Source organism: Gopherus evgoodei, chromosome 10 (assembly GCF_007399415.2).
Source record: "Gopherus evgoodei ecotype Sinaloan lineage chromosome 10, rGopEvg1_v1.p, whole genome shotgun sequence".
Taxonomy (NCBI): Eukaryota; Metazoa; Chordata; order Testudines; family Testudinidae; genus Gopherus; species Gopherus evgoodei.
The window spans coordinates 77,888,917-77,955,646 of record NC_044331.1 but is presented as its reverse complement, the minus strand read 5'-3'; the positions used below and the strand labels follow the sequence as shown (position 1 = coordinate 77,955,646).

Here is a 66,730-nt window from a genome sequence, read left to right as displayed (position 1 = left end):
TACTCTAAGTACCTAGGTAGAGACCTAATACAAGTTCCCAGTATACATTTGTCTGACAGTTTTCACACAATGCATTGTTAGACTGTGGAACTCATTGCCAAGGAAGTTGTGCAAGCCAAGAATTTAGCAAGATTCAAACAGGAACTTGACTATTATATGGATATCAAGAATACCCAGAGTTATCCTCAGACTTCAGATCTTAGTCCAAGCTTTAGCTGCTAGAAATCAAGATGAGACCTAATGTGGGGGGCAGATTATCCCACAGCTGCCTATTGTGGGGTTCTTGCATCCTCCTCTAAAGCATCTACTGCTGGCCACTATCAGACTGAATACTGGACCAGATGTCCACAGATCTGATCCTGTATATATGGGCATTCCCATATTCCTATTTTTTTCTCCCTACCAATGAGTGTGATACATTGAGTGAAACTGCTTTGGACAAACTTAATAAAATACAGTTTAAAAGATTATTGGAGAAAACTACATTATTGTTATTCTGTATCAAATGGTAGGGAACTGGAAATAATAATATTTAATAATTAGTAATACTTTGTCCATCTATCGTGCCTTTAAACCAAAGATCTCAAGGAGATTAACAAACCTGAATTAATTAACATTATCAAGTCTTTGTCCAAGGTCACACCCCATATAAGTGAGGCAGGATGGTCCAGTGGTTTGCATGTTAACTTCAGGCTCGGTAGACCTGGGGTCAGTTACTTTCTCTGACACAGACCTTTTGTGTCACCTTAGGTATGATACTTAGTCCCTGTGTATCTTTTCTCTCTCAGAGGTGTTGCGAGGATATATACAGTAAAGATTATGAGGAGTTTAGACACTAGTAATGGATGCTATATATTTACCTTAATACAGGGAGCTAAGCTTAATAGTCCTGACTAGTAGCCCACTGCTGTAACTAATAGACAATGCTGTCATCTGTGTAGCTCCACATAGTCCTGTGAAAGATTTACCAAGAATCATGTGAATTAAATGAAAGGGAGAATTTGATTTAATGTGGACAAAAGCAAGTTCCACACACCTGGATTCTTTCAGCAGCCCCCTGAAAATATGTTGCAATATTAGATGCTATGGATTTATCTTCATGTTGCATGAGGATTATACCCTTGCTAGGACTTCAAAACAGGTACTCAAATGCCAAAGCAGCATCTCTCCCAGCTGAACTAAGGAGAATTCCCAAGTGCTTTTGGTAATTGAAATCTTCTATCAGGTTTCCAGCCACTGAGAGGCAAGACTGTTGCATGTCATTGTCTGAGATCATGGAGTGTTTAGCTGGATAATCCACCACCTACTCACCCACTGATCTCTCCATTCCAGAGCTTACAAATCCACACACTGACCCACAGCATGTAATAAAACTTTAGAAATGTGTGGTGGCCTTTTAGGAATGTTAAAAATCCATCCCCATATGGAAAATGATAAGAACATTTGAGCTCTGTTGGGAATTTTATCTGTATCTCTGCCTGGTTGCCTCTGCCTCAGGCCAGCAAAGCAATAGCTGCAGCCTAGGACAATCAGCTCAGACAGACAGAAGGAGTTGCAGGCTGCAGAGACGGTAACGGTGCTCAGAATAGGACCTCATCTTGGGAAGACAATGGGAGCTCTGCCATTGACTTCAAAGATCACCAGCATCAATCCCAGAACTGCCTGTTATTCTGTGTCATCAGGATTCAGGCCATGAAATTCCTGCTGGATATTTTTCTTTATTACACTCAAGGATGTCTTGTATATTTTTACTCTACCTAGCAATGACGTCATGTTACCATATCGAATTTTGATGATAAAATATTGTATCAATACTTCTGCAGCACCTTTCTCATCTGAGGATCTCAAAGCACTTTAGAAACATTAGTTTAACTGAGCTACACAGCAATGTGGGCCTTAGATGAGAAATACAGAGAGATTGTTTAATTTAGCCCTTTCAGGGCAACCACCGTTGGTGAGGAAACCAGCACTTGTTTAACAATGCAGAGTAACGCTGCACAGTGGTTTGGGAGAGGAAATGAAGAACAACACTTAATTTGATTTAAACTAAAAGGGAAATTCAGAGAGGCTAAATATAATTACTGGTGATGGAATTTGCCAAGGTATGAAGGTTAACACCTCTGCACTTGCAAAAAGTCCCAGAGGCTCCTTAAAACCACAAATGGTCAAGACCTCACAGAATTGATTTTTACCTGGAAAAGCAGCATCTCCAGTAGCAGAATTACTGGTTCAATACTGACGCAGAGGGAAAAGTCCCACCTACTATGTCATCAGCACCACTTCCTGCAGTGGTACCTAGGAGGTTTTTTTCCCACTCAAATGCTGATCAAGCCCAGTTCAGATCTGGGATCACAGGAGAAGGTGGTGTGGCTGCCAGTATAGAGTTCAGACTCTTACTGATTCATAGACTCATATGTTTTAAAGCAGAAGGAATTATTATGATCAGCTAGTTGATCTCCTGCAAACACAGGCCAGAGAACTGCATCTAGCAGTTCATGTGTAAAGCCTGATGACTTGCAGTTGAACAAGAGCAGATAGCTAGTCCTGATTTAAAGATTTTAAAGATGCAGAATGCACCATCTTCCTTAGGAAGTTGTTCCGAGGATTAATCATCACCCTCACTATTAATAATATGTGTCTTATTTCCAATATGAGTATTTTTTGCTTCAGCTTCCAACCACTGGATCTTGTTCTGTCTTCTCTGCTAGATTAAAGAGCCCTCTAGTACCAGATATTGTCTCCCTCTATAGGTACTTGTAGACCACCATCAAATCATCTTTTAACCTTCTTTTTGAGAAGCTGAATAGATCCAGCTCCTTAAATGTCTCACTGTAAATCAAGTTTTCCAGTCCTTTCAACATCCTTGTAGTTGCACTCTGAACCATCTCCCATTTTTCAAAATCCTTTTACATGTGTGGACACCAGAACTGGACATAGTATTCCAGTGATGATCTCACTAATGCCAAATACAGAGGTCATATCATCTCCCTACTCCTATTCAGAGTCCCCCCGTTTATACATCCAAAGATTGTGTGAGTCCTTCTGGCCACAACGTCATGCTGAGAACTCAGAAATTTGGTAACAGAGGGCTTTTCAATCTAGCAGACAAAGGTGTAACAAAATCTAATGGCTGGAAATTGAAGTTGGATAAATTCAGACTAGAAATAAGGTGCAATTTTTTTACAGTGAGAATAATTCATCACTGGAACAATTTACCAAGGGCAGTGATGCATTCTCCATCACTGGAAATTTTAAAATCAAGATTGTCTGTTTTCCTAAAAAATGCGCTTTAGTTCAAACAGAAATTCAGGAAAAACCCATGATTTGTGTTACACAGGCAGTCAGACTGGATGTTTTCAACGGTCCCCCCTGTCTTTATAATCTATTCATCTACATTCAGATGGTTTCCAGCCTGCTTCCTTTTCCAGAGTCACTATTTTCCAGGATACAGACCCCCATCCCGTAACTATGACCACAATTCTTTGTTCCAACAGTTAGGCCCTTGAATTTAGCTGTATTAAAACTGTACCATTATGAGCTGGGTGTAGGGTGACCACTCATCCCAAATTGGGCAGGACAGTCCCGAAATGCAGAGTTCAAGTCTCAGTCCTGGGCTCAGGGCCGGCACTTCCATTAGGCGACCCTAGGCGGTCGCCTAGGGCGCCAGGATTTGGGGGACAGCATTTTGTGTGCTCCCCACGGGGCGCACGGGAGCTTCCGGTTCCGCTCCCGTTGCACCGCCAAAGAAGGACCTTCTGCCGACATGCCGCGGAAAACAGCGGCAGGCAATTGAGCAGCTCAATGACTGCCGCTGTCGCCTGTGGCATTTCAGTGGAGGGTCCTTCTTTGGTGGTGTGACGGGAGTGGAACTGGGAGCTCTCGCGCGCCCCATGGGAAGCGCACAAAATGCCACCCCCCCGAAATCCGCCTAGGGCGGCAGAAACCCTGGTGCCGCTCCTGCCTGGGCTGAATGACTCTGGGACAGCATTTGTCCTGAATTCCCTGGAGCACTGCTCTCTCTGCACCTGCCTGAGGCTCCAGGGTGGTGCCAGCTTCTTCCTGCTGGTGGTGGTGGAGCGGGGGGCGGCGCGGGAAGGGGGCCTGAGGTGGGCGTTAGCCCCCCTCACCATGAGGCCCCGCCCCTGCTTCTCCTCTCCCCTGAGGCCCTGCCCCTGGCCAGGCCAAAAACCAGAGCAGGGCAGTAGTAACAGCTGCCCTGTATGGTGCGTTTCTGGGAGTGGGCACACAGGCCTGGGGCTGCTCTTGGGCATCCCGGCCTCCTGTCCAGGGCAGATGGAGGGTCTGAGGCTCCCCACAGTGGCCCAGGCTCCCTGGGTGGCTCTTACCATAGCCTGGCTGTGGCTTCTGGCCTGCCTAGGGAGTGGGACCTTGAAGGGAAGAAGAGGAGCAGGGTTTGGGGCCTCAGGGGGAAGAAGAGGAGCTGGAGGCGGGGTGATGGGGGGTGTCCCTCCATCTGTCCCTCTTTTGCCTTTTGAAAAGGTGGTCACACTAGCTAGTGAAACCTTGTTACAGGTTCCTCACGGAGACTGATAAGCTTGAATACACTCTTCAGTTAACATAATTGTAAGGACAAGCCCCGTCTAGGATAAAGGGAATATGTGAACACACCCAGGAATGTTCCTTGATTATTGCTTTGTATACGGCTCTGTGTGTGTTGTGTGTGTGAAGGTGGAACATAGTGGACAGAAAGCAATGCAGCCAGCCAGAAGGAGCAGCTGAAAATGCAATGTCTGACCCTGAAAGAAACCTGGCGGGGGGTTGGGGGTGGGGGGAAGGTTTCTGGCTCAGGGTGCAGGCTGAAAAGAGTTTTCTTGCTGTTGTGAGCAAAAGAAGCTGTTTTCTGCTATTTGCTTCCTTGTGTGTACATTCATTGTCAATGAACAAAACTGCATCAAAGAAATACCTGACTACCACAATTTCTGCTCCCAACTGGAACATCCCCAGGGTCCCAAACTAGCCACTCAGGCCAAAAATGGACCACAGCATAAAAAGTAACTGATTTCATTTCAGACAGCAAATTACACTCCTGCCTACTTTAGGCCAGCCCTGTGCTCCACTAGACTTATTTAGCTATTGTGAAAACCATAGTGCATCCTGGGGTGTCAGAGCAGAGTGTGAGGACGGGATCAGGACAGGGTTGGCCCTAAAAACCAAACAGTCTATTTTAGAATGTCAGCTGACAATGGTAAGCTCATTGTAAATGTAAAGTGCTTGGTAAGTTGTTCCAATGGTTAATTACCCTCACTGTTAAAAAATTATGCGTTATTTCTAATCTTAACCTGGCTGCATTCATCTTCCAGCCATTACATCTCCTACAAGTGCTATGCATTATGATGCTGATTATTAATGTGCTGAATACCCTTCTCAGACCTGGCTATTGAGGACGTTCAACAATATACGGCTGCCAATTTCAGTTCAGATGCGGAAGTCTCCTCTGAACATAAGGTTTAGTGAAGCTGTTGTGACACCCTAGACCTCTCTTCCCATTGGCTTTCCCTTGGTAGGGATGCACTCAGCAGGATTGTCCCCTCCCACCCTTTGTGCATTCTTCATAGAGACCCAGACAATAAAAGAATTTGTGGAATGAAAGTGGGTGGAGAATATAAAATCCTTATGTGGGAGATCTGCCTGTGAGTGTGTTACTCAGGCAGCTTACTCAGCTTGTCCTTTAAGGCAGAGTTTCCTAGCCTATGTTGCCATTAAAATATGTGGAGGAAAGGTACAGTTGGTTAAAGCTCAGGGCAGAGGAGAAGGTTGGTTGACTGGTTGGCTAAATCACTAACTTTTCTCCCTGGATTTCTAATGAATTTGAGTTCTCTGTGGGTCACATTAAAAAATGTGTTCAGTGTCTGAAGCCTACAGATCCATTTTCAAAAGTGGCCACTAATCATGAGTACTTCCATCTTGGGTGCCCTAACTGCGGTACTTAGGGGCTGATTGCCAGAACTGCTGTGCATCCGAAACCCCCACTCTCTTGATTTGGAGCTATGGGTGCTCAGCAGCTCTGAAAAGCAGACACGAGCTGCCTTAAGTTGGGCTCCTTAAACATGAAAGTTTTGACCTTAGCACTTGCTTGATGTTTGTCCATAACACAAAATCCGCCACACAAGGAGCAAAGCACGGGGGAGATGGGAAAGGAGAGGCACTCATTTAATGCTGCAGACCAGGACAGAAATAGGAAACAGCAGCATGCCAGAGGGTGATGGGAAAGCAGAGGAGCTCCTGAGGGCTTGTGTGAGCCAAGGACAATGGCAGGGATGATGAGGGAGCAAGAAGGAGCACCGGGAAGTGTCTGATTTCTGTCTTTCATTTTCCCTTGGAAGAAATGCTGGCACTCAGCTCCTGCAAGCCCTTCCTCACTAAGGTTGATAAACCCTGGCCATTAAAATGCAAAGCCAACATTTGTGCTAAAGAAACCTGGAAGGGCCAGCTGTAGCGCTGAAAGAGAGGTTCTCCAGAGTCTCATTAATTTCTGGCCTCTCTGCTGATGCCCACAAGGGGGCCAACTGATGCAGTGATTTTTACCAAGTAGACACTTATCTACTGGCAACTAGCCACCAGTTCGTTATCAGACAGTGACAATGTTTGGTTACTCCCATGCTGGATTTGAACCAGTGACCTAGAGGTAGGAGACTTGATATCTCATTATCAATCTCTGAGCCATTCAGTGACCCTTAAGATATGTAATTTAGCATGTGATACCTGTCAAATCAGATCCATTTCTTGGCCTAACCACTGTGATTGCCTTAATATTCCTCCCACTAGGTGGCACAATCAGCACAACTGAAATGTCAGTATTCCCGAAACAAGTCTTACAAACAGCCTTCCTGTCAATTCGATTCTGCAGCGGTCCTGGGGGCAAGCCAAGGGGGTTCTTCCTGATACCTGGGGTGACAGTGTGGTGAGACTGAGGATGCGGAGTTATGGATGACCTGCTTCTCCTTTCAATGTGCATACCTTAAAACAGGGATGGGCAAACTTTTTGGCCCGAGGGTCCACATTGGGGTTCCAAAACTGTATGGGGGGCTGGGTAGGGAAGGCTGTGCCTCCCCAAACGGTCTAGCCCCTGCCCTCTATCCGCCCTCCCACTTCCTGTCCCCTGACTGCCCCCCTCAGATCTCCCGACCCATCCAACCCTCCCTGCTCCTTGTCCCCTGACTGCCCCCTCCTGGGACCCCTGCCCCAACCGCCCCCTGGAACCCAGTCCCCTAGCCAACCCCCCCTTCTCCCTATCCCCTGACTGTCCCAACCCCTATCCACACCCTTGCCCCCTGACATGCCCCCTGGGACTCCCATACCAATCCAACCACCTCCTGATCCCCTGTCCCCTGACTGCCCCCGGGACCCCCTGTCCCTTATCCAACCCCCCCACTTCCCGTCACCTTACCATGCTGCTCAGAGTACCAGGACTGGCAGCCATGCCACCCGGCCGGAGCCAGCCACGCCGCCACACAGTCTAGAGCACCGGGGCAGGCCGGCGGCTCTCGCAGCCGCGCTGCCCGGCAGGAGCTTGCAGCCCCACTGCCCAGAGTGCTGGCGGCACAGCAAGCTGAGGCTGCAGGGAAGGGGAGCTAGCCTCCCCGGCCGGGACCTCAAGGACCGGGCAGGTCGGTCCCACAGTCTGGATGTTGTCCGCGGGCTGCAGTTTGCCCACCTCTGCCTTAAAAGCATGGAGCATAAACACAACATAGCTATGTATGGAGGATGATCATTGAATCCATACATGATGCCAGAATCTTGAGAAGGAGACAGTAGGAGCAGGATGAGAGAAGGCAGCAGTGTGTGGGGGACTAAAAACCATTAGGGAATTGCAGGCTCTGGAGAAGGGTGGCAAAGTCGGATACAAGAGGAAGGAGAGGCACATGGTATCCTAGAGACTCTTTCAGGCTGGAGAAAGGAAGGAGATGGTGGGATTGACGGGGGAGGGAAGGCAGCAGCATAAGGAGTGACAGAGGGGCTTTAGAGCAGAGAGGGAGGCTGTGGGATTGGGATTAATCAGGGAGAGAAAGCAGCAACGGGAGTGAGAAAATACGACTTCCTGTGGCTGGTAACTTGTCTTCTTCAACACTCCTTGAGGTAAAAGTATCGGCCTGAAAGCCTAAACTGGCATCTGCCCTGAAAATTGGTGTCCTGCATATTTCAGAGGCTGTTTGTGGAGTGTCACTGTGTTGTGATGATTTGTGATGTAGCAATGACAGTTCCATGGAATTCGATGACATCTCACTGCCATGTGATTCAGCTTGATGCAACAGGGCAACATTTTGAAAGCAATACGATGACACTCTGATGACAAAACGCAGAGATGCTTTGTTGCCATGTGATGTTTTGCTGCACGGTGTCCGCGTTTTCACAAGATTCAGCCACATTTTGCCTTGTCGCTGCTACGTTTTGATGCTCGGTGGCAGTGTTTTGCCAAGATGTCGCTGTGCTTGGGATGTGATGTGCCCAGCACTTTTTGGACCTGGTCAGGAGTGGTGCCAGAGTTTTTGGTGCCCTAAGTGGGGGTCCTTCCGCGCTCCCGGTCTTTGGCGACAATTCTGCTGTGTGTGTGGGGTCCTTCTGTGCTCCCGGTCTTCAGGGCACTTCGGCGGCGGGTCCCGGAGCGAGTGAAGGACCTGCCGCAGAATTGCCGCCGCCGCCCCATATCGCGGAAGGACCCCCCCGCCACCGAATTGCCGCCGAGGGCGGCAAAATGCTGCCCTCCCAAATCCTGGTGCCCTAGGCGACCGCCTAGGTCGCCTAAATGGAAGCGCCGGCCCTGGACCTGGTGCAGCCATATTTTGCTGCAACATGACAGCACCGCCTGTAATAACTGGACAGGCCGGCGATGTTTTGACTCGGCCTTGGCCACATTGTCCACTCTTGCCACAGGGCAACTATGGTTTAATGTGACGCGGCCACGTTGTGTGGCCACAGCTGGTTTCGCCTCAGTGGACCAGCCTCCCAAAGGGGCAGGGTGACTATCCTGGGTCAGGAAGGGGTCATTGCCAGGGGGAGGGCTGGAATCTCCCCCCTCCACCAAAACTCAGCATCTAGGCTGGAGCTCAGAGCCCTGTGGGGCAGCGGGGCGTGGCTACGATGACCACGCCCCTTCCTCCGAGGGCCCAATGGCCATAGAGTTCCGGCGGTGGGGGCGGGGCTGGCTGCGCGGGGCTCAGCTGCCCGCCTCGCCTGGCCGGGCTCAGTGTCTCGCCTTCCAGCAGCCGGGCTCGTGCACCCGGGGACATGCTCCGGTCCCGCGCCGCGCCCCCGGCCTCCGCCAGCGCCTAGCTCCGCTCAGCCCAGCGCAGCGCCCGGCCTGCGCCGCCGCCCCAGCCATGTCCCTCCCCAGAGGTAGGAGAGATCGGGGGGGGGTCACCCCAGCTGCAGCCTCCCCGCTGGGCTACGGGCTGGCGGTCTCCGCTCCGGGCAACGGGGTCCCCCCTGCGCGGTGCTCCGCTTCTGGGATACGGAGCGGGGGGTCCCCCCCATGCGCTCCCCGGGGAGTGGCCCTGCCGCGCTGGGGGTGCCCCCTCCAAGTTACGGGGCCCCCTTGCTCTCCATCCGGGGTGTTCCCCGGGGAGTGGCCCTGCCGCGCTGGGGGTGCCCCCTCCAAGTTACGGGGCCCCCTTGCTCTCCATCCGGGGTGCTCCCCCTTCGGATTACGGGCTGGTGGTCCCCCCAGTGCGCTCGCTGGGAAGTGCCCCTGCCGTGCTGGGTTATAGGCTGAGGGTCCTCCTTGCTGGTTCTATACCTCTAGCCAGCATCCCGAGCTGGGTATATTCTGGGTATATTCTCTCTCTCTCTGCCCCATCTGCATCCATTGCATTGTTGCCCTGCCAGGATGCTCTCTGATTCTCCTCCTCGGTTACAGGGCTGCCCAGAATGCGCCTGGTTCACCTAAAATCTTCTGCCCACCGTGTCATTCTTCTCCCCTCTAACTACCTGGAGTTTAGAGTGACTCTGCTCCAGAGCTCCTTGACTGGCTACAGTTCTCCATCCAGCAGGGCAGATTTTGGTATGTGCTCTGTCAGCAGGGTGGCTGGCCAGGCAACCACTTGCATCTGGCGGCAGGTGCATGTTTTGATGTCTCTCCTCACTTGTTTTTCCCTCCCATCCTCCAGTATAGCTGGGGAAGAGTATTTGCTGCCTACAGGTCAAATGCTGCTGCAGGAGACCCTGAGATTGGCTGAGACTGGGAAGGGGCAACCTGTCTGTTGCTGGGTGTGTGGAGGATGACATTAACACAACAGGAGCAGCCATGAATCAAAGAAAGATGGTCCGTGGGACAGGGCTGGTTCATGGACAAGGGAACTGAGCAGCATGACAGATCAGATTTGCGTGTCTTGATTCTGCTAATATGATTTACAGGAACATACCATAAAAAGAGACCTTTAATACGAGGCGGATTCACAGTAGTGTTTGTGTTATTTGCTCATGGATGGGGATGCCAGTGGGGGAAACATTTGTGGTATTAGCAACCAGAGTTGCAGCCTGGTCACTGTGAGTGAAATCTCTGTAATTCCAGTTCTTCTTCAATGCTTAGCCAGTCGGCTGTAGCAATTGTTCACCATTTGGTCCGTTCCTGCGCAGCTGGAAAGGCTTGACGACCTGAGAGTCCAACATCAGAACAGACTCTGTGAACCTATGTAATTCTAGTTGGATCAGACTAAATGTTTTCCAGCTTGGACGCTGTTTGAAAGCCAGGGATCTGGAGGTGGTGGTTGGAGAAGGAGCTATGGCATTTCGGAAGCTTTGGGCTTCAAAAGTGTTGAATATGGTGTCAGAGCATTCAGATGGAGGGCTTTGCATTGGTCTGTTTCTGCGTGTACTGAGAGAGACAAAAAACCTTTGTAAGCATATTCCTCACTCCTGACTCAGCACTGAAATATGAACTGGATGACTGTATACTACTTCAGTAGAGTTACATAAGCTGGGAAGATACCTGATTGTTGCCTAATCTTTCATGTGTAAATCACTTGTTAGCTGCATGCTTGCTCTACAGCCAGAAATTAATAGGTAGCAATAGTTATGGCTCTTTTACTTTGCCTCGGTTATGTAGAATAGAATCTTTGAAGTTCGACTCTTGTAATCAAGTTGTTTGTAAAGAGCCTAGCAAGATTTTGGTTCTACGTATACAAATATGAAAGACTGGTTCCCTGTTCCAAGGAATTTACAATCTAAGGCCTTGATCTTGCTGTCACATACATAGATGCTTAACTTGAAGCAGGTGAGTAGTTCCATAGCAGTCAAAGGGACTGTGTGCGCACACACACAGGTGTTTGCAGGATTGTGGCCTATGATGTTAGAAAGCTGCGTACGATTAAAGTTGCTCATGAAGAGAAATACGCTGATTACAAGCCTCGGTGCTTTGGTTTTACTGCAATACGTTACTACTTTGGCTCAATTACTGCAGTAAGTTGTGGCTGAATAAACAGACGAGTGAGTTCCATAGGTGGATCAATGGGGCAGTGTACTGTGTCTGTCTGTCTGAGGTGTTGCGTATGTTACAGTCTAAAACTGAGCAAGACTGACTGGCTTTCATTGAAAACGTTAGACTAAAATACAGTAACTAAACCTACTGGTTAAACAGTCTGCTCAGCTGAATAAATTTCTATTAGAGACAATATGAGAAATAAAAACAACAAAATATTAGTTTTAAGTGCACGCTGGTATATCAAAAGTTAGGGTTTGTATTGCAGTGCACACACACCAGTTGTTATCACTCTCTTTCATTCTGATGTCAGTTTGTAGCCAAGCTGGGTCAGCATTTTCATATGCAACCGGAGTAATGACCTGTGTCATTGTCATGATGCAAAATCATTATTTTTGTATATTTTGTACTTTTTAGAAAAATAAAATGGGGAGTCAGGCCAGTTTCCCATTCAATCCCAAAGATTTAGTTGCAATTTCTGGAGGAAATGTCAGCTCGAAGAACAGCATAGGCAAAAGTGCAATAAGATTGTGTTATTGTGACTTCATGACTGCATTACTTAAATAGATCTATGGGAAAGATAATAGCAACAGTTTTTTTTCCCAAAATAAAATCACTTTTGCAGCTTAGTAAACTTTACAGTGTTCTGTGAATGTAAATTTCTGTGGATGAGAGTGATGCAGATACAGAGCAGTAGCCTGTGATGTAACTTCAATAGTTTTAGATAAAATTGCATGTAAAGGAAATACACAGGAACATCTGTCCCTCTAGTACTCCTGGCTTTTGAGCAGAGCTGTGTTTGATCTTTCGCTGTATCTGACATTGATTCTGAGTTCTGACACAGCCTGATTTGATGAGTGCATGTCTATCAGGCCTTGCCAGATTTTCCCATGTGTCCTTGTTATGTGCAGCTAACAAACATGAGCATGTGTCATGGACATTATTATTTGTATAGGTCCAGTGGTATGTCTTGTGCCTTACCAATGAGTAAGAAGACAAGCTCTCAGCCCTGAGGTACTTGCAATCCTAAATTAGGCAGCTGACATAATAAGAAATTACATTGGGGTGGGCTGAGGAGGAAAGGAAAGGGAGGAGGTGGAGGTGGAGAGGAATAATTATTCCTGATAATTCTGATGAAGAAGGTAAGAGAGGGCAGATCTGTGATGAGTGATGGCCAGCGGGATGAAGGCAGGAAGGGAATGCATGAGATTCAATTACTGCTTCTCGTTTGTTACTGGAATAAAGTGGATTTAGATTTTGGGGGACTTTTCTTCTCCGAGGATGATGCACAGGAAACTTGAAATCAGGCTCATGTGAGTGGATGAACAACACGTAAATATGACTTTGTTTTAAACGGTTGTGTCTGAAACAGGGGGAATGTGAACTTGAGTTTCCTGTTTGCTGTGTAACTGTGGTATGAATCAGCAGCGATATAATGGTTCTGAATGGAGCTGCTGACTCATATGCAAGGGAACATATGCTAGAACTAGCTTCCTGGATGGAAGGAGGTCAGCTATGCTGTTTAAAGAGGCAATCGTGAGTTGGCCTGATGGAAAGGAGAGGTGAGCCCCTCTCTTTCCTTAGCAGCCTTTCTGTCCGATGGTGGTGCTGAGAGTCTATCCTCTGCTGAGGAGCTGGATGAGACCAGGGCATGAGCCTAATACAGGGGAAGGATTTGCAAGGAATCATACACTTATTTGCAAGGTTCTTTGCCTGTAAGCAGATACTGAGTGCAGGGAATATGCTTCCTTCAGAACATGCCCATACTTGCTTTGGGGAAAGCGGGTATTTTAAAATTATCTGCACTTCAAAGCTGCTGGCTGTATGGATTGACCTTTCTAGTCTTCTGAGAAGAGCTGGGGCCTGCCTGAAATACAATTGCTGCTAATGTCCTTCTGGGTGCCCTTCTGCGTCATCTAACACATGCATGACATGTTGCTTTCTAGTATGTATAGTTACATTTTTGAATCCATTCAAGTATAATGATTACCTAGTTCTCATATTGGCCTGAGATTGACAGCTCCATCTCTGTCCATATCCTTTACCATCCTTTGTCTGACCTGAGCATGTTCCTTGTCTGCTTCCTTTGTCTCCTCTTATGCTGCGATCTATGTTCGGATCAGCCGCCCAGTTAATTGACCAAGCAACTACCTCCTCTGGAAACCTCTACTCTTGGAGTTCTCAAACTTCATTGTACCTCGACCCCCTTCTGACAACAAAAATTACTACATGGCCCCGGGAGTAGGGATCAAAGCCTGAGCCCTGCTGCCCCGGATGGGGGAGCCCAGGCCCCCGGGCTTCAGCCTCGGCTTGGGCGATGGGGCTCAGGCTTCAGCTTCAGGCCTGGGCCCCAGCAAGTTTTTAAGATGGCCCTTGTGACCCCCATTAAAACAGGGTTGTGACCCACAGTTTGAGAATCACTGCTCTCCTCTCATCCCATGAGTGCTCAGCTACCGTGACTGCACACCATTCTGTTCTCCTCTGACTTGCTTTGTACCTTTGAAGCATAAGCCCTTCAGGACGGGAACTTATTGGTGGGTGAGCACTGCTCGCCTTTTGTCTGGTGACATATGTTTGCCCTGCAAGAAAGGCTTAGTTTGATTAGACTGCACAGGCTGCCATTCATTGACCATCGTGGCATTAGATCACTGTGGCCGTCCTATTGGCTAGGTTGAATTTTCAGCGTTCGCTTCTGTTGGGGGGAAACTTGTTGCGTGGAGTCTGGCAGAGTCGCTTCCTCTTATCTATTGCTTCCGTTTCTTGGTCTTAATCTGATCAGGATATGAAACAGGGACCGTTTCTCTGTAACTCTCAAATGGAATAGCTACAAATATCCCATTGCAGCTTTCAAAATTAGACTGTCATTTCTGTTTACTCATAGCATTGTCTTCTAACTTTTGCAGTTTTTTAGATGCTGTGTAACTTCGAACTGTTGCATGTAAGACTTTTGACTGGAATGATGATAGGTGGGAAGCTCTGTCTGTCCAGCATAAACACCTTACATGGACCATATATAAAGTGCAACTGTGCCTTCAGCTTTGCAATTGTGTATAATTCACCCTTCCATAGATTTAAGTGGGATGCTGTCACAGATAAACGGCTCGGAATGTGGCTTGCTTTTTACTGTGCTTTGTTTTTGAAATCCATGCTGTTCTTTGTTCAGAAAAGCAGGTGCTTTAATTAAAAGAATTAAGGGGACATTTGGGTTCTAAAACAGAGGGTTGGGGGAGGTGGAGAGGGAAGCAGAAGAGGTGTTTTTATGTGTCCTGAGAAACAAAGGTCCTGGTAGATTTTCCCCCAATAAGGTAGGTAGAAAGTTACAGCATTGAAATGAGGAGAAATGCAACTAGGACACCTGGAAGAGAATCTGTATGAGAACTGCGCTTGGGGGAGTTTCTGTAGCCCCAGTAACAAGGTAGCAAAAGCACATTCTCTTGTGGTCTGAGATTCTCCTCTGAGACAGGAAGGAATGAGTGAATGAGAAATGTCAGGTGTCATGCATGTGAGCATCTGCTTTTCAAACCCATCTGCATTTACTTCCCTTTTCATGCACACTTATGTGAAGTGCTGGATCTGTCTTTTCTGGAGAAATGGCCCTCTGTCTGGATTGCGGTTATTGTGGCTGCAAAATTAGATTTTTAAAAGAGAAGGCTAGGAAAAAAAATGGCACATTTTTCTTTGCAGAGGGGCTCGAATTGAAACTAGACTTTTATTAAAGGGCAGCTGCATTTTAGGAGGTGCAGAAAAATCATCTGTGAATGAACTGCTGCTTTCCTAGCAATATGCTCTGCTCAGGTGTGGGTAAATAGATAGTGTGAATTAGCATTAACTAGCCCAGCCTATGTTTTTAGGCACTGCACCCTTTGGTTTGATATTCACTGTCTTCCATGTGGAATGCAGCTTGGTTAAATGGTTATGCAATTAAGTGGACTTGGATTCCAGAGCTGTCATGTGCAGTCCATACTGTTCCTACAGTTACTGCACCTGATAACACCCAGTTGCGTTAAAATAAAGGTCAGGCAAAAAATAAGTCTTTTCTATTCGAGGCTTGGTCCAGGTTTTGCAGTGGGTCGCCTTGTATAGAGTGAATGCTTTAGGATGGAGGCACAATGAGGAATTTTAGTTCTGAACCTAAAAGCAGGAGCATTCCCTATTTTCAGTGTGATTGTATTTTAATGTAGTGTATACGTGATTCATTTAACAATTATAAGGCCTAGAGAAGCTCTCTGCACTCTTCCTGATGAAACTCTGTTGCACTGTGTCTATTGCCATTTCACAGACAGGAAGAACTCCTTTGGAGCCAGTAAAATATTTTGCTTGGACATCCCTTTATTTCTAATCGCGTGTTGATGTTCTGTTTTGCTGGTTGGATTCTGCTTAATGTTCATAAGGGCCAAACTTAGCCCGGGATTTTGACTGTGATACAGGTGAAGGTAAGAAGACTGTCTTAAGCATCTGTTTAGATCTGAATCCTTCCAGTGCCTTCAGACATTGTTTAGGGCATGAACAGGACTGTGCTGTCCTTGTCCAGCATGCTGTTTACTGGGATGGGTGCCTTGTGTCTCTAGAGTGGAACCTTTTAGAGAAAAAAAAAAAAGGAGGCCAGGTTGTTGGCCTGTCATTCAACCCCACTCTGGAGGACCAGTGGGCTGCTTTTTTTCTGGCTTGGGTGGTCCTTCCAGGAATTAAAAGCTCCTGCCAGTAGAGCTGTCAGGTGATTGGAATGCATGCACCTTCCAATTCAAGGTGCCATCTCCATTGAAGGAATCTGTTATGCTGACCATTAGATACTCCTATTCTCTTCCCACCATGTCAGCTCAGAAAACAGCTCCCTTTCCTCCCCATCACAGTCTTCCTTTGCATCTGGAGCATGCTAGACATGAAGGCCTGGTCTTCGCTGCTAAAAACGTATTTTTTACCTCAGCGTAACTAACATGCATGAGGAAAGACCAGACATGTTACTTTTTCCTCAAAGTAAACTCACCCAGATTAACCCCAGGCAGGGGTATAATGCTGACCTTGTGCTGTGTCTTCATTCTGCTTTTTACCTCAGGATAGCACCCATGGTAAAAACCGCAACAATGAAGACAAACCCTAAAACAGTGCAGTCATACGGCATGTCAAAACATATCCTTTTGAAGCCCTTGAGAAAGGCAAACATTCAGAACAATCTCGCTGCTTTGCATGTGGCCGCCTCCATAAAACTTTCTTAATGAGACATATGAAAACATTTTTGATTCATAGGTTTTAAGGCACAAGATCACCTGGTCTCACCTCCTGCATTGCCTAGGCTGGAATTCCTTCATCAAGCCCAGTGGCTTGTGGTTGAATTAGGGCATATCACATAGAACAGTGGTCCCCAACCTTTTTCGACTGGCGAGCCATGGAGGACCATGGCGGCGGATGAGCATCTGCCGAATTTCTGCCGACAAGCGGCAACATCAATAGGCATCGCTGCCGACAAGCAGCGTCATCCAGAGGTGTCTCCGCCGAAATGCTGCTGAAAATCGGCGGAATTTTGGTGGCGACACCTCTGGATGACGCTGCTTGTTGGTGGCATTTCAGTGGATGCTCGTCTGCCGGCCAGTACGCGGGCGCACTTAGACACCCCAGTGGGCGCCATGGCACCGGTGGGCACTGCATTGGGGACCCCTGACATAGAAAGACACCTGATCTTGATTTTAAAGATTCCTGGTAATAATAGCTAGGTCTCTTATATAGCTCTTCATCAGTAGGTCTCAATACCTATTCTTACAACACCCCATGAGGTATGGAAGTGCTATTTTCCCTATTTTAACAGGTGGGAAACTGAGGCTAAGTGACTTGCCCAAGGTCACCCAGGAAATCTGTGGCGGAGCAGAGTGTTGAACCTGGGTTTTCCGTGTCCTAGGTTAGTGACCTAACCACTGGACCCTCCTACCTGTTTAATGGGATTCAGTGATGGAGTTTAGACTCTTTTTTTGAAATTATCTTAATCCAAAACATTCCTACCACTGCCAAAATTAAACACCGCAGACTCAAGTTGTCTGATTTGTGCTGTCTCTACTCTGGGGTATGGCAGCAGCAGACTGGGGAGAAGATGCCACTGCTTTTCCCGCTTTCCCTCCCACCCCGTTATGGGATGGCATCATGGCTCCATCTACCAGGAATCAAGGAGAAGAAACTCTGTCAATGATGTGCAGCATAAAGATGATTGCCCAACTGGCGCCTGCTCTGGTAGAAATTTCCAGAGTGAAACAAGACAATGCAGGGTGCATAAAATAACTGAATTAGTTAGATGCACTATAACCTCCCTCCTTCCCTCCAAGGATTCATGTACACTAGGCTTTTTATTTAATTGAGTGCCTTGATAATACTTTTGGTAGAGGTTAGTGTGTAGACACTCCCCAAATATTTGATCCGGGCCACATATCGTAAAGCTTTAACAGGTTTGCCAGTTAACTGAATGTATTTTACCATCATGTTCACTCCAGATTTAAAAAAGTCTATTGTAGACCAACGGAAGGCAGGAGGGGAGGAAACAAAACTTACCATAAAATTATCTTATTTCCCCCCCCCCCCCCCCAAAAAAAAAATTCTGATGCTGGAAAGGAGTAAACCTCCACAGTGCACAATACAAGTAATTTCCCAGAAGAGGTGGCTTAACCATAGGCTGTGGTTTGGCACCAGTGTCTGTCAGAACCGAGCCCAGCTGCTGGTGCCAAGTTCCAGGAGTGTGATGTCACAGTTGTCTGTTTCCAACAATGCCATGGCTCTCCTTGCCCAAGGAGCTGCTAGGAGTAGAGGGAGGTTAAGGCAATTAGTGATGTATGTCCTGTTTGTATAGAAGGCTAATGTACTCTTGTTCGTCACGTTGACTTTGAGGGTTTTGGCACCTTCTAGGGATATAAAAAGAATAACACAGCTTTTGATTTTTCAGGAGCTCTTTTTGGTACTAGCAGATCATGAAGATGAATATCTAATCCGGGGGCGGGCGAGGACAGGTTGATATTTAGTCCGGGGCACTAAATTAGGGTAAAGCATCAGGTAAAATCTATTACTGCTTCTTTATTTTGTGGGGAAATGGACGCTGCCTGAGTGACATGCAGGTGAAGGTCTCTTAACACTGGGAATTGAGCTACAAATACTGTATTTCCTCATTGGGATCCAACCTAGGATCGTGGTATCTTAGTCTTGGGGTAGAGGAGTGAATTTGTAAGAGATTTTGCCTATATCTTCTTTTCCATGAGTGCTAAGATGTGAGCGGATAAAATGCCCTGTGTGCTTGTACTGAGCCCTGGTCTACACTCTACATTCATACTGATTTGAACATATTTTGGGTAGGGAATGATTTTTTTAATCTAATGATAAAGCTAAGGCAGTTCAATCCCCTAGTGTGGGCATACCTATCCCGAGGGAAAGGTGCTTGTAGTCCAGTCAATTTATGAATAAGCTACACCAATATAAGCGCTTATTTACTGGTACAACTGCAGTCCCCACTCATTGATTGTACTGCTTTAACTAGCTCTACTTCTGCACCAAAAAACTTGTGTAGACCAGCCCAGAGCAGCACATCTGGGGGCTCCTCTGGGCCAGTTGGAAGTCTCTGAAGTTTATTATAAAGGTGGTCACGCCTTGTGTGATTGGTAAATATAATGCACAATGGCAATTCAAAGTACGAACCAAAGGCTGGGGAGGTGATGTTATAAGGGGGAAATGTTCTGCTGCAAGAACTGGCAGGTGGTCGTAATACCTCTGACAAATCATAAATGTGCTGGGTCAGGTAATTGCATGAGTCAGCCGTGGGGTTGTCTGGGAAATATCTGCAAGTCTGAACTAGCTGGCCCGATAAATATCCCTTCATGATGCATGTGCATAAACACTGTTTTTCTGTGGACTTAATGGGGAGGCTGAAGAAGCAGTTTTCCTGCATGGGTCAAGAAAATGAATTTCAGCAGATTCTGCAACAGGTGCAACCGCCTGTCAGGGATGTGCTCTGGCCTCCCTTGCTGTGTCTGCTGATGATAATTGTTCAAGAGCAGAACACCCGTATTTCCCCTACGCAGGCATTTGGCTCTCTGCATATCTCAATGCAGTCAAGAAGGTATCTGCTCTTACTGTCCACATCTTTCCATGCAGGGTTTCTCTGTGCACTTAAAGCTAGTGTGATTATTTTGTCGTTGAAGAGGAATTCGTCCATTTGGTTAAATGCCTCCTTTGTCTTTTGGAGCTAGGTGTCCTCCCTGGAGCCGTAGTGGTTGTCAGATCTTGTGAGCGGAGAAGGCTCACTCAGGCAGTACTCGGATGGCAGACCTGCAGGGATCAAAGCAGGAGATGGTGTTGATTAAGGGCATTTCTTCTGAGCTGTTAGGATACCAGTGCCCTAGCATCCTGTGCTTCTGCAGGGAGCTGTGATGAAAGGCAACGAAAGTGTTTCTTACTACTTACTACCAAAGATGCCGTGACTCTTTCCGCAAGAGACCAATATGCTAACCCCGCAGTCTCTTGAAAAAGCACAGTCTGGCTAATTAAATTTCCTCTTCAGGCTGTGGTGGCGGTCAGTTCCTGTCCTGGAGTGCTGTTGCGAATTGCATTGCAGCAGTGGTTGAAGTGGTCGTTACAAAATCCCTTGTCTACCTAGTGCTCAACTAATATTTGAAACCCTTTGAGATCCTTTGTAAGGTGTCCTAGAAATGCATAGCTGTGAGTGCTTGCCCCCTCCACCCTGCCTCAGACAGCACAAATTCAGCTATTTGACTGCATCCAAAAAACCATTTCCATTAGCAAAAGTTGCATCTTAATGACACTGTTTTTTAGGCGGTCCAAGTGTATTGGCTGGCATAGTAGGTCTCCCTGGCCTTGCTAGAAGTAAAGTTGGCCCACCATTTGCACCCGACATTGCCTGTTTAAATCAGACTGTCAGCAGGCTGTCCTTCCTGCACTTCCTGTTGACTCCCTTCCCTATTGGTTGACAAGCTCAGTGGTCACAGAAACCAAATAAAGCAACAGTATAAAAGAGGATGCAAGCTGCAGGGATGAGTGGTGTGTGGGTGGAGGTGCTGTGAATGGGATCCCGTGCAGGCCTGAGCGTAACAGCCTCTGCTGGAGTTTTAGCTTTATCTCTCTGGCAGTGTTTGGATTTCTTAAAGCTTGGGGCCATGCTGCTATTCTGGTGGTTGACCTCTTCCTGTGCTTTAATTACTTATGTTTTAATTACTCGAGTATACCGTGCTCTGTTAAGGGAGATTACTGGTCTCTGGCCTGCACATTCCCTTCATTAACTCTTTATTACCTTTTCTCACTGGTTGATGGTCTCCAGCATTATTGAGGTGTCGAATGCCACAGCCGGCTTTGAGCAAGTTGCTGCTTACCTCTCAACATGCTGCGTGGTGGAGAGGGGCAACTTTAGATCTGAGAGAACTGGAACTGCCAATTCAATGCCTAGGGTGTTCCAAGGAGGGCCAGACATAGCTCTGGTCTCTTTGCCCTCATGTTGCAGTAGAATCAGGCCCTTTCATTGGTGCTTCTGTTACATACTTAGGGCCCTACCAAATTCACAGACATGAAGAATGCATCACGGAATGTGAAATCTGGTCTCCTCCTGTGAAATCTGGTCTTTGGTGTGCTTTTACCTAGTACTATACAAATTTCACAGGGGAGACCAGCATTTCTGGAAATTGGAGGTCCTAACCCAAAAGAGGGTTGTGGGGGTGGGGTGTCACAAGGTTATTTTAGACGGGTTATGGCGTTGCCACGCTTAGCTCTGAATGCAGCACAGAACTGGGTGGCTGGAGAGCGGTGGCTGTTAGCCAGACACCCAGATCTGAAGGCAGCGCTGCCGCCAGTACTAGCACAGAAGTAAGGCAGCGGTACCTCAACCTCCCTGAACTCCTTTTTGGGTCAGGACTCCTACAACCACAGCACCATGAAATTTCAGATTTAAATAGCTGAAATCATGATATTTACAATTTTAAAAATCCTCTGTGAATTTGGTAGGGCCCTACGCTTACTAATAGATCTCAGCCACCGCCTTCTGTGAGCATCTGAAGTCTTGGGTCAGTAGCTGTAAACGTGGGCAGATGACTTGAGAATAAAGATGTTATGACAGAAGGTATCTTAATACAAGTACAGTAGAACTGCAGCATGACGAACACCAGAATTATAAACTGACCAGTCAACCACACACCTCAGTTGGAACGAGAAGTACACAATCAGGCAGCATCAGAGACCCAAAAAACCAAATCTAGTGTAGTACTGTTAAATGTAAACTACTAAAAAGTAAAGGGAAAGCAGCATTCTTCTTCTGCATAGTGAAGTTTCAAAGTTGTATTAAGTCAATGTTCAGCTGTAAACTTTTGAAAGAACAACCATAACCTTTTGTTCATAGTTAAGAAGATTTCAGAGTTAGGAACAATCTCCATTCCTGAGGGGCTCATAACTGAGGTTCTACTGTAGGAGAAAGTTGTAAGTGAATTTTGTATAAATCCAAACTGTATTGGCCTCAACATATTCCTCTTTTAGACACCCACCACATTCCTTCTCGCACTGGTTGTCCTACTGCCACCAGGCAGTTGTCATGTGCATCTGACTCCTTTTTTCTATATGGAGCCCAAGTCGCCAGGAAAGTTTGCACTTGAGTTTTGGCTTCACAAGGAGTTTCTTGTGCAGTAATTGTGGGTTTTCCCGCTTGGGATTTTACACGTGGCTTCCCCTCAGTGAGCTCTGCCTGTAACAATTACATGGAAGAAAACCAACATGTTTTTTCCCTTTTTAATCTTTAAAACTTTGACTTCTGTACATTCCATTCCATTCTTTACTCCACTTTCACATTCCTCCCTGCAGAATGGCCCCCCGTGGCACTGCTAATTCAGGGCTTTCTTCAGACTGGAGGCTTTTTTTTTTTTTTTTTTAAATGCCTCATGTAGGGACTGCCTAGGGCTTCCCGGTCGTTGTAGGCTGCAGCCAAGAAAGCTGTGTTGACTCACAGCCTGCTAGACCTTGACCCAGGATATGAGCTGACATGTTGGGACTAGTCTGTCTGCCTGGCAAAAACTGTTTCCACAGAGCAGAGTGATAGTTGTTTAGATGGGATTTTACACAAAAACATCTGCAAAGCTTATAGCTTATTTCCACTTCACTTTGGGAAAAACTGTGCAATTAAAATAAATTGATTTGAGAGACGGAACCGATAGGTGCAGAAAATCATGACACTGACACAGTGAATTGTGTTGCTGTCTGTCCTCTTCCCCTGTTTAGGATAACCTAGCGTGACCTGGCTCTGCAGCGCAGACTGTGATGTTGGCATTTGAAAATGCGCTGTTTGAGGGCTGGAAGTATCTTTTCACTGACGTACTTAGACCCTGATTGACCAAGGACTTGAAGCATGTGTCCACCTTCAAGCACGTGAGCAGCGCCATTGACTTTGAGACTACTGCTGTCCTTAAAGTCAAGCCTGTGCCTAAGTACCTTGCTGAATTGAGGACTTGTTCTCTTAATTCTTGTTGCCGCATTGCTGGTGGGGTCCATGGGCCAAGCTGGTCACCTACTTCTTTCATTATGACCTGGCAGCATTACTTGTCAGTGGTTAGGATTAATGTCCATAACCTGGCAGTTGCAAAAGCTCTGCATTCAACATGTGAGAATGGAGATGCCGATATCCTAAGGTGAAGGCCAGTGGCTGCTTATGGAGAACTGGACCAAAATCATCTGTTTTTTCTTTTTTCCCTGCACCCCCACTAATCTCCTCAATGATATGGGAATCCTCAAAACTCTGACTGCATCCAGCTGACAGCGGGGTAGAGAAATCTCTCTTGAAAGGTTTGTGGGGAACTTGGGGCCAAAGCAGGAATTAAAACAAACTTTTTCCCCCTCCGTTATGCATAGAGCCAAATAGAGCTTAGTGTATAAGACTTGACAGAGCCTATTGAAGTACCTGTGCATAAAACCTAATTGGAATATAGCGGGGACAGGAAATTTAGTCACAGTTGGTGTGATACAGGAACGGAGGAAGTACAGTGTCTAAGCTATAACTACTAGGGTAAATGAGGAGAGGAGTTACACAAGATATTGTCCGTTATAAATTAAAGAGAAATGTAATGCTGCATTGGTCTGTCATCTTCAATGGACTGTCAGTTCAACATCCCAGTTTGGATTCTTTTTCTCTATAATATATAATCAAAGCCTCCCACTGGATTGAAATGATGATGCAGCCAGGTGCAAATGAATATAGTTTCTCCTCTGAAGATGTACTTAACTTGGGGTTATGTCCAAAAAAAAGTAGCAGCGATTCATTTGGTAGATCGTCACTGGAAGCAGGAAAAAATCCTCTGTACCGCTGTTAACAAAAAGAATCCACTTGTGGTGAGCTCTATCAGGCTTGTGTTTCTTCTCAGCCTCTCCTGGTTGGAGAAGGTTGCCTTAGTGAGAACCGAATCAGACAACTGATCGTACAAGTGGTACCTCCTTGAATCTTTGGAGTTTCATGCACAAATATACTTGTTGCTTCTGACAGGCTTTCTTTTGCCGCAGGACCCGTATGCCTGTGAGAGAGAGCTGGACTCTCGGATCCCAAGGGGCATTTGCAAAGCCAGGAGTTGGATAAACAATCCAAAACGTGTAAACTCTGTGTTTTGAGCTGGAGTGCTGAGAAGCAATAACCACAGAGCCTAGTGACGCCACAGTTATGACCCCAGAGGGGGAAACTTCCCTCTAAATGCTCCAGGCAGCTGCCCGCCTTGTTCTTAGGCTGGAAATTGCTTTTTCCGAAGAAGGGCCTGACTGTGGTCTGTGGGCCAGACAGAACACCTGTGTTTGTTTTCACTATGCCTCTGACCTGCATTCAGGGAACACAACTGCAGATGGGAAAAGTTTTTGCTTATTTTTCACCCAGCTCCATTTGCTACGGCAGGTGTCCAGTCAGCCTTAAACTTGCAGCAAAGATGAAAATCTCTCTCTGGAAGGATTCAAAATATAAATGAGCTGCTGGATTTTCGGACTCTCCATGGAAAGCACCTCTGTGCTTGTGTATCTTTCTGGTCTTGGAGCAAGGCGAGGCAGAGAGAGAGAGAAAGAGAGAGGATGCATAGAACTTGCTTTTCTCTCAGTCTTGCTTGCCTTCGCTTAACAATTAAGATGCATTTGGGTTGGGGTTGCTTTCTAGATCTTTGTCTTGTGGCTGCATGCCACCCCCCTTTCTGCTTCCCTCCCCCCACAAGTGTGCACGCAGCTGGGTCAGTGCAGCCAAGTGTGCAGACTAGGCTTTAGGGTTAGCTGTTCAGTGCAAGTGTGCAGACTAGAGGTTGCATGAGGGTAAGGAGTCTGGGGCTCTGTATTGCCTGACTAAACCTTGCACCGCGGAGCTGAGGGGTTGGGTTCTGGAGTCAGCGTGTCAGCAAGGGGCACGCTTACCCATGGATGGGTCTGCATAGGAAAATGCTTAACTAGGTCTGTGTGCAAGCTTCAAGCAGAGGGACTGTGCCCAGCTGGATGGGGAGCGATACGAATAGGAGAGGTAGGCAGGTGGTTTAGTGCTGTGCGCCGCTGTAGAGCGGTCACCGACGTCCGCTTGAGTCTGAGTCAGAGCACTTCTGTTTGTGGGAGGAAGCGTGGCCAACGCTGCTGCTCTGAGCAGGCTCTTTGGGAAAGGGATCTCCTGTGAGTGAGTGCCTTCCTCTCAAGGACAGAGAACTAGCTTGAAAATCTGGCCATGGAAAAGGGCGTTGATGTAAGGAGTCATGGAGAGAGCTGAGGATGCAGATGGGCGTGGCTGTCCTGTGTGTTGTGGGGCAGGTTGCGCCGCGAGCTGTGCTTGGCCCTCTGCCTTGGTGCACCCGAAACATTATCTGGTCATCTTATTGAGCTTTCGTATAAGCCGTTATTGCAAATTCTTAGCACATATATAGCAATGTTGCATATTTAAGGCATTGTACAAACACCCGCTAGTGGTTCCTCATTTCATCTCCTCCTAGAGGGGTGATTGATCTTCATTATAAGTGGGAAGCTTCCTCACAGCTCTGGGTCTGATCCTAGTGGTATGATCACAGCCATGTGTAGGCTGTAGTCCTGCAGCTGCAGAACCAACCCTGTGCTTGAGAATCTCGGCTTGCATTTAAAAAACAAACAGAACCGCAACGTCTTTTTTCCCAGTGCTTGTGGTTGTGCAGGTAACCTGGACGCCGTGGGAATGTAACCAGTGCAGTGGTGTCTACCTGGAAGTGCAGATGGACCAAACCAGTAGCTCAGACAGGTATTATCTGCTCCTTGCATTTTGATGGGGAATTAACTCTGAGACCTGACGCAGGCAATTTTAAATGTCAATATTGTGAACTACTTTGCTGCTGGTCACATTCAGCAGGAGGAGCAGCTAATGTGCTTCTCCCACAAATCCAGTGCTGCTTCTAGGACCCCAAAGCTCCAGCTGCATCTGCCAAAGCCCCCAGGTTTCCTTTGACTTCCAGCCCCTGCATTGCAGTCAGGCATCGTCAGTACAGTGATCTGTTGTATTGAAAACTAGCAATTTGGGCACGGCATAGCATTGATTTTAATATCCAAATAACTAACCCAGAGGTGACTGTATTTTCATACTGGATTCATTTGAAAGCCTGCATATAAATAGAGCTGCTGCAGAACTTCTACTCTGCCACACTAGCGTGCAGCAGAATCCGCAGGCCTTGCTGTGGGATTGAGGTGCAGTTTGCCAGAGCACATGAGACTTCGACTGTGACACATGGATCGTTGGATTTCCTTTGCATGGGACACGCTCAGACCCTAGGGGGCATCAGTGTTGCATATGTACAGAGGAAACTGTAGCTGCCGAACAGACTGCGCAAAGTGTGTATTACTGTAGACCGGTAGAAACCCAGCACAGTACAGCATCTTGTAACACTGGGATTGTCTGTTGCTGGGACTAGACTGTTTGCTCTGATTATTTGGCTGTAGGAAGACACAGATATGTCTGCTAAGAGGAATGTGACTGCATCAAGCTATAACACGGCATTTTTATTGTAGGATAGAGAAATGCGAAGAGGTTCTATTAAAACCAGACCCGCTTTCCATAACTAGAGCAATTTGGGGGGGGGCTGGATTATGGTCCTTTCTATGAAACCTTTCTGTGCAGTTATGGGTTCTTGAATGCAGCCCGGTCGGTGTAGATATAGATGTGCTATAGAAGCTGAATTTTCTGCTACAGTCTCTGTGACCAAGTGGAACTTTCATAGTATTTTAACTGTAAAGTCTGTACCCCCTCAAGAGTTTAAGGAGTCTGTATGATGTTGGTTTCTTCTGTTGCTCAACTCTGCTTGGCTGTTTAACCCTCACCCTGCCCCCAGCCTCCTGTATAATCAATTCCTACTTCTATTGTGATAGCACCTAGCAGCTCCAGTCACTGTGCTAGCCCCTGGAGACACACAGAACAAAGACAGTGTCCTTGTCAGTTTAGTCTAAAAATTCCTGTGTTTGGAGATAGAACTGGATGAAATTTTTTGTCAAAAAAATGCAGATTTGGGTCGACCGAAAGATTTCCTGAATCTCTCTGTCAAATTTGTCAAATTATTCCACTTGAAAATGGGACATTTTGACATAGTTTTGACATTTCTGAAACCAAAGCTTTTTACTTTTTTAAGTAAAACAATTAATATTCCAAATAAAAAGGTTGTTTAAAATTAAAAAAATCAAAGACAAAACAGTCTCTCTCTTCCCCTCCTTCCCCTAAGTCAGGGGGGAAAAAATGTTTTGGATTGAAATAAATGTTTAGTTCAACTCCAAGCTAATTATTTTTAACTTTTTGCTTAGTGAACTGAAATATTGGTTATTTGCACAGCTCCAGTTGGCAGATCTGTATAGCATTGCCTTATGCTTCTTATTTTAAGGGACTCTTAATCCTTTCCCCTCCCAAACATTTAAGAGGTAGGAAAGAGACCGTTTTTACTATTGGTGGTAAGGGGCCAGTTATTACTAGTCTTTCTGATTTTTTTCAAAAGCCCCTGCATTTTCCATACATGTTTTCAGTTATCCTTGATTAAGTATTAACCCTGACTCAGTATTTTCAAAAGCTGTGCTCTTCCACTTACTGAGGGTTGCTGATGTACAGAAGAGAGCATGGGCTTGAAAGCCAAGAAGACTGCAGTGTTGCCTACTGGTTAGAGCAGATTGAGTCAGGACCCCTGCTTTGTATTCCCAGCTCTGCCATGGACTCAGTTGGGCAAGTCCTTTTAACCCACCCGTGCCACAGTTTCGCCATCCACCACATGGGGATGTTGTGTGGCTAAATTCATGTTAGTAAAACACTTACAAAAACTTTTGTTCAAGGGTCTAACTGCAGAGTACTAAATGTTGGATGATGCATGTCAAGTTACTTTGCATTCTTTGTGGTGCAGGAGTCTGCGGAGCATTCAAACCTTTGGACTGAGAGTTTTTGTGTCAATATTATCAGTCTTACTAACTAAAACACTGACTGAGACTCTTCTCAAATTCCTCACATCCACTAAGGTTGACATTTTCACGGCTTCAGGAATGAGACATGAGAAGGTAGATTTGGAGTTTGTTCATTGTCTCATAACACAAAAACAAGGGGACATTCAATGAAATCGAAAGTGTTAAATTCAAAACTGATGAAAGGAAACGTTTTTTCACACCAAGTGTAAATAGACGGTGGAACTCATTGCCACAGGAAGTTGTTGAGACCAAGAACTTAATAAGATTAAAAGATGAATGGGATGTTTATATGGATAACAATAACATCCAGAGTTGTTATACTGTAGTTATTGCTAAAAATTGGAGAAGGGATACTAAACCCCAGGCTTCAGGGGCTTACGTCATTCTCCATGTTAAAGATCAGGACGAGAGCAAGTATGAGCGGCAAATTATCCCACATCTTTCTCTTCAATCATCCAGTGCTGAATGATCTCAAAGAAGAGACTGGATTAGATGGATCTCTGGTCTCATCTAGTTTGGCAGTTCCTGTTTTAAGAAACTTTTTGAAAATCTCAGCCCGAATCTATAGCCTAGGGGTGTAAATCCCCTCCCCCCCCCACCCGAAAACATCCTTGACGGTCCTTCTGGGCCATGTTATAAACACTACTTAAAATTAGAGCATCCTTGTTAAGTATGCACAGTTATCTCCATCTCTGACCTTTCTTCCTTCCAGTGCACATGGTCCAGCCTGGCCTACACAATTAGCAAATATTTCATGAGTGAATCAGTCACAGGTGTTTCTATTATTAGTGTAAGGTAAAGAAGGAACTTGATGTAATATCTTTCCCAGGGTGGCTCGTGATGGAAACAAACAAAAGCATGTCCCTATTAAAGCTTGAAGTTGAAGTGTAGGTACAAAGCTGTCTTTGGTTGGCCTGATTTGAGGGATGGGAGGATAAACGTGCTTTGGCCCCCCTCTTTTTTTTTTTTTTTTTTTTTTTACATACACTTGTGCAAAAATATTGAGATTTATCCTGTAACCTCCAACTCTTTATTTACAAGTACTGTCCATACAGTGATTTTTACGTCTGAGACGCCACCACGGCTGTCATCCTGGAATGGCTGTGAGCCTGGAATTGTAATGGAACAATGTTTGCACTATTTGTTGTGGTAATAGTTGTCAGAAGCACAGCAATGGGATGTCACCTACTCTATAAATAAATACAAGCATCTTTCTTCTCAGTGCACATGCACCCGGACCATAAGCAATGGTCTTGATGTTTGCTTCGACTGCATGACTTGGTGCACCTTCATCTTATTAACTTTAAGCAAGCCCTTTGTTCCCCCTCTCCCCCTGCAGACTTTCTGTCATGGCAGTCAGTTGCAGTTCTTTCCTATAGCAGCTGGCATCTGCCTGCTCCAAGGAGCTTCCGTTGTATTGCTGACACAGGTTGCAGTGTGGGACGGACTGCAGGCTGGTATGCGAAGCTCCGATAGGTGAGGTGAATCACAAGGAGGGCAAGGCATTTTCCATGAACAGAAATGTCATAGTTGCACAATAGTGTGTATGTTAAAACACACAACCCTGCATGCTACGTTTTTGGTTTAAAAAAAAAAAGTTTGGCGCATTCTCAGGTTCTGTTGCAGTAAGTCTTTAATTCAGTGAAGCCCCTTTAAGAAGACAGACGTGGAGGCATAAGCAAGCACACAGCTTTGTTTATAAACCTTGTCCTTGTCGTACATCTTCCTTCTTTTTTTGATTAGGTCTCACTGTTTGCACTCTAAATAAAGCAAGATGCAAGCTCACTGGGCCAGGGGCAGGGGCCAGTCCTCCTTTCAAGTGAAGCCCACACCGTTTCAGTAATGGGCCATGCTGTGTGGTTTCGGAGCCCTGCAGCTTTGCGGAAAGCAGGATAGCATTCTAATACTCTGTTTTCGGTTTGTGTTCCTTGGTTGTGTGTGGTGACATAAAAAACTAACAGAGAGCCCTGGTATTAGCCTGTCTGCACAGCTGTCATGTTTAACTGTTTCATTATTGCCCTTGATCTAAAATTGCCTGCGTTTGGTTGGAAGGGGTGTGTCGGTAAAAGCTGCCTTTTAAAATCCAGCTTGTGTTTAACGACCCACTTTGTCCAGAAATGTGTCCCGATGGGATGCATTTTAAGAAATCCTGTACTTCAATGGCCTCCATAATTGGCCTTGGTCCAGTTTCCTGTTTGACGTCATGTGCTTGCAGTTTTTACAACTGTTGAGCTTTCAAAGTGTAATCTGAGCTGAAGCTGGCCAACTTCAGCAGCTGCCTGTGTAGGAACACTGCACTCTGCCATCTCTATCTTTTCCTCTTTCCTCCAGCACACTCAAGACAGAAAACGTAGAATGATCTAACTGCTTCTAGTTTGTGCATGGGGCGTGGAGGGCAGGAAAGAGAGATCATCGGAAAGGGCTGTTGAGTACTTTGGACCATGCGTGCTTTTTAAAATAAGCGGTGCTATTTGCAGCAAGCTCTATACACCGGATCCTGCAGACATCTCTCCCTTCTCTCCCCCTACTCCCGCCCCAGCTGCTTCAAGGCGTGCCGTTTCTGTTCTTCATTTCTGGGAAACCATGGACAAAAAACAAGGTATATGTTGCAATTTCCAAAACACGTGGCGGGAAGATCTGAAGAGCAGTTCAGATGGTAAAAGGGGCTGTAGAACTTTGTCAGTTCATGCCGTGCGGTTTTGCTTTGTAACCTTGCTCGGAGGGGTCTGTATTTGCGGCCAGTTAGCTATTTTTAAAGATACTGGAAACTTGCAGGCGTTGGGTTGAAATGCCAGCTGTAGGTGTACAGGCCGGCATGAGTATGGAAAAATCTGCAGGGTGTGCAGCTAAGCTTGTCTGTCTCTTTTTTTTGTTTTTTGTTTTTTTTGTTTAAAGCATTTGCCATGCACAACAGGCTGTTTGTTTTTTGCACAAAAGTCCCGTTGCACTAGAATTGAGTGCCCAACAGGGAACCAGCCAGCTGCAGTTCAGAGCTGTGATTCAGCAGAGGTTAACAGGTGACTTTTTTTTGTTCGTCTGCAGGCAGCTCTAACTAGAAAGGGCTTTTTATGAACTGCTTTTTTTCTCCTCCTGGTTCACTTTGTCGCGCTTTGTTTTCAACTTCTGCAAAAATTCTACAAAGACGGCTTCTCATAAAAAGTGCCCAGTGGGGTGGGGGACTGCGCTTAGCATTTCCTCCCCACTGCTTTGATTGCTTTTTCCAGGCTGCAGAGTGGTGCAAATATTGCCATGGCTCTCTGCTGGGAGCCAGCTCCCCTCTTTGCTTCAGCTGGCTGTGCCTTTAGCTAAGGAGATTGACACCTGATCTGTTATCTTGCCCTTAAAGCTGACTATTCTGACTGTTATTCTGTGGCTCAGATGAAACACTGGGTATCCCATCTAGCCGCCTCCTTCATTTGCGTTTCTTCATCCCCAAATCAGTGATTGGACTATCCTGTCCAAGGGCGAACAGAACTTGTTGGATACAAAAGCAAACCCTCTAGAGAGGTGTTGCTAACTTCCTTTCCCCCACCCTCAAGCCAACAGTCTTGTTAACGCTCCCGATATCCTCCCAGTTTCCTCTGTATGGTAGATTCTGTAGCGCTTCTGGCTTTCCTCTGCATCCTGGCTTTCATCTGCACCGTGCCTTTCCTGAGGCTGGTACATGGGAGTAGATAGGCCATGAGGCAGCAGAGGTTGCATTTCAAAGGTCAGCTCAGTCAAATAGCTTTATTTACCGTTCTTAAGATTTGTCCTGCTAGTTTCCACCCACGTCAGCCAGTAGGGAGAGGTACCACACACATGCATACACAGAAGTGAAATTAAACAGTTCCAGGAAATATAATTGGCTGTTTTTTAACTTTTATCAAGGTTGTGGCATGAGAAATTCAGTCGGTGGCTTTCTCTTGAGAGGGAAATAGTTCCTCTCGCCGCATAAAGGATGCAGAGATGTGCCTGTGGTGGCATGCTGGGGACTGGAATCCAGCCTACGCAAGGAATGCCTGCCAACTTTTCCCCTACGCTGGTGCGACCAATGGTGGCTCTACTCAGCAGTGTTCGAGGACACGGTAGTCAGTGTGCCCGTTCCTTGTCTGCATTGACAGTTTCCTCTATTGGTAGCATCACATTAGGAGAGCTGCACCAGTGCAGAGAATACCGTACTGTTGGTCCCAGTGTAAATGTACGCTAAGGCAGCTGAGTACTTGCAGTTGGACTGGGAATGGGTGACGTGGGATGGATCACTTGATGATTATCTGTTCTGTTCATTCCCTCTGGGGCACCTGGCATTGGCCACTGTTGGAAGACAGGATACTGGGCTAGACGGACCTTTGTTGTGACCCAGTATGGCAGCTCTCATGTTCTCATGCACATGTGCTGTTTCTGTGGCTCTGAGGAGTTGACTGAGTTAGATGAAGTATCAGAGGGGTAGCTGTGTTAGTCTGGATCTGTAAAAAAAAACAAGAGTCCTATGGCACCTTATAGACTAACAGACTTATTGGAGCATAAGCTTTCATGGGTGAATCCCTGACAAAGTTAGATGAGGCTCACAAGCCTTTTGAGCTCTGCATCCCTGAAATCATGTCATTCCGATTACCATCTCTTCGCCTCATTTGAATTCTGACATGATCCTTGCAGGATGTGCCTGATCCTTGGCTAGCGTGAATCGATGGATCTATGCTGAAAACTGTGGGGCTACCCAGGTTTACAACAGCTGGAGATCTGGCCCCATAGTCCTCAAGCTTCTCGTGCTAGAGATCAATGTACTGGGGAGCTGGGATGAGTCCAGGGTTCTGAGGCAGCAGGAAGCATTTGTTTCTAGCTCTAGCGGAAACCTTGTTGGAATTCAAGTGTGTGGGAGAGATGGTAATCAAGATGACACATGTATGTAGCTGCCTGCTGGGGCTGGAAATGGGTGCTTTACCAGGAGCTGGTCAGGATGGAAGGTCTTGAGTTGCAGGGTTTTATAACTTTCATCCCACGCTCTTTAAAAAGTCCTCTATCCCCCACCCCTTCCTTTGCCCTGAAATGGGGTGTCCGTGTGCTTGTCAGGAGGCAATCACAGTGCACCTCCCTACCTGCCAGGAGCAGTGCCTGGCACTGACCTTGTCAATTCTTGTGCTTCTGAAGAATGACACAGCTCTGCTGTGACACGTACCCCTGGGGTCACTAGAGTGGTGGAGCTGAGCTGTGCTGGCCAGTCTTGGCACAGTGTTGGGCTTGTTAAGTATGCGTGTGCCTCTGGAGCAAGAGACCGCTGCCAGAGTATAGGGAGCCCTTAGATTGAAGATGACTGTTTTCCTCTTCCTGGGGAGAGCCCTAGTGATCAAGCTAGAATGCCGGGATCAGCTGCAGGTCACCGCTCTCACGCCAGCGGTGTGTGCGTTGTAGCAGCTGTGTATGTGGTCATCCATGTGACTGTCGGTGAGCGCTGAGGGTACTTTTGATCGATGTTAATGGCACTGCCAGAGCAAGGGAGTTGGGTGCGAAGCCTGACAGTTTCTCCTCCATGTCTTGGTTTAGTCATGGTTTATAGATCTGAGCTAGGAAGTGCCTTCAGGGTGTGCCTAGCGGAGGGGGAGAGTCACACCTTGTAGGGATATTGTGCTGCAGCAGCTAACTCAGTAACTTGCTGGAGTAGGTCATTCCTGTGCGTGCCTCCTTTGACACTGAGGTAGCGCAGCTGTTCTGCTGGTCTGCACCAGATAGCTATGTTTGGGGGAAGGGGCTGGAGTGTGTGTAAAAGAAACATCAAAGCCCCCATGCTCACCAGCAGAGACAGGTCCTGTGCTTGTCTTCTAGAAGAGTGAGCAGCAAGGATGGAGCTCTGAAACCATAGCCTTTTCAGTCTATAGCTGAGTCCCCTCTGCCATGGACCGTATAGTGGAGTGCATCAGTCTTCAGTGTGTTTTTGTCCTTGCAAAACCCCTGTGCTGTAATCTCTGCTTTACAGATGGGAAGCTGAGGCACAGAGGGTATGTCTGCGCTGCAATTACACACCTGCAGCTGGCCCGTGCTGGCTGACTCGGGCTCACGGAGCTGTTTAATTGAAGAGTAGATTCTGGCTTCTGGCTTCAGGCTGCAGCCTGAGCTCTAGGACCCTCCCACCTCACAGGGTCCTAGAGCCCGGGCTCCAGCCTTGGCCTGAATCTCTACTCTGCAGTTAAATAACCCCTTAGCCTGAGCCTCTTGGCCCGGAGGAGCTGACACGGCCAGCTGCCGGTGTCTGTCTGCCATGTAGCTGTACCCAGGGAGACTAAGTGACTTACCTAAGGTCACACGGGAAGTCTGTGGCAGAGCAGGGTATCAGTCTCAGGTCTGAGTCCCAGGCTAACATCCAAAGCTCTGCACCATCCTTCCTCTCTGCAAGGGGACTGTTCTCTGCGGACATGCAATCTATTAAGTAACATAGTGCAGAGATGTTTGACTTGGCCCCAGCTACCTGTGGACTGACCCCTATGTTCAGGGCCAAGATGGGAGCCTACAGCGAGTCAGAACGGTACCTGGAGCCTGCCTAGACACCGTCTGAATGCGTCACTTATCACTGTGCTGCAAGCCTCATTGAAGCCTGTGGCATAGAAGCGGCATTGTGTATGCTGCTGGTAGTTACTATGGTAACTTCAGAGCAATAGTGGGTAAATGGGCAGCAGAAGGATTAAGCAAAATAGCTTCCTTTAAACCAGATCCAGCTCATTTCAGTTTCCAGCAGAGACAGAGGCTTTTTAACAGCCACCTTCAGCACTGGCTCCCAATGGAGGCCTTAAACCAGCCTCCCTTTTTGTGCCCGCAAACGAGTACAGATGCAGTTTTATGGGCATAATGATTTGCAGGTGCAGACAAAGGCACGTTGGGGGGGGGCATGCAGGCAGATGTTGACTCATTCTCATTTGCAGGCATAAAAACAGGGAAGCTGGTTTATAAAGCCAGCCCAGATTCATGCTGGATACAGATGCAACAGGACCCTCTTAGAATGACACGTGTCGTCCGTCCTCCGCACACCCTCCCACACACCTCGAACCGCTTCTCTGAGTGGGTAGCTGGAGCTGGACCATGTATGCTGCATGGCCGGATGGCAATTTGAGACCTAGAATCTCACTCCATCTGAGTTAGCCCTAAGAGGCTTACACGGCCTTTATCAGTGCACTGGACCGAGTGAATGCACCCAGCAGGAAGTGCGGGAGCAAAGGGCTCTCCTTTTGGACAAGGCTGCATTCTGTTGTTGGGGCTGGGGGTTTGGGCAGGAGGCGGAGTTCTCTTAAAAGGCCCGGACTGAGCAAAGCACTGAAATCCTTTTGTTTTGATGGAATTCAAGTATGTGCTTATGGGTGGGATTTTCCGGACTTGTTGACTTTTGGCCCATTGAAAGGGAATTCACCCCTGCAAGTGAATGTGCTCCCAAGTCACTTAAGCCCATTTGGAAAAATCCCCCCCCAAGTGCAAAGTAGGGGTGGATTCAAGGATGTGCTTAAAGTTAAGCATGTGCTAAAGATTCAGGCTGATTCAGGGCCAAAATGAAGTGCAGGAGAAGCCAGTGAGTCTTGGTGCATGGTCTGTGCTGCTGCTGCAAGTGAATTGGGCAGAGCAGAGACGTGATCTGAGCTGGCGTCAGTGGGATCTAATCTGTGGCTCTGAGGTGAGCTCTCTGCACCTGGAAACGCCTGGCTTCTGGGGGCGGGGGAATTTCTGAGCTGGTGAATGGATTTGTGCTTTGTTTCGTGTTTGCTCCTATAGTACTCAAGCAAGTATTCAGAGAAGTATCATCAGAGTGTAAATCTCCCAGTGTTATTTATAGCTGGGTGAGGGAAGCTGGGCTTGGTGAGGAAAAACTGCAGCACTCACAGTTTCAGGTTTGCTAGCATGCAGCGCTGACAGCTCGCTAAACAGAAGGCAGACTCTCCAGCAGAGCTTGCTCCGTTAGGAGTAGAGGCTAGTCAGAGAGCTTGCACCTCTGCCCCCCAAGAGTGTAGGACTCTTGTTGGTCAGGGTGGTGGGGATTTCATTGTGACACAAGTTATGATCCTTTTCCTTATCTCAAATGTTGCAGCTGCACAATGGGAATAAATATGGGAGCTGGTTTTGTTGGTGCATGATGGGGAAGATGAGGCTAATAAGGGGGTTCTCACTGAGCCCACCTCCCTCAATGGGACAGGAGGGGAGTGCTGCTGGTGCAGGGTGCTTTGGTACTGGGCCTGGGGAGGGGGAAGGGGGTTGCCTTGCTCAGCAGCGTCCTGGTTGGTCTAGGAGCAGAACTGACAGGCTCCAAAGAGGGTCTCCACCAGATCTCTTCAGGGCTTGGACAGGGGTAGAGAACACCCTGGAGCGATTAACCCAGGAGTCGGCAACCTTTCAGAAGTGCTGTGCCGAGGCTTCATTTAGTCACTCTGATTTAAAGTTTTGCGTGCCGGTAATACATTTTAATGTTTTTAGAAGGTCTCTTTCTTTAAGTCTAAAATATGTACAATAGTTTAGTTATATAAAGCAGCAAAGAATCCTGTGGCACCTTATAGACTAACAGACGTTTTGGAGCATGAGCTTTCGTGGGTGAATACCCACTTCCTCAGATGCATGGGGAATACCCACTTCCTTTGCTGCTTTTACAGATCCAGACTAACACGGCTACCCTCTGATAGTTATATAAAGTAAATAAGGTTTTTAAAATGTTTAAGAAGATTCATTTAAAATTAATTTAAAATGCAGAGCCCCCTGGACTGGTGGCCAGGTCCCGGGCAGTGTGAGTGCCACTGAAAATCAGCTCATGTGCCTCCTTTGGCACCTGTGCCATAGATTGCCTACCCCTGGATTAACCTTTCCATTGCACGGAGTGGTACCAATGGTCATTAACAGAGCATGCCCTATGGGGCAACTCATGGTGTAGCTGCTGCCAGCGAATCTTCCCAGGGTGAACCTTGGTCAGCCAGAGGCCCTGGCGTGGTCGGCTGTTGGGTGACCAAAGATGGATGGCTTGCCCAGTGCTCTAGCTCAGCGCTGTTATGTACGTTCGCCAGATCACAGGGATTGCCTGCGACATGAGGGGCTGCTCCATTGAACTCTGGAGCAGGGGAGATGAAAGGCAGTGGGTGATGGAGGAAGGGCCTCTGATATCCAGTGGCTGCTCTGATCTGGTGATCTGCATAAAGTTTCCCTCCTGGCATTTGTTCTGAGCCATCCTACAGCGTGGTATGAAAGCAGGTGGCATTATTAAGCTCTTTGACTGGGGTGCCAGGGGCTGGAATCCAGCACGGCCTCCTAGCAGAAACCTTCAGATCTGCGTTTTCCACCCTGTCCCCCTTCCATGTTCTGAGCCATTAGCAAGGCTGCAGTTTGTGGGAGGAGGGGAGGATGAGAAGTGTATTTCAGGAGCTCTTATTGTCAGGGGCATCTGGTGACATGCACAGCAACAGTTTGTTGGGAACGTTATGTATGTCTCGTCTGTCTGATTAGGACACAGAGGGCCGTGGCAATTGCTGCCTTTCTGGGTCCATTAATGCTACTGCAGGAATTCTCCTCTCCTGTATGCACAGCAGCCTTGCTGCCAGTCAGCACTGATGTCCTGCTGTTTCCGCTCTGAGATCTCAATCTAAGCTGTGCTCCCCCTCTGTTGGGTTCAGAGACCTGGACACACTTTGACTATGCCCCCATGAGGCAGATGGGTAGGTACCATTCCCACTTCGCAGGGAGGTGGTAACTTGCTCAAGGGTATTTAGCTGCTAGAAGAACCGGGGAGTTCCTGCGAGCAGGTCACTAGAAGACCCCTCTCTTCAAGTGTCTTCTAGGACAATGTGCTAAAAGAGCTGTTGGCAGCAAACTCCATCTTCCTTTTGGTACTTTCACAATGCTCAGGTTGGTTGGTGTCTGTAAAATGCAGTTTTAAACCTCTTAACAGCTGCCTACTAGCTCCCTCCGGAAGAAATCAGTGATATTCTTGTGCTGAGTGAATCTTGTAGGATCTGGTGGCTTGGGCTTCTGTCATGTAACGTTAATGGTGCGGCGACCTCGTGTGGCCAAAAGATCTCCTATCAACTCAGTGCAGTTAATGCATAAAATGAGAGGGGAGCTTGGCTTATTAAACGTGATCTTTTGCAGTCTCCATTGTAGGCTGCAACTTCCATGCCTAATGCATTCTGCTGAATTTGGCAGAACAACTTCATTGCAGGATATTATCTCCAATTTTGCTGCAGCTCCATTTCGTATTTTCTGCAAAGGTAGGAGTAGCTCACAAACAGGGTCTCGTTCCTTTTCAGATGTGTGTGGAGCGCTGGAGTGAATTTTGTTACCCACTAGCATGGAGGCTTGATTTGTACCAAGCCTGGTCTTACTCCATTAAAACTGATCTAAACTTTCTCTATTTTTTTCCTTTTTAGATCCCAAAGGATCTTTAGAGCCACCCAAGCCAGGTAGGTGCCCAGCAAAATGATTTATTTAAGCTGATCTGCGTAATGAAAAGTGCATCAGGGATCGTAAGAGCAGTGTATCACACACAGCTTGGCCAAGGTGCTTTGCCAGACCCCTTTTTGTCCTGCTGTTCTTGGACAATGGTGTCCTAGCCTGGGCTTCTGTGATGTGGACAAATATCCGTTAATGGCTGTGACGAGACCCGCAGCCTGTTTTCACTTGTGACTGACACAAAATTTAAAGCCAATGGCTCAATCCTCCCCTGCCCTGTTATCACCTACAGCTGGCAGCACTACACTCACCTCCGAGAGATGATGATGACAAGGTGCAGGATAGAAGAGAATCAGGCCTCTGGTCTCCCCAGAAACGAAAGGCTGGTGCATCTGGTTCCTTGCACCACTGGCCTGTTTCTAAAGCCCTTGCAAGCCCAGTTGTGCTGGAGTTGCCCTGTTCCTTAGGCTTGTACATAATGGGACAGTCAGGAAGAGAGCATTCCCCGCCAGCTTGCGCTTCTGCGTCTCTTGCTGGCTACGTTCTGCTGTGACATAGACTGTTCTCGAGAGGGGGAGAAAGAAACCACCAAAGCCCTTGGAGAGAGGAGGAACAAAAGACTAGACCAAGGAGCAGCAGTAGGGAAGCCCAAGGTAGCTAGGTTTCCCTTCTGGGCCGAACAATCTGGCACAGGCAGGTTAAGACGGGGCTGTGATATCTGGCTAAGAACCATTTCTGAACCCCCGAGTTACTTCCTGTTCTGCTTAAATCAAGTTATAATGAAAAGCAGCCAGCCAGCCCCGGGGTTCAAGTGGCCATGGAACTGGCCGGTAACTTTGCTGTAGCCGGTCTATACGTGCAGGGTGGGGAGAGAATTAGCAAATGTCTCTGTAGCTGTCCGGTGTCTCTTCTCTTTCAGTGAAAGGCAAGAAAAAACGAGATCTGAAAATAACATGTCCCCCTATCAAGCAACCTGTCGTGAACCCAACGTAAGTCGCTGCTGCTGAGTGCTGACTTTCCATGCTCCTGCAAGTCTGCCTTGAGATTTCAGGCTAAAGATTTAACGATTTGCCAACGCAAGAGGAATATTCCATTTCAATTTCAGAAATCCAGCTTTCTTTGATTTCTATTTTTTTTTGTAAAAGCAGCAAAGAATCCTGTGGCACCTTATAGACTAACAGACGTTTTGGAGCATGAGCTTTCGTGGGTGAATACCCACTTCTTCAGATGCATGCATCTGAAGAAGTGGGTATTCACCCACGAAAGCTCATGCTCCAAAACGTCTGTTAGTCTATAAGGTGCCACAGGATTCTTTGCTGCTTTTACAGATCCAGACTAACACAGCTACCCCTCTGATACTATTTTTTTTTTGGTGTAAATTTAATGTTTAAACCTTTTTTTCACGGTATTGTGGTGCCTAGGTGCCCGGCTCGCAGTGGTGTTGACCAATCCACACAGCGAGCCATTGATCTCACTGACGTGCTACAGTGTTGTTTGTGTTAGGATTAGAAGCACCATGTGACCTGTGAGCTGGCTGTGGGCGTCAGAGCTGGGAAATGTTATTTAACGGGCTGCTGGAATCTTGCTGCATTGGAGTTAATTTCAATCATTAACACTCTAATGCCTTGGTACAAGGAGGGCACAGAATACCTTGTTTGTTTTTGTTGCCGCAATCCGATGCCTGTATTAGGTGCCCACTTGTATCTCAGCTCACTGGAGTGTGTCTCTCTCCTGTTTACTGTGGAAGTCATTCCTTGCTGCACATGGGATGGAGAGCCATTGGTAGCAGTGATCAGAGTTTTGCAGCATGCAGACAGGTACAAGGCCCTGCCTGCCCCTTTGTCCTGACCTGCAGCACCGCACCTGGTTTATTCCTAAACTGGTCCTAGCAGAGGCCACCAGTTGGCGAACCATCAGGCTCATTCAGTTATGCTTCTCTCAACATTTGAATGCAAGTCTCCAAAGGGGAAAGCTTAATTTGTGAACGCCCTGTTTAATCTCCCTGTCCTTGTCCTCACTCCCAGAGGGCTCCTCATAAAAGGGATGCTATACAATAGCTTAGGCCCCAAATCCTGGTTTTTCTGAGCTTTACAAAGTGTAACAGAAATATTTCCGTGACCTCAGAGAGCAGTGCAGAGCTTTTGCTTTGGAACGAAACCATTCCTGGAAGGCAGACGTTGCAACATTGTGCTAGCATGCGAGAACCCAGAGGCTAAACTTAGCTGGCTGTTCTCATTCTCCAAGCTAAGTAGGAGTGGCGGCGAGGGGGGAAGCAACCAGGCTCGAGCGATGGGAAGTAAACCTAGATTTTAAGATATATTTTAATAATAATTGAAGGTGGTAGATAGTAACAGGTAATCCAACCAGAGTGTTCATTGCAGCACAGTGCCACTAAAATATTAGGTCTACTTGTGACAGGTTTCAGAGGGGTAGCTGTGTTAGTCTGTATCCTCAAAACCAATGAGGAGTCCTTGTGGTACCTTAGAGACTAAGACACTTATTTGAGCCTAAGCTTTCGTGGGCTAAAACCCACTTCGTCAGATGCATGAAGTGTCAGAGGTGAGTGAAACAGGCCCTTAAGTAAACAAAATGCCGCATCTAGGAAATAGCTTCTGTCTTCTGTTGCTGGGTTTTTCATGCTACTTGGCAGTCATGTTGTGTTGACGGTGGATATCATGATGTGACTGGCTGGGCTAGTCCACCATTAAATCATTGAATGTCATAAATCAGTGTCTCTGGCTGATCTCCTGAAGTGAGAGAATCTCCACTGGCCCATTGGCTGGATGTATTTGGCTCCTTCGGGTTGACTATGGCCCGGACTCAACAAACACAGTCGCATGTGCATCGCTTGAATTGTGCGAGCAGGCAGCGGAGGCTCCGTGCGTGGGGAAGGCTACGTACATACTCCAGTGCTGGCAGGATATAGGCCTGTATTTGTAAATGGGACCCTAAGGATGGGGATGTGGGCAATGCAAGCGCTTTATGGGTTTGAGACATGCACAGTCACTGATCTCCTCCTTGCTAACTTTTCTTTTTTCCGTGCAGGCCCCCAAGGAACTTGGATTCCAGAACCTTCATTACGATTGGAGATAAAGTATGTTTTAACGTTTTTTCCTCCTTCTGGTCCTTGCTCGTACCTTTCCACCCCCATATTTAAACACATGTGTCAGATCTGTCTGTCTGTCCATCTCACCAATTGTCAAACATCTACAAGAGCAGTCTTACATTTCAAAGAGCATTGAGCTCAACCTGGTGGCAATGTGCACACCTGCTGCCTCCCTTGGGGTTTCTACAATGGGTTGATATTTCAGTCTGCAAAACCTTCCCCACATTCAGTGACAAGTATCTGCACCAGGGTCTAGAAGGTGAATGGCCAGATGGTACGGCTGATGGAGCTGGGGTGAGGAATTGGTGAAATTTGAAACACTGTCATCAGTTCTGCTTAGCAGTGAATTGATTAAGGCCAGAAGGGACCATTCTGATCCTCCAGCCTGACCCCCTGCATGGCACAGGCCAGAGAACTCCACCCAAGTCATGATAGGTGCCGGAGAGAGTAATGGAATGATGCAGCTCAGAGGTCTTCTGGAGTGGAGTCCTTGGCTCCCTGGGCAGGCCCTGCAGTGCAGAAAGGAACAAGACCTGCTGTGATTCTAGCAGGAGGTGAGTAAGGGATCTGAGCACCAGGACTGCAAAACCTATGCTCTTCGGACGTGTTGGTTGGAATCTAGATTGGGCTGACACAACCCATTGTTCTTCAGAGGCAGATAGCATGCAGCATTCCTTGCACCACTTGTGGGGCTTGTCAAGATGGCACCTTTAAGAAGAGAGGCTCTCTTCTGTGCATGGACGTGAGAGGATCCCCTGGCCTCTTATTGTAAGAGATGGAGGCTTGCCCAAAATACCTCCCCCCATCTCACAGTCCTGTGCATCCACTGTCAACCTAGTGACACCCTCTGCTTCAGAGGTGTTGGGGCTGTCACCAGGGCTGTGTAGCAAATAGGTCTCTGGCACCTTCTACGTCAGGGTCTCGAAATGCACTCTGTGCTGTAGGGCAGCATTGTCTCTGTTTTCTACATGGAGAAGCTGCGAGACAGAGAAGACAAGAGACTTGGTCAAGGTCACATAGAAAACCTGTGGCAGAACTGCGTCTTCTGAGCCCCAGTCTGTCTCCTTTAGGCTACTGGCCCAGCAATGCTCATGAGAATAGAACAGAGCTCTGCGGGGTTCCCCGCTTCTGTCCCAGACAGCGGACAGTGTAATGAACCGCGCAGGTTTGAGGAACTTAATTTTCATGTCTCTTTTTAAAATGGGCTATGGATAGCATTATGGGATAGAGAAAGTTGCATGCTTGGAACTTGACCCTTAGCTTCCAGAGATCTCCGGGCGAGTCGTGTCTATCACACAACACGTTGCAAAACTTTCCCAGAGAACGTTGCACTTTGTATTGATGCAAGCGACATACCAGCTGCGGTGGCTGAATGCCGACGTCACTTGCGTTGACCAAAGTTTGTTGTGTAGGCGTGGCCTTCCTTGATTAGATCACTTTAGGATCCTGCAGGATAGAAAGTCTTGTGGTGGTTGTGCAAAGCTATTGTGCTTCTGGAACAAATCCATGCGCTGCAGAGAACAGGCACAATTCCTGAAGTGCAGGGCTGGGGTTACTACCCTGATCTCTTGACCCCCACGCTGCAGGCGTGGGCTGCTGCTTGAGCAAGCAGAAATCTCCCTCCTTTGGTAATAATAGCAGGGCCCTTATCCTCTCTGTGGCTACAGGGCAAAGTGGCATGTCATGTGGCTTGCTTCAGTGCCTGCCTGATCACAGGGCCAAGGACTGCACTGAAGCCTTGTGTGAGGGAATGAGCTTCCCCAGCTCTGTGAAGCACTGTGCAGCTGAAGGGCAGAAGGTGACCTCGCCGAGAGGTGAAGGACCCTTCCTTCAGTGTGCAGAGCTCCAGTGAGTCAGTGAGCTCACAAAGACCCGCTTGTGGTGTTAATTCCCAGGGCTGTTCATTGCAGGTCTCTGAAGAGAAGCCATACGTGGGTCTTGGACAGCGCCATAACCCTTCCGTGACTCCATGCCTTTCCTCCCCCGTCTCCCTTGGATTTACCCTGCGATGCCTAGCGATCTAATGAAAAACACCAGCTGGAAATAGCTGTTGCCTCTGCTCGTTCGGTCTCTTGTTACGGGCCCTCCTGGGACCGTGTCAGGCTGTTTGCAGTGGGGCTAAAAATAGTCCCTTGGAGGAGAGCTGTAACTAGCCGCTTACCTTCCATCCTGGGCAGGTGGCAAATCAGATAAGATCTGGCTCTTCAGCCCTCCATGCAGGGGGAAGGGGAAGCCTGTGCTCATTCCTGCAAAATGGCCCAATTGCCTTTGTTTGAGTGGCCGTTTGGTAATGGGCATATTAGTAGTTTTTGAGGGGCAGGAGGAGAAAGTGACGCTTTGTAGCAGCCTGGCATTGCGGTGCTCTATGGGGGATGGAACTCAGGGGAAGGACGCTCTGCCCGCTGGTCCGTTTCCTTGCCCTGTGGCTCTCCAAGCCGTCCCAGTGCGGAGCTGCACGTTGCCTCCCTACCTTGCGGGATACTAGATGCCGCTGAGCTTGCAGCATACATGCCGCTTGCCACTTCATTTTAATTAAACAAGTGACAGAACTGGCTGGCCAGAAACGTCTCCTCCCTCTCCAGCAGGTGCATGCAGCCTCTTTCCCCTCAGGCTGCTGTGCTGTGGTGTGAGTGTCTCCACAGGCCCTTGACTTCCCCTTTGTGTGCAGGAGTCTTGCTCTGGCTTTTGTGCTCCCTGCACATCAGACTGGAGCAGCATGGGACAGGGAGGCAGCCTGGGCAGAGAGGGAGCATTGAGGAACCTGCAATTGTGCCTTGAAACCCAGCCATAGTCCACTGTATCTTTGCAACCCATAAATATGTGCATTGTGGCCCCTGTGTGAACCGTAAACCAGCCCTGTCAGGCATTGGCACAGCAATGTGGAGGGGATTAGTGGCCCTGCACCCGGGCGGGTGGGAACTCCGATCTTTGCAAGCAGTGGGAAGGGTGATCCTGGGAACTCCATCGACCTTTCATGGGGCAGGAGCTGCTGCCTTTTGGAAGTGGTTCATGCAAATGCCCGAATAAAAGAATAAACTGGAGCGGTCGCTGAATATCCGTTCTGAAGGCAGCGCAGATGCCCTCTTGGGAGCTGAGAGCCTGCTGCTGCATGCTTCGTCTGCTGGCATCGACGGGAGGCAGCCCCTTTGGGTAATGATTTGCATGGGTCTCCGGTCAGCCTAACTCTGCTTGCTGGCCTGCCCCCTGCCCTAGCCAGCTCCTTCCAGGATGTGCTGTATTGCAGGGGAAGCGGCTGGCGTCTTCCTGTGCTGGGCAGTGCATGCCTTATGGCTGAGCTCAGGCGTGGAACTCCCCTGCTTGCTGGACCATATGGGGTCCAGAGACATCTGGCTTTAGTGGACGGTGTTGAGAGTTAAAAGGCAACCTGTGGCAGAGTTCTCCCCTGACCATTACACGGCCTGGTGGCTAATGCAGAGAGGGATCTTTAGGGCCAGATGCCCACTGGCTGCCTGTCTTCAGCACACAGCACTGTTCCCCCTCCGCTCTGGGTGTAACCTGCTGGCGTAGTTTCTGGAGCAGAGTCCTCTCTTGTGCAACAAATGTCTTGTCTTACCCACCCTTCCTCACAGCTTAGCTTTGACTCCTGTGTAAATAGTTGATTTCCTGAAGACCAAAGCAAAACCAGGGGCCATTCCAATCTTGCCTTGCAAAGGGAGGGCTGCAGCTGGCTGGGCAGAGTGCTCGTAGCTTCCTTGCACAATTCTTGGGGTGAGGCACAGATTGGTCTTTGTTGTGCTGAATGGGGATACGAATAAATCTTGGGGGAGTAGCCCATGATTACGTAGGAGAAGGATAATGTAGTGGATGGAGCTGTGGGTTGGGCTCGATATGGGATCAGCATGGGCACATGCTCCCTGTGTGACCTTGGGCGAGTCACTTAATCTACCCTGAGTCTCTCCGTTCCCTGTCTGTTAAACGGGGCTTGCACATCCCTACCTCACTGGGGTGTCATAAGGATAAAATCCATTCACGGTTGTCCGGTGCACAGATGCCAGGGGACGATGACTGTATAATATCTAGACGGAAAGTAGGGAGAGCCCTGGAGTGAGTGAAGACAGTACTCTGCCGTCGCCAGAAGCCATGCAAGTGTCCTCCTTCACCAGCTATGTTCCTCTGTTTAAATTCCACTTTGCCTTGTAGCAAGAGCTGTAATGTAACAAACTTGATGATGCAAAGAGCAGAAGGGGGCATCAGCCCTTTCTGTTCCTCACTGTGTATGAAGATGGCTGGAAAAGTGTGTGTTAAAAAATCTCAACCCTTAGAAATATCAGGAACATCAATTCTAGCCTTCATCTCTTTGAAGGAAGCACTGTTGAGTGACTCTCAGATCTGCGGGAAGCTATCCCAGCCCGGGACAGAAGGGATGAGTGGAGTTGACTTTTAGATGTTAAATGCAACGAAGTTAAACAGTCTCAATTAAAATCCCCTCCTTGATTAACCAGCTTTCACTTCATTGGTATGAGGGACATAACAGGAATTGCTAGACTGGATCAGACCATCTGATCCAGGGACTTGGATCCAACAATAGCCAGTAGCAGTCGTTTCAGAGGAAGGTACAGGAGGCAATGGTGGGATAACTTGCCCCCAGGGAAGTCTGTCCCTAACCCCAATTAGTTAGAGGTTGGTTTATGCCCTGAAATCTGTTTGGATCCTTCTAGCCCTCATAGGGTTTCTTAATCTGTATTGTTCTATCTGTGTGCTCTTGTTATCCATCTCCAATCTTCTTTTGATTCCTGACAATCTTGCTAGTTCTCCAGCTTTCCAGAGTCTCCTAGGGTAGACAAGATTGCAGTTTCCGAGGTATCAACAACAAGATGACTATTAATGTTTTTTTTGGGGAGGTGAGGGAAGAATCACCTTTCAGGCTGTCCTGCCTAAGAAGTGTAAATAAGGCAGAAGTCCCTTTTCCCCAGGTCCAGTTGCCTTGAATATATGGGGTTATACACAGATAACAATGCATTGTTCCTTGAAAACAAGGGACTTCGGTATGTCTTAGGGCCGGAGAGTCAACATTTTCTCTCTCCCATCGGTTCACCCAACTAGAAAAACTTGGTCCACGATCAGCACCGAATGACATTCCTACCGCGTCCCTAGGTACATGTCAGTTTAAAACGGCAGAAAGTGGAAGATCTCTTGGATAGCTGTGATGCGCGTGCCCATTGATAAGTTCCCTAAAGGTCTATTGATTTGAGCTTCTGCAGCAGCACATTTGCTGCCTGGCTGGAGTCTGAAAAGTTTGCAAAGCAGAATGGAGCAGGGGATGGACAGGCTTGGAGAGTTCCATAGTTCCCAGTGTTGCTGGAGGTCACACTTGGGTCACAGCTGCACCCAAGGGTGACATCTGGCTTCCCCATATTTCCTGTGGAATGCAAGATGGTACAGGATAGAGCAGGCCCAGCATTCATCTCAGGTTTGCTGCTTATTCAGCCACTATAGAAATAGCCTTGCACCAGTAATTCTGATACTGAGAAGTGTGTGTGGAGAAACCGAAAGCATTTGCTGCAGTTTGCTGTGGCTTAAGGGATAAAATACTGGGCTCTGACTGCCAAGTGTTTGTGGAGCATTGGGCTTCATACAGGTCCCAAGGAGGAAGGCAGCAAGCAATCTGCTTTCACATCTTAGCAGTTATCTCAGACATGAGGCTGGGAAAATATACAGTACCCAGGCTTCTGTAACAACCAGCATATGACTTTGTTAGTCAGACACAGTATGTGTCTCCCTGTGTCAGGGCGGCTGCAGAGTTCACCTGAGGTGGCGCCAGTGTGTGTTTAATTGATTTCACATGCTTGAGCAAAGCCACTTAGTGAGACCATGGTGCGGAAGCACTTGGTGGAGGTGAAGTGTGACCCAGCCTAGGCCACCATTTCATTGATTGCAGCTAGCATCTAGTGTGACTATGGATTCGTGCTAGGAGATTGCCAAATGTGGATACGTTTCAATAACTTAGGACTCGGCCAACTTCACAGGGGTCTGGTGGGAGGAGGCGCTCTGAAGCCCTGAATTCAGACTTCAGTTCCAGCCCACTGGGTGCTGTTAGTGCCAAGCCGGTCTTCTCTTTGCATGATAGCATCTCCTGTGCAGTGGCAACAGGTACGGAACAGATCTAAACAGGATGGTGCTGGGTTTCCAGCATGGTTGGGCATGTCCAGTGGAAGCTCCACAGGGTTTCTTCTCTTATTCGCTAGGAAAGTTGTGGTGGGACAAATGAAAGGTGGGCTAATTAACCTCCCTCACCCTTCCCCGGGGGATGTGAAGTTGTTCGTCTGACCTACTTACAGACACAGCAGTCAGTGGGGATGAAACATGGGACCAAAATTTATAATGAGCCAAAGAAGTAACTTCACTAGCTGTGCGTATTCAGCAGGCTGTTACAGTCCTGTGGGCCACCTCTAGTAGGAGTCATGACTGAACTACACAGTGTGTTACGGTCTCATCAAAGTGAATGTCTGAGGTGGATGCTTCAGGTCAAGGCTTGGTTCTGTGGTTGGTGTCCATTTTCATGTGTGACGGTGCGGGGAGGGGATTGTAGCTCCTCCGCTCTTAGTCGTATTTCGTCCGTCTCCTGTTGGTGCTGTTGTAGACTGTAATGTGTCCTCTCTCCTACAGAACTTTGAAGTGGAGGCCGATGATTTGGTGACCATTTCGGAGCTGGGCCGTGGGGCCTATGGAGTGGTGGAGAAAGTACGGCATGCCCAGAGTGGCACCATCATGGCTGTCAAGGTGAGAACAGCACACTGGGTTCTCCTGCAGGGGCGTGTGAGGATCTAGGGAGAAGCTCCTCTAGCAACCCAGTCTAGCTCCTGTTGGAGCTGATGGAGAGAACCTGAGCGACTCCACTGGCTGTTGGATTGAGCCCCCGTCTCCTTGGGTACCTGGATGTTAATGAGACCCTGCCTAGCTCCGTGTGTGACTCCAGCATTCCATGGGTGGGGCTGGATTTGAGAAATAGCTCAGTGGTTTGAGCATTGGCCTGCTAAACCTAGGATTGTGAGTTCAGTCCTTGAGGGGACCATTTAGGAATCCGGGGGGGGGAATCTGTCAGGGATGGTATTTGGTCCTGCTGGGAAGGCAGGAGACTGGACTCGATGACCTTTCAAGGTCCCTTCCAGTCCTACACTTCTATGAATCTATGATTTGAGGAGGCACTTTCTAGGCAAGTGGGAAAGCATGAGCAGAACCCACCTTCCTGCAGGGCATGAAGCTCTGACGCATTTCCAAGCTCAGTACATGACATCCCAGCCACTTCGTTCATGTCCTCGGTCACTTGGACCTGCTGTGTAGGCCACTTGGATGTCTAATTGCCCGTTCAGGGGCTGCCATGCTTCAGTGCCTGCCACGGAGTCAGCCAATGGTACTGGAGACTCCTATCCCTCAGTGGTACCCATGTACACCACTTGGAAATCTGGGACCTACGCATCTAAATGACGTAAGGTGTGGGTGCAATTCTGTGCCTTGTCAGCACTGCAGATGCAAGATGAGAGGCCTAGTGAAGGTTAGGTTCACAATGGGGTCCTTAGACTTCCCGTTAAGTGCTTGGAGCTTTACAATGTCACGTGTGGGCCCAAGAGCATAACCGTTGGCTAATGACTTTTTTTTCTTTCTCAGAGAATCCGAGCGACCGTGAACACTCAGGAGCAGAAGAGGTTACTGATGGACTTGGACATCTCCATGAGGACAGTAGACTGCTTCTATACAGTCACCTTCTATGGAGCCCTCTTCCGAGAGGTAACAGGGCATTATTAGGTCTGGCGCGCTCAGGCAGCTCAGGTCTTAACCTGCTTATGGTATAGGGTGAAATGGTTTCTTGAAGAACCGCATATCCAGCCTCCCCTCGCCATTCTGCATGGGCTGTTTCCGTGGATGGTTAGACTCCAGCGTGGCACAGATCCATCAATTTTCCAGAAGGAGTAGGTCCTAGGCCACCATACTACATCCACAAAGTGCCAAGGAGACTGGGTGGAGGGGTAGTCTCTCTCTCTCCTCCACTGTCCCACCTCCAGACTGAGGCTCTGATTCAAAGCCCATTGCATCCATGGGGATCGCTGTACTTTGGACCAGGCCCTAAAGGTATCTAAGTGCAGCTTTGGCCCATATGTCTTCATCCCGCCCACGCCCCAGGCAGACATGATGCTCTGATACAGAAGGAGGTGCTGCGTACACAACAGCTTACAGGTTTGCACACATCAAAAGGGTAGGGACTGGCACCTTCATTTGATCTCAGGATGATTCTGTGCAAGGAAATTCCTCCTCCTCCTTCCTCATGAACTGCTTCTCCCCTCATTAGGGCGACGTGTGGATCTGCATGGAGCTGATGGACACCTCTCTGGATAAATTCTACAAGAAGGTGCTGGAGAAGAAGAAGACGATCCCTGAGGATATCCTCGGAAAGATCGCTGTGTCTGTGAGTGGCTGACTTTTGATCGGAAAATGCCGTGTGGTGTCCTTCAGTCCCATCCCTCTGCCGACCCCACCTTTGACTCTGGAAGCTTGCACTGCCCCAGGGCTTGGCACTGACGCATGCTGCACAGGTTCTAAGCATTGTGACGTGCATATGTACGCATGGAGACCACGTGTTGCTGGCGCTGTTGCCCTGAAGCTAATGGCACAAGCCACCTGTTCGAACACACACACTCGTTTAGAAGCAGGTGGCGGTTTTGCTAGGAAAGGCTGACGGTGTGAGGTTCAGTGTGTCTAACGAGCTCTAGTGTGTCTAACGAGCTCTTTCTCTTCTGATCTCTAGATTGTGCGAGCACTGGAGCATTTGCACAGTAAACTGTCAGTGATTCACAGAGGTAAGTGCTGGGTGACTAGAATGACCTGCCTGCACGATTCTCTCAATCCATCTTAGAAGGGCACAAATCCTGTAGGATGCTGGGTGTGTCTGGCTCCTGGATTCATTTTGCAGAATCTTGAGACATGCTTCAAACCTAAGGGCCTGACCCTGCGGGATGTTTGGCATCCATGACTCATTGAAGTTGTTCCTTATAACTAAGGCTGTGGGTCTGTCACGGAAGGCATGGATTCTGTGACCTCTGTGACTTCTGCAACAGCTGGTGCTGGCTCAGGGGCTGCTTGAGCCCCTAGCCCCAGCAGGGGTCCTGGGCCATGTGCTGCTTCCTCCCCCACCCCAGCACCAGCAGGGGTCCTGGGCCACGTGCTGCCCCCCACACACACTCCAACACCAGTAGGGTCCTGAGCTGTGCGCTGCCGCCTTGCCTCCTCCAGCACCAGCAGGGGTCCAAGGCCACCCCCCTCCTCCCCAGCATCCCTGGTGCCCTCAGACCACCCCTTGGCCCACATTTTCATTAGGAGTATATACTAAAAGCCATGGACGGGTCACGGGCTGTGAATTTTTGTTTACTGCCTGTGACCTGTCCGTGACTTTTACTCAAAATACCCATGACTAAAATGTAGCCTTACTTCTAACCCATTGCGTGATTCTGGGCCTTTTCTCCTTTCCAGCTTGAATGTGTAATAATTTCATTTCCACATACTTCCCACTCTCATAACCTCAGCTCCTGAACAATGAGCATAACTTGCAGACTGTTAGAAAAATCCCCTCAAATTCCTTGCAGCTGGCCGGGGGCTGAAGGATGAACTCATGGCTAAAACTCGGGGACCGGCAGTCAGGAGACTTAGGTCCTCTTCCTTGCTCTGCTGTAGCAGAGGTATAACCTTGGGCAAGTCACTTAATCCGTCTGCGTTTCAGGTTGTGCATCAGAGGAGATCTGTCTGCTGCCTAAGGAGGTAGAGGCTTAGCTCATTGTTAAGGTGCCGTAGAAGTTAAGAGCATACCAAAAATAAGAGCATATAATATTAAAATCCAGGATCAGTGGGGCTTTTGGCTTCTGGTCTTGTTTCCTTTGGCTTATCCTCTCTCCCTTGAGTCAGCCAGGATTCCCTGCAAAGTCTCTACCAGATAGGAACATTGACTTCCTGGTTTTAAGCCTCCTTAATTTTGTAGTCCACCTCTTTGTGCTTTCTGAATTGAAGGCGTAATCCGCTTCCTCTCTGTAATCCTGTTAGATGTGAAGCCTTCCAACGTTCTCATTAACAAGGAGGGGCATGTGAAAATGTGCGACTTCGGAATCAGTGGCTACTTGGTGGACTCCGTTGCTAAGACTATGGACGCAGGCTGTAAACCCTACATGGCTGTAAGTGTGTGTGGATGCGTAATCTGGTTTGACATCTTGAGCCTGCATTCTGCCTTGGATCACCTGGGGGTGGGTTTGTCCCCTCCCGAGCTCCTAATTTTAAATCGGAACAGAACGGGGTAGTTTGAAAATGAACCACCCGCGCACTCCCCTTGGCCTGTCTTGAAATCGAATGTTCTCTGGGGGCCCCGCTTCAGCAAAGCACTTGCTTTAACTTGAAGCATGTAATTGGCCCTGCTCAAGTCACTGCATATCTGTATAACGGAGTCAGCCCGGTTACTCGCGTAGTTAAGCATGGGCTTTGTTGGATTGGGCACCAAGCGTTGTCACTGTAACCCAGGCTGCTCCCCTGCCATCTTCTGTCCTCAAAATAGCACAGGGAATCGTCTTACCAGCCTGACTGTTGGCAGAAGATGCCTGCTGGCTGGCAGCCTCCTCATTGGCGAGACACTTAGTGTGCGGACATTTCTACTTACTGAGCTAATCAGGATTGCTCCACTGCTTGCCTTGTCCTTCCAGCGCCCCGCCCAGCATTATCCACCTGTTGCTGTCCTGTTATCTGTGCAGACTGTACATTCCTGGGGGCAGGAATTGTCCTTTTCTCAGATGGTGCTAGCACCAGGAGGGCCACCATAACTAATAATAGTGGCAATTGCAGTAGCAGCCATTTCTGGGAGTTGGAATGTGAGGAAAGAAGAACAGAATTAACATGGGTCAGGCTGATCAAGACATTGCTGTGATCAGTCACGTTTAGAGGTAACCTTTTCTCGGAGGAGCCTATACACTAACATCAGCCCATGGGGAGCCCACCCAGGCTGGGTTTCGTAGTCCAGGATATACGCTGGCAGGTGTCTCTCCGTCTGTCAGTGTTTGATGTTGGGCAAATGAGATTGAGTTGCAGTAACTTCCATCTTGTGGTTACAGCCTGAGAGGATAAACCCGGAACTGAACCAGAAGGGCTACAACGTGAAGTCCGATGTGTGGAGTCTTGGAATCACAATGGTAATGGTGCTCACGCTCTGTGGTCTGTGCAACCAGGTTGGGGAGGACCGGGTGGGCCTAACTTCTGGTCAGGCTTTGAGCGGTTTGGAAACGGCCACCCCAGGAGGATACATTTCAGCAGAGGCCAAATCTTAAGGCCAGTTCCTGTTCACATCTGTGGGAGCATGACAGGATAAAGACAAAGTAAGGGCCTCGGGATCTGTCCCTCAACTTACTGCTGTTCTCCTTGCGTTCCCCGGGACAGCTGTTCTGCTGCCTGGGGCTGTGGTTTTCACAGTATCAGGTTCACTTCAAGCCACTCCCTGCTCCAGAGGGGCTTAAATCCCTTGGCAAGCAAATGAAAATATCAGGCTGGGCTGTTGGCTTCCTGGGGTGTTGGGTCCAGACTGGCTCTGCCGATGAAGAGGGTGCTCGTGCTTCTTGTGGGAAACCAGGAGTCCAGGCTTTTAACACTGCATTTACGGCCCTGCCGACCCTCCAGCTTCCCTCTTGTGCCAGTTGGGGGCATGGTCTCTGTAGCTGGTTACAAGGAATATGGTTCAGTTTGTACCTAAGCAGCAACCTTTCTGCCAGTACAGCTGTTTGTACCATGTGCCTGACCTGTGTAGCAGTGCATTCTGGGAATATCTGGGCAAGTCATGCCATAGTGCCTGGAGAACATGCATGCAGAGCAGCAGGTGGGTCAATGCGATGTGGGATATCCCACTGCACAGAGAGCTGGGAGAAGGAGGGCCAGCCGAACCAGTTACAGAAAGCACAGCTTTTGGGATCTGGGTGTTGCAAGAAGTGAGTGGCACTAGCTGAGGAGGGTGGGGAATACACCGCTCTCATGATATGTGGACACAGGGAATGTTTCAAGCCAGCTACACTCAGTGACGGCTCCAGGCACCAGCGCTCCAAGCGTGTGCCTGGAGCAGCAAGCCGTGGGGGGCGGCCTGCTGGTCCCTACAAGGGCGGCAGTCAGGCTGCCTTCAGTGGCGCGCTTGCGGGAAGTCCCTGGTCCCACGGATTCGGCGGCAATTCGGCGGTGGGTACGCCGAAGCCGCAGGACTGGTGGACCTCCCGCAGGCAAGCCGCCAAATCTTCAGGACCAGGGACCTCCCACAGGCAAGCCGCCGAAGGCAGCCTGCCTGCCATGCTTGGGGCGGCAAAAAAGGTAGAGCTGCCTCTGGCTACGCTGTTAGCATCAGAGTCAGTGGTGGCTTAGGGTAGCTTATCTACCAAGAGTAAGAAGCTGCTGTTTCAGTGAGCATCCAGAGCCTTCCGGCACCAATGGACGAAGGAAATCCTGGTTCTTGGCTCAAAGAAGTTAAAGCCTGGGAAATGTTTTCTCCTCCTCCAAGAGATGGAGAGGCTGAGTGGGTAGAATTTTTTTTTAGGATTTCCCCTAAGCTTTTAACTGAGACATTCGTGAAGTTGGTTTGTGCATGCTGCAAAGAACTGCCTTCGCAAATGTTCTCTCCCCCAGCCGCCCGTCTCTCTACCCCTGCAAAAGCAATCTCCAGCACTTGCCCGTTCTTCCTGTTTGAATTTGCATCCAGCCTGGAGCTGAGCTCAGCTGATTGGACACCTGCGCAGCAGCCTGGAAATGTGATCATGCTTCAGTTTTCCTCCCAAAATGCAGGAAGCCGTGTGATGAGCGATTGTGTGAATGAGGAAATCGATCAGCTTATTTAAAAGCCTGAGGGAGGGCTCCACTGAAATGCTGCCAGCAGGCAGCTGATTTTCACCCCAACCTGTGTGATTCTTACTAATGTCTTCCTCTGGGCTGGCTTCCTGTTTTTGTAACCTAGTGGGGCTTGATGACTTCAGCCCAGCATGTTTTTCAGGACTGCTGGCTAGTACCAAATAGGGTCTTTTCGTGGGTGGGTTGCACACAGTTTTCCGGCAGCTAGAATCCAAATCCAGACTGGTCACCAATCACGAGACAAAAGCCTCCTGGGGCTGCTGCATTGTGTGCCCAGTGTCCCTGCGGGGTGTCAGAGAACTCATTGAGAGCTCCTTCCTGCCTTCCCATCCTGGCATGTGCCAGGCAGTCAGTGACTCTGCCAGCAGGTAACAGTGCATGTCTGAGGGCAGGAATGAATCCTCTGTAACACGGTGCCATCCCTTGCTGCCCCTTGCAGCACTACGTAGAATTTTTATGGGGCCACTCCCATGGTAGTAGTTAAGGGCATAAACAGCAGAAGCTGAACTTAGCACAGTTTGCATTGGGCCGAGAAGCTGGCTAGACTCTGGCATCTACGTATTCCAAGCCCTTCCAGAGCTTGCTGTGCCACTGGCCTGCAGAGTTCTCCCTCAGGAGCCAACCGCACGAGCCCCCTAACTGATCTTAGCTACCGAGACAGGGTGTGTGGTGATGTACCTTAAAGATACAGCTGCGGCCGTGGACCCGGAGAAGGAGCAGCGAAGCTGTCCAGAGATGTGGGAGAACTTGCAGTCGAGGGGAGAGGAGGAAGGCTGAGTGCTTGGGTCTGAAAGAAGAGCTGGAGGGCAGTAAGCATGTGGGGAGTACTCGGCGCTGATCAATCCCTTCTGTTCCTATTGTCCCTCCTTTGCACGAGCTCCAAGTTACCATCAGACTTAAAAGAAAAGAATCCTCTGGAACGTGCACCCACAGGAGGCGGGAGATTTTTGTTGGATTTGACGAGGCAGCCTGACTTTGACCAAGAACCTTGGAAATTATGCAGGCCAGGATAGAGGTGGTTGAATCTCCTGATTCTGGGCATAAGCCGATCACTAAATAAACATCGTTTCTCTACGTGGCCAGCATTACATGATGCCTCTGGGTACCCAGTAGGATTTTGCCTGCCTCTGAAACATGCAGCAAAGGCTGCTGGTAGAATAAAGATAGCAGGTTTGGTGGAATCATGGTCCAAGCTGGCATAGCCAATTCTCTGCTAACTAATTCTCTTCCACCGGCTTTCCTATTCCATGGGCATGTCTTTTTGTGTAGTAATATTCCCTGTGGGGATTAGTGGAAACTCAGGAGGTTAGGAATCTTAAAAGATGCCCATGTGATGGACATGTTGAAAAAAGGCAGAGTAATACTGAAAGGACACCTGCAAAGCAACTCAGAAATGCCTCTTATTTTTCATGGAGAACATTTTTTGCTTAAAAAAAAAATCCTTTTTTTCAGAATTTCCTAGGGGAATATATAATATGTAGATGAGAAGCCAAAAACTGGGAAAAAAATTGGAGTTGTGGAAAAGCATTTTAGCCTCTGGTTTCATTTTTTTTTAATGAAAAACTGGAACGTTTTGGAAGGAAACGTTCATTTTGGTCAGAGAGTTCATTTAAAAATGTCACCGTTTTTTCACTGAAACCGTATTAACTGCCAGCGCCGAGTTGGGGGCTGCCGGCATGAAGCTGGTATATGCTGTATTGCTGTCATGTCTTGGAACCTGAGTCATGGCCCAGGCCCCTTTGTGTTAGGTGCAGTACAAAGACGGTCCCTACCCCAGAGAATTATCTAAGTACTATGATGCTGCAGAGCAGTCTGAGGACAGGGACATGCAGTATAGCCAATTCATCATGGCTGCCTTTTTTTCCTCCCCTCCCCCTAGATCGAGATGGCCATTCTCCGCTTCCCCTACGAGTCCTGGGGCACCCCCTTCCAGCAACTCAAGCAAGTAGTAGAGGAGCCTTCGCCCCAGCTCCCTGCGGATCGCTTCTCAAAGGAGTTTGTGGACTTCACGGCACAGTGGTGAGTGTCTGAACTGAACCCCATCAGTCTCCTGTCTGAGCCTACAGAGGCTTCCCAATGTCAAGTGCTGGTCTCCTGTATCAAAGCACAAAACTTACTTTACTTTGCCTCGGGACCCCCTGTAAATCTTTCTTTCCTGTCCCCTCGTCCCGAATCACCACCCTCCTGCAATCTGTGCTGCAAACGCTCCACAGATCGGTTTGGTTTCCTGCCCCGATTCAGCTGGGCTGGCTGAAAAGAAGCAGATTTCTCTTCTGCTCTGTGTGGTTCACTCTGTTGGAATTTCTGTGATGACTTGTTCAGTTGCAGAAACTCAACCCAGAGCATCCTGGTACATCTGTGGCCCGACGCTGCCTTTGGCTGCCACTTAGAATTGGGTGAAGGTTGATTGGGACTTTAAGAGGATAAAGCACATCTCAGCTGGGCTGTGCTTCACTCACCATTTTAAGCACAACTAGGATCTGCACTGTAGTAGCCTTCAGCTCGTAGCTGGGCCTATGATTCTGGACTAGGTACTGGCATGCAGTATCTGTCCTGTTGGGTGGTACAGTAACTCCCCGCTTAAGGTTGCAGTTCTGTTCCTGAAAAGTGCCACTTAAAGCAAAATGATGTTATGCGAATCCAATTTCCCCATAAGAATTACTGTAAATGGCGGGGTTAAGTTCCAGGGAAATTTTTTTCTCCAAACAAAAGACATTATATACATATACAGTATAAGTTTTAAATAAGTTTAAACAAAACAAACTATTTAATACTGTATTCACCAATGATGATTGTGAAGCTTGGTTGAGGTGGGGCATAGTGGAGTCAGAGCGTGGGGGCTTGCCCCACTCTGCTTGTCTGGCGCTCCTGCTGGGGAGTGGGGTCGGGGCTTGCATGCTCCCCAGCTGGAATGCCAGGTGGGCAGAATGGGGTAAGCTCCAACTCCCCGACCCCACTCCCCGGCTGGAACGCTGGGCGGGCGGAGCAGGGCAAGCCCGCGCACCCAGACCCCTCTCCCCGGCAGGAGAGCTGGGCAGGTGGAACGAGGCAAGCCAAACAATCTTATAATGGAACATTGCATGACTTTAAAGGAGTATATTCTCTAATAGATCAGCAACTTAATAACAAAACAGTGTTAACCAGGACAACTTTAAGTGAGGAATTACTGTACCAGACCCTCTCATCTTGGGCATAGTTTGCATGTGCTCTGGCTCTACAAAGTGAAGGGTGAGGTTTTCATGTGACTGATTACCAGGCCAGGAATAAGAACAAGGAGTACTTGTGGCACCTTAGAGACCAACAAATTTGTGTTTGCTTTCCGACAGTGCTTTCCTATTTGCCTGCCTAATTGATTTGCTAGGCTCTTTGGTTCAAAGCCAATACTTGTATAACCAAGGGGGTGGTTAAGAACTGGTAGTTGCCTAATAGAAAGAAGGGGATGCTGGCTGGCAGCCTCTGACTCCTGGGATGAAGTCACTGTATCATGGACATTTTTTTTTTTTCTGTTCCAGCTTAAGGAAGAACCCTGCCGAACGAATGAACTATTTAGAACTTATGGTGAGCGTGGATATTTATTCCTTGATTTCACACAATCTTGGCCTGTAACTAAAGCTAAATGAATAGGGGCTGTAATAACCTGGATAATCTACTGACTGGCACAGAGGAGGACCTGTAACTCTCACCCATCAGCTGGTTACACTGGCTTCTGCTACCTGTGGTGCTGTGGGGTTGAGTCATCCCCGGTGTCTGACTTTTCTCTTAGAATCTTGCATGTACTTTGAAAGCAGAGGTCACAAAGTGTGAAATGAATCTGTTCAGCTCAGTGTACTACTGAGATTCAGACCAGGGCCTCAAACATGCTGTCTAAAAGGATCACCGTACCAGCCTTGGGCATTCTTGTTGTATTTGCCTAGGGGTGTAGTTGTGTGGGAAGAGAGCAACCACAATGTATTGCTGCCTTTGTGACCCCTGCCACAATTGTGTTCAGTGCTGTCCTTCCTCATGCCCAAGCTGACCCCATCCTGGTTCTCATTGGCAGGAACATCCTTTCTTTACCTTGCACAACACCAAAGAGACTGACATGGTCTCCTTTGTGACAGAGATCCTCGGGGAAGACTCCTAACTCACCAGCCTCGCTGCCACGTACGGTCACTTCAAACCAACGTCCTGGCTTCCCTGCACAAGAGAGAATGAGGACTCATGTTCACGGTGGTTTGCACAAATTGCATCTCCCCTGCCTGTGTTCGTCTCCAAGCCAGCCGAGCGTGGGGGCACTCTGGTTTTTATCACCTGTACGCTGAAAGTTACACAGGAAGGACCTTGGAAATTGACACACATAGTGATCAGTGCCGTTACCGACTAACCTATGGGACCGATTGGGCTCAGGAGATGATCTGCTGGGGCCAGATATTCCTCCTCAGTTGTGACAGGGGAACCAGACTCCTGGTATCTGAGTTGAAGAATCTGCTATGCCTGAGAATGGGGCGGGGGGAGTGTGAAAGTGCCCTCCCCCAATACCATTCTGGTGCGGCAGTGAAGGGTCCAGAGAATATTTGCACTTGCTCTCTCCATTGTGCAGCAGAGCCAAGAGATTCTTGCACTCTCCAGTCTCCTGTCCCTGCCTTTCCGAGGCCTGGAGAGGTGGGGAGTGGTCTCTTCCTGAGCCACTGGGAGGGCCAGAGGGTGCATGGGCTGCCTCCATCAGAGTTCAGTCTTATTCTGCCTTCCCTCAAGCCCTGCCCTCCCTGCCCAGTACCCTGGCAGCAGGGATCCCACAGGGCTCTGTTCAGAAAGGAGTCTGGAAATCTGTGCACAGCTGCAGTTTGCTGCTGCTTGTGGAAGAGGTGGCGGGGGGTGTCATGGCTCCAGGATCAAAGTGTGTGGCTCTCCAAGGCTGCTGCATGGCTGAGGTGCCCCTCCCTTCCCAGAGCTCTCTTGAGGCAAACTCACAAACAGGTCAGGTCACCCTAGACTGTTACAATGACCCCTCTCGCCCCCACTCAAAAGCCTGTTCAGACAATCCCAGGTTGTTCTAAGCTCCTGCACCCACGCTACCTGGGTGTCTGTGTTCTCGCCTCGGATCAGTGACCAGCTTCCCCACTCACACCAGCCAGTGCACCCCTGTCCAAATGGACACAGGCCCATGGCATTTGGGGAGAGGATTCCACGTGCACCCCTCCCCTCCCCCAATAAACCGGGCTGGGATTGGCTAGGCAGTTAGGTGGCAGCTCCCATTGGCAATCAGTGAGTTAGGTGCCAAAATCCCACCCTCAGGGATGTTTCAGATGTTCATAGAGGCTATGACTTGTCCCCCTTCCCCTCTGCCCCCTGGGGCTGGGCCCTCCCACCTGGAGCTCAAGAACTCACTCAGCACTGTGACTCTTGTTGGTTTCTGAGGTTGCTTTAATACCTACTCGGTCCTGTGCTAACCAAAAACAGACAGACAAACAAACCGATGTAAAGCCAATGATGTGTAGAGGTGGTGTCGGTAATTGTACATTTGATGTGTGTATATATAATGGACTTTGTAACTCATTTCCTAGTTTTAATCGAACTAGCTATAAATTAAACCCTTTCCTTGTGGGAGGAAGCGGGCTCCCCCTTCCTTAACAAATCCACTGTGAAAACCGGATGATGGGTCCCTGCTCCGACAGCCATAGAGGCCTTTGAACCGGCCAGGGAACGGAGGAGTTACCTGACTTCTGCTGTATGTGATCACAGAATGCACATGCCATATGTGGATGATGTTTTTAAAATGGAATGAATTTTCTGATTTTTTTTTTCCTTTCCAATACATATTATGTGTGTGTGTATATATATATTTTTAAATCACTGATCAACGTACAAATGTATATGTGGTTGGTGAATGCCAGCAACTTCCTGCTTACATTTGGGGTGGCCGGGATGGGTCACAACAAGGCCTAAGAATTGTGGAGTGATTTGGGTTTTGTTGGTAAAATTGCATCTTTTTAACAGAACCTCTTTAAAGTCCCCTCTTGGAATTTTGTACGTGGGAGATCTGGCTTTCAAGGTGCAGCTCCATTGACTTGTGCTCTGCCCCTTTATAAATCAGGTGCCCTGAGTTCATGGCTCTTGTAGTTTTGCTGCATAGTCAATCTAAGGGCTTCTCTAGAAGGGGGAATTGATGGGAGTAGTTCCCCTTGTGGAGACTCTATGCTGGAATGAGCCACTTTTTATTTACTAATAATTAGTGAACTTCCAGAGCAGAGCAATTATTCCAGGGTAAGTTGACTGTCCTGGAATAGTGTCCACAGCAGTGGTTTTATTGCAGAACTGCTTATTCTGCAATACCTATTCTGGTTAATGTCACATTTTAGACCAGCCCTTCCACAACCAGCGCCGTTTATTGACTGGAGATGACTAAGCCCTGCTCCATTCTGTGGTTCAAGAAAGAAAGTGATTTAACGCTTTCAGCTGCTCCTTCCTCACCCAGTCTGCAAACCACCTGGAACGCTAATGAGACTTGTTGTAGATGCAACTCTACAGGCTTGGGACGGCAGCTTTGCTGCCAAGCTGTACAATTGTATTTTTCCTTGTTGGTTAATTGGGATTGTTTTATTTTGACTTTGAGTTCTTTTCCCTCCTTTATTGCTCTCCCTCCACCCCCGGGTGTGTTGGGGATTGGTTATCGTTTATTGTGTGGGTTTTGGATGCCTTTCACCTGGCCTGATAAAGCCCTGGCTCTGGTTGGATTCCAACTCTCCTCCTGATGGCATGGGAAGGACTTTCCTTCTGCCTTTGTATGGGGGAATCCCCTCGGGGGAGCAAATCTCACAACCTGTGACTAACATAATGCCTAAGTATTGTTCTGCCTGCACCGGGAGTAAATCTCGCTCTGGGTTATTTCGGCTTTACCGTTCCGGTATGTGCCCTTGTTTTCATCCGCTCAAAGGCCTTTATTCTTCTGGCTCTGTTGCTTTCCCTCCGAGGATTGGTGGAAGAGCTCCAAGTAACTGCTTGGAACCCAGTGAGCTTGGAGAGAGAGAGAATTGTTGCCGAGGGAGAAGGCCCTCTCACCTTGTGCTTACGAGAATGGCCTGTAACCATTAACTTGGTCATTGTTTTCAATAAAATAAGCCCCCAAACCAACTTCTCAAGAGCTTTTCTTGGAACATCAACACTTGCTCATTCCAGCTCCCCCTAATACTTGTCTGTTTTCAGTGTTGGAATTGGTATTGAAACAAATGAAGTGTATTACAGTAATGTCCCCTCCTGTTGGAGCCGGGCCCCGTGGTGCTAGGTACAGACATATGCCGAAAGAGAGCTCCTGCCCCAGAGATTGCAGCCTTAGTAACACATGACAACATAGCCAGGCAACAAATGGGGAAGGTCTGGGCAACAGCTGTGTACACAGTGTGTAGAGGTACTGGTATAAGCAGTGTTGCCTAGTGGATAGAACACTAAAGGATCCAGGAGACCACTGTTCTGTTCCTGGCCTGCTGAGGGACTATGGGCAGATCAGTTTGCCATTCCTTGCCTCGGTTTCCCCACCTATGCAGTGAGGATAGTGACGCTGACCTGCAGAAAGCGCTCTGAGAACAATGGCTAACAAGCACTATGTAAGAGCTAGCAGCTATTGTTACTCGGTAACCAGAGTCCCAACCCCGCCCCAGCCTGGCAGAATGGAATTTTAAGGCGCCTGGAGTAGGACAGGTTAAATTGTTTCTAGCAGAGTGCAGCCCTGCACCAGCTAGCAGGGATTCTCATGGCTTTTGATTGGTATTGTGGTAGGGCCTGGGGCAACTACCAGCAACTGCTGTACCAACATCGCACAGTCCCTGCCCTGAAGAGCAGGCAGCCTAAATTCTGTCCTCCAGAGCTGAGGGCATCTGTGTGTTTCAGTTCTGTAGCTATCCAAACACCTGTTAGTTTGAGGTAAAATGGGTTTTAATACCTCCACTGGCCCAGAGTCATTGCATCCCCCAAACGCTCTGTATCAGACACCTACTGTCAACACCCGTCCATGCACTTAGTCTCTGGCCACCCATATCAGCACTGCAGACGCTGTGTGGAAACAGTGCCGGAGCGTGTTTAGTTTTAACCTAGTGAGCCAGCATGGCTATGAATAAAAAAAAATCAGTAGTGGATGGAGCTTAATGTGCCGAATCTTCTGAAAAGTACCCTTGGGGTGAGGTCAAGTTGACAAAGAAGATGGACACAGTAGGCTTTGGAGGAAGCCAGGAGCAAATGCTGTACTTAACTTTGTCATTTAACTCTTAGGCAGTGGTGGAGGATTCACCCCCTTCCAGCCCGTGAACTGCTCCGAGGCAGGGGTTGGTCATTAGAACACAGATCTAAGAGGCTTGGTTTTTTCAATAGGCTGTGAGAATAGGACTCCTGGCTGATCCCCTTGGCTGCCCTTGAACAACTGTATAGCAGCTCTGGGACTAATCACCCACTTTCTAACTTGCCCTTCTCTAGTGGGAATGTTGTTGGAGTTTTCCCATTGCCTTGTGGGATGAGTGTTCTGCTGATGTTGACTTAAATTTGGGGTTTGTTTCGTGGGTGGCAGGTGCACCCCCTGTTCAAGGAAGCTAGTCCCCTGCCCTGCCCCCCTGCCCGAGGCCCTGCGCCCCCAGCCCACTGGAGCCAGAGTAGCCCCAAGCCCTCCGTCACGGCACAAGTTGCTCATGGGCACTAGCCACCCTGAGCTCTGGGTTGCCAGCCCGAGCCAAGCCCCTGGCAGCTTTGGGGGAGAGGTGGAGCGAGGCAGAGCCATGGCTTGGGTTTGGGGAGGCTTAGCTTCCCCTGGCCTATTATACTCCCCACCCAAGATTTGTTTTTATCGCTTCTCACAGGGCCTCCCTCCCATCTCCAGCCAATGTCCTTCCTTGGCCCTCTAGCGCAGATCTCCTGCTTTCATCAAACCTCCCCTCGCCCGTGAGGAAGGATGGGCTTCAGCTTAAAGCTGGCCAAAGGGAGGAGGACAGGATTCTCCTAGCTCTGGGAGCCCATTGTGCCTGTTTACCCATTTGTGAAATAGGGCCAGTTCATGGAACGGATCCCTGACCTGACAACGTCCCACAAGATGCGGCGTGCTCTGGAGGTTATTAAAAGGAGCAGCATGTGGCAAATTGCCAGTACTGTTATGCTGGGTCTCACACTTTCTCTTCTTTGGGGAAGGTTCAGGGCACCATTGCTTGCCTCTGAATCAGTATTTTAATTACCCCACTATTGTCTTTGAGGAGGGGAGTGGAGAGGGAGGGACCTGGGCCCACCCTCTTCTCCAGGTCCCAACCCAGGGGCCCTGAGGTTTGTGGTGAACCACTTGAACTAGCGGTTCCTTCCCCTGGGCTACTTCCCTCTCCTGCCCTTCAGCTTGGGAAGGGGCTTCCTGCCCTCCTTCTACACAAGCCAGGTGCCCCTTACCTAGGGTTTTTTTCTGTATTTCTCAGCCCACCACAGCACTCCTCCAAACTTTCCTTTTGGTCTCTCTTCAAAACTGTTCTCTGCTCCAACTCCCCCACTGTCTGACTGAAGCAGGGGTTTTTATCACATGCCTGACTGCTGGTGCTCTAATTGGCTTCAGGTGCTCTAGTTAATCTACAGCAAACCTTCCTCCCCTTGCAGGGAATAAGGCTCCCTGCTAGCACTGTCTTGCTGCCCTCCGGCCATGCTGTATCACAAGCCACAGGGCTTATTTCACACTCCAGCACTAACAGGAGCTCTATCAAGATGTCCTGTTGGAACATTCACTGCTGTGCAGCGTTTTTTCTTTAAATCTAAGGCAGCTGTAAAATAACTGGTTCCTTATTTGTATGACAATAGCAGGGAGAGGGCCTAAACAAGACCAGGACATTATTGTGCTAGGCGCAGATACCTACTAACAGTCTGCAAGCTCCTTAGAGCAGGGGCTAACTAGTCAGGACAGAGAGGTGAAGTGAGTTGCCAAAGTGACACAGCCCAACAGTGGCAGAGTGGGGAATAAACCCCCTCCCCCCTGGTCTCTTGACTCCCGCTCCACTGCCCTGTCTGCTGCCCGACTCTGCCTCTCATGCCCCACAAAGCCAAGTTTATGATTGTTGTTGCAACGTGCCTGGAGAGTCCTCAGCCAATCCCATGCTGCAGGGGCCTTCTCTCATTTCACAGGGAGATGTGGCAGCTCAGGCAAACATTGCTGAAATTCTAATGTGAGGCGGGAGAGGCACAGTCTATAAAGGATTGGGGAAACCCTAACCTGATCTTTTGGGGAAGGTTTGGGGTGGAGCTCACAGATGACCCTTGCCTACATGCTGGGCTCCTAGCAATGGTTTTGGATCTGACCCTGCCCAGCCCCTGAGGGATGAGACTATCCTCCCAAACAGCCACTAGATGGAAGTAGTGGCTAGTGTTTGCGAGGCTGGCTCTCTCTAGGCCTGTGCGTTTTCATTGCTTTCCCCTGCAGCAATGCCTCCTTCATCTCCTGCAAGGCCCGGCTTTGAGCTATTACAAGGTGGGGGGCTTGGGCCCCAATATTCTGCCTGGAGCAAGAACTCAGCGAGTTGCCCCTTGCAACAGCACTGAATCCACATCCAGCTGTTTGAAACCTCCAGCAGGTGTGATCGTTACCTGGTTTAATGAGCACACCTAGCACAGCAGAGAGAGGAACAGATGGCAAAGCGGCCCCATGGCAGGGCAGAATCGTTCACTCCTTTGCTACCTGCTGCCTGTATTTGTATCTGACCCACCCACACGCCCTTGGCGCTGCAGGACAGTGTGCCTGGGTAGGGCTTCCCGACGCTGCCTTGCTGTTGTGCACCCAAGGGGTGAGCAGTGCAGCGGCGATCCTCAGGGCTCTGCTCGGGGCAGCCCCAGGAAACAGGTGACTGATGTGCCCACAGAAACTGGGTCAGAGGAAGCCAAGATGATGCAAGGAGCCCTCCTGTCCCAAATAGCTAGTGTTACTGCCAGCAGAGAGGACAAGAAGACAGATCCGCTGACTCAGCGTGAGGGTGCAGGCCAGCCTTCAGTGGCAGCATCCCTCTCTTCCCCAAGCAATGGGCCACGTAGGAGGCGCTGCTGATCAGAGACTGGGCTGACTCCTCGTGGCCCCCAAAGGAGCTGGCAAGAGCCGTGATCAGGCTATTTTGCAGCCTCGCTCCTGTCTGCCTTCCTACCCAGGAGCTCACTGTATTTTACAGACATGCTGCCTCCCGCCCTGGGATGCCAGTGGTCCTGGCCCCACAGGCCAATGGCACAAAGGGCCCAAAGCTGCTGCTTAGTTTGGGGCTCTGGTCAAGAGATGCTGAACAGCCACCCTGCCCGCAGGTGCTTGGGACCTCTGCAGGATCAGGCCCATTGTGTCTCCAGCTGGGCACCCACTGCAGTGGCTGCTTTTGAGAAGTTGGCAGAGATCTTGCAGAGGGTCAGCAGAGCAGAGCCAACAACAGAACCCAGCAATCCTGACTCCCAGGGCTGGGTGTTAGCTGCTTTGCCACTCTCTTGCCTTTAAAATCAGGCATCTGTCTGAAACTTACCAGCCCTCCTAGGCTCTTGTGCCCTGGAGCACCCAGTACCCCCAGCCTGTCCCTCACCACCGGGCTCTGGGCCCAGCACCTCTGTCAGCAGTAGGAAAGGCCTGATCCATCTCTCGGGGATAGAGCAGAAGAGCAGCGTGGGGTAATGTCAAAGGAGTGGCCTCAACTGCGCTTTGGGCATAGGGGAGTTTGTTTTCATTCAGGTCATTTCATGTCATTATCAGGCCGTGGGTGTGTGTGTGGGGGGAATCCACCATTGTTTTCTAGCCCAAGGATTGGCATTCACAGATCTAGGAGAGGGGCTGCCCTGCAGCCCCCAAACCGTGTAATTAGAGCGAGACTTTCTCATTGTCTAAGTGATTGAAGTTGCAGTGAGAGGAGGCCCAATAACCCCCAGGGGACAGCCAGCTGGGAGCAGGGGCTGGGGTCAGCTCTGCCTGCCCTGCTCCCTTTATCTGAGATTAAAGGTGAAGGAGCTTTGGGGTTAGGGCAAAGGCTGGGTTGCGGGGAGACAATTTCCCCTGTCGAGTCTCCTGCCTGCATTTTGGTGGGAGGGGAGAAGAATGTCTCCCCCACTATCAGGTTCACTTCCTTCCTCCACCCCCTGCAGAGCACCTGAAGTTCTGCTGCCTTCAGCCCTCTCATCCCCCAATCTGCTTGCTCAGGGACAGGTGGGCCCCACACTTGAGGCCTTATCTGCTGAGATCCTTCCCATCAGTGAATGGCCGGTGCTATCCCATCACCCCTCTTACAAGGGTGGGGGTGACTGAGCACCAGCTTGGACTGGGATGGCAGATGCTCATACATCTGCTTGGAAAGTCTGGCATAGGGAGGTGGGAGCTCTGCAAAACTCCAGCAGGAACGGCCCAGGTCATAGAGGTGTGGCTAGCTCAACCCTCCTAGCCCCACCTGGCAAACTCAGCCCTAGAATTTTTTCAGTGGGAAGTCAAGCTGGAAAGGACCTCATGGCTTCTGGAGTCCACCTAGGATTGGTGCCTACAAGGGGCTTCTTAACAACCTGCAGCTGTGCCACTCTGATAGGGAGCTGGTTTGCTCTAA

General features: G+C 48.6%; 1 protein-coding gene across 3 annotated transcripts; it reads left to right on the top strand.

Moving 5' to 3' along the window:
* Window positions 1-9,197: 9,197 nt before the first annotated feature.
* MAP2K3 (mitogen-activated protein kinase kinase 3) lies at window positions 9,198-61,295 on the top strand. Of its 3 annotated transcripts, none has more exons than XM_030578175.1 (13): window positions 9,198-9,354; window positions 38,203-38,235; window positions 39,144-39,213; window positions 41,270-41,318; window positions 47,958-48,071; window positions 48,957-49,076; window positions 49,636-49,752; window positions 50,092-50,143; window positions 51,378-51,505; window positions 52,430-52,507; window positions 56,074-56,213; window positions 57,707-57,752; window positions 58,234-61,295. In XM_030578175.1, the coding sequence occupies exons 1-13, from the start codon at window positions 9,339-9,341 to the stop codon at window positions 58,315-58,317; spliced, it is 1,047 nt and encodes a 348-aa protein (XP_030434035.1). In that variant the 5' UTR covers window positions 9,198-9,338; the 3' UTR covers window positions 58,318-61,295. The 3 variants fall into 3 exon arrangements, with proteins under 3 accessions (XP_030434035.1, XP_030434033.1, XP_030434036.1); XM_030578173.1 differs by lacking the exon at window positions 9,198-9,354 and adding an exon at window positions 29,908-30,443; XM_030578176.1 differs by lacking the exon at window positions 9,198-9,354 and adding an exon at window positions 37,378-37,491.
* The last annotated feature ends 5,435 nt before the right edge of the window (window positions 61,296-66,730 follow it).

What these genes read in the sequence shown, in the direction of transcription:
- MAP2K3 (XM_030578175.1), top strand. An exon ending in CAACCTGTCGTGAACCCAAC is followed by an intron (nt 39,214 to 41,269) that starts GTAAGTCGCTGC and finishes TTTTCCGTGCAG; the next exon opens with GCCCCCAAGGAACTTGGATT. An exon ending in TCATTACGATTGGAGATAAA is followed by an intron (nt 41,319 to 47,957) that starts GTATGTTTTAAC and finishes TCTCTCCTACAG; the next exon opens with AACTTTGAAGTGGAGGCCGA.